Source organism: Melopsittacus undulatus, chromosome Z (assembly GCF_012275295.1).
Source record: "Melopsittacus undulatus isolate bMelUnd1 chromosome Z, bMelUnd1.mat.Z, whole genome shotgun sequence".
NCBI classification, from domain to species: Eukaryota; Metazoa; Chordata; class Aves; order Psittaciformes; family Psittaculidae; genus Melopsittacus; species Melopsittacus undulatus.
In genome coordinates, this window is record NC_047557.1 from 92,502,118 (window position 1) to 92,574,206 (window position 72,089).

Here is a 72,089-nt window from a genome sequence, read left to right on the forward strand (position 1 = left end):
CTGGTTATGGCAACAGATAAAATAGCTATTAGCAAAAGGTGACATTTGCAACAAGGAGAGCTTTCTTCATAGCTGCACTTCCTAGAAAGGGTTGAGAAATCCTGTATTACTTCCTCCAATATGCAAGTCCTTCATTCTTGTACACTGTGTTGAAAATCAGCCAGCTGCTGGGAAGTTCCTTGCTGATGACAAAGGTGACACAACAGCTGTGCAAAGCTGTCAGTTTCATCTTTGCAATTTTAACTAGTTGGTATTCATGATCCTGCCTGGTTCATGACCATTCCCAGGGTAAAATAAGCTTAATTGTTTACATTCCTGTGATGAATGCAGTTCTACCCTGACATGCAAGGTAGGGAATGTACCTGCTCACATTCTTCAGGTGCATTATTACTGTTCCAATCCACTCTTGTGAAGAGTTGCAATAGCCAAGCAAGTGTGATACAATTGATTTGCTTCAAGTTATTGTCATCTTAAAGAAGGATTTATTCTGTCTTATAAGTACAGCACTAGCAACCATTAATAGAGTTATGACTACCATCTCGTTTGCTGGTTTTTTTTCCTTTTAAGCAGTGAATCACTGCAGCTGAATCAGGTTTTTCACAATAGTGTAGATGGAATTATCTGCAATCAGTGTAACAGAAGACTGACAATTTTCTTTTATTAACTGTGCTTTACTCCTCCATGAACAGTACTTTCTTCAGCAACTAAGCCACAGTGAACAGCACCTGAAGGCCGGAGTCAGGAGGACTGGGTGTGCATACTTTGCAGAGCAGCAGGTCTTCCCTTTGTGAGCCCATGAACAATACTGAGCTAACAACACGCAGTGATCAACATCATACTTGCTCTCCCCTCTGTCTCAGTGGGTGTCTTTCCTGCCAGCAATACCTCCTGCCTTCAGCCAACGACTTGTGAATTCTTTGCCAGGAAGGGCTGAAGAACAGATAATCACACTACAGAATACTCTGTAAAAACCCTAGAGCCTCCATACTCAGGTTGTGCAAAAAAAAAAAAAAAAGCTGGAAGTTTCCTATCTGAAACCCTTCAGGTTGAACAAAGAAACTGGACACATTTCTGGCTTCCTGGGTGTGATTTAACCTCTCAGAATTAGCCGGTATCAGTTAAGTGAAAGAAAAGGAAGCTCAAAAAAATCAAAAGCAACATTAATTTATAACACCTTACAAAACAAGAAAACAAGTAGAGATCTTCTATCCTCATTTGTGAGATGTCAAGCCCATCTGATTGATGTTTTTTTGATGGATGCTGTGCTCCCTACAAGCTATTTTGAATTACAGAAAGTGGAAAGAGGCTGTAAGAATGATATCTGACCATTCTAGTCTGGAAGAAGATGGGAATAAGCATATATCATATGTCTGACACTTAATGATATATTATTTTTAGATCATTTCTTACAGAATTGAATGTCTGCCAATTTTCCCCTCATTTCCCCTTCTCACATGAGCATTATTCAGTTTTGATATCTGCCAAATAGATACCAAGGTCTTTTTGAGCCTGAATGATCGTGGTTTTTTTCTGCTTGCTTCATTAAATAGCGATTTTTAGTCTCACAAACATTCCACATTTCCCTCAATTCCCTCCTTTTCCAGTGATCTTGACAACAGATTACATACTAGTGAGTTAGAACGTGATTATTACATTCTGCATGCTGAAAAAATAAGTTTGTTTGATTTTATTTCAGGTTTTGAAAACAATCTCTACTCTCTACAACTTTTATAAATCCATGTGTTTTCTCTTTTCATTCCTCATTTCTTTTATGAGCTGTATAAAAAAATCCACTCTGTGTTCTTTCAATTTCTTTGCTGCCTTTTGCATTAGGTCTATTTCCAAGTATTCTTCATCCAGATCATACTGAGGCCAATGGACCAAGCCTTCTCCATTGGGATTTCTGGAAATAACATAAAGAAAAGTTAGCTTTTCATTTGCCTGTCAGTTGTGCTCTGTCTTGTCAGGTTGCGAGTATTTCAGAAAACTAACACAAGCTCAGATTATGTGATTCTAGTACCTAATAGATGGATGTTTTTTATCAAAATGCTCATTAATGGGATAATAAAAGTTTAATAATTGCCATTACTTTTGGATATAAAACTCCACTGCAGGTGAAGCAACAGAGGTTTGTTTTCAGTTTTGGTTTTTGGTTTTTTTATTCCTTTGGTCTGCAGGTTGGTTTAGAAGATTTTCTCAAAATCAGTATATATAGAAATAATTTACATCAGTATTTATCTTAAATCTTGTCACAGTTGTAGGAACCACCATGTGAGTATTCCTTCAGGCATATATTTCAGGCAGCACAGACAAAACTTGAGCTGTAATTAGCATTATAGTTCTCACCCATTTCTAGCAAAGTTAGTCCAGTATTTCATAACAGTTCTGCTAAGTTTTTCTTCTTCTTCTGTAGCATGCCCTGCAAAGTGAGAGACAAAATAGCAATATTAAAACCTGAATAATCAAAAGAGTAGCAGTTATATAAATTCTAATAGACTGTAATCAGTTCTACTAATTACTCTGAGCTATAGTTCTACCTGAGCAGCGCTCTAGAAGAGGACAGCAGATGAATGATTTCATGAAAAGTAGGTACTATTAAAGACAGATAATGTTTATGTTGAGTCCAGCATTTCTAAAAGAAACATTTCTGTTCTAAAGCCTCCCAGTAAGTAAAATGAGTAATAATGCTGTTTTAAAAGGAATACGTTAGAAGAATGGATACATCACCAGCCAAGAATGGCTTTCCAAAGACAAAGGCAATCTCATCTGTATGATCTGCTTTTACAAACTCTGGTATAACACCTTCCCCTGAGCTTGGTCGATGTTGAAATTCATAAAAGTAGACTGGGTTGCCAGCATCTAGTAGAAAAGATACAGAAGAGCATTAGTGGAAGAGTTGAAAATACCTATCATGAAAGATAATAAATTACCATTACAAGCAGCTTTAGTAAAATGAAAACACTATCATTTTTTTGGATAATGAAGTGTGATTTATACTGTCCAGAACACACCCCTGGAATTACACATTTCTTTTAACAGATGCTGAATCAGAGACATACCTCTATGGTATCTAGCCACTTCGATGGATGACAGAACAAAAACAGAATCTCCTAATGCATCAAGAATGCCATCTCGTACTTCAGCACGGTTTTTTGCATTCCCTACGTATTCATTGTATATTCGATCAACAACTTCAGAAGCAACACCCTGAAGAGAGCAAAAAAATACTTCTTATAATAATGACAAATACAATAAAGATTAACAGCACTAATTGGTGCCATCTGCACATCCCCAGCTAAACCCCAAACATTACTACTTTCAGAGAAAATCCTCAACTTTGTCAGAGTGTGGCTCAAAGCTCAGAACCAGGAGTTACACAGCTACCAGCTACAGACGTTCTCAGGGAAAAGAGGTTTGCAAGATCTAAAGCTCAAACATCTTTAGATAAACATCAGTCAGTGATGCTGATAAATAGATACAGTAGCCTGTTCTGCCTTCTGTGGAAGTAACTCATAAGAAATTCTGTTGGCTTCCATAAAATTAATTTATTGCTGTAGATTGACATAATTTGTTCTAAAAAACAAGCCCTTCCAAGTTCACGATGGTTGTCTGTGACACTGAATGATCCAGTCCAAATCCTGGCCACATTTATAAAATCCTTCTTACCTATTAATATGTGTTTTTCTGTACTTAGTATTTCAGGAGAGCACAAAGGAACCTTAAAGCTGAGAGGTATGTACATTCCAGGAAAGCAAAACTGCAAGAAACCTGAGCATAGGTCTCTCAGAGCCATTTTAAACATCTCAGGTTGTCCTTTCTGGTCTCCAGCTACTGCTTCAGAAGGGTGTGTTCTATAGATCTTGTGTCATAGGCATGTTTTGGATAACCTGAGGTATCTAAAATGTCACAAGAGGCCTATGTTTAGGTACCTGAATCACTTCTGGATTTCCACTGAACTCTTTTAAAAGGAGAGGTACTTAGGATAGAAATTTAGAATGTGTTTTCAATCACCAATGGCAGGAATGACAGGAATACACTGCAAATGCTGCCTAGTACTGCCCCAGGGTAGGAAGCTGTCAAATAGCTTTATCTGCGAGAAGTTTGTCTCTAAAATGTACTCCTCTAGGAGTACAAACACAAAACCAGGTCAGTGAAGAAGCAGCACTGGGCTATTCTGAAAATGGCCTCTTACCTTAAATGATAATCCTAAGGAGGTCTGTAAAACTTGACGTGCAACATTTTCATCCAGACCATCTGTGTAAGCAGGAAATTTCATCAACTGCATGATACAGTATAGTATTTATTAGAAAATCTTATATTAATAAAATAATCCTGTATTAACAAAACAATACATAAATAACAATATGATCAGTCTCTTACCATAGGAACTACATATCCAAATTCACAATTATTTACTCCTATTATATATGGGACTGCATTGATTGCATTTTCAGATAGTAATTGCTCGGGACTCTTTGGAAAAAACACCCCATCTATAGATGCATTGACCAACAGGGAAGGCTGGACAAAAAAAGAAAAGAAAAAAAAAAAGGGAAAAACCACAAAAGCTTCATTAATAAATCAATTATGCTTTTAGGGAAAAAACAATTTTTTTACTGTAGTTCCAAAGAAAAACAAATTAAATGCCAACTGAAAATCTAATAATTAATAGTATTTAAACTACCTCTAAATTTTCTGTGACAGATTTTCTGCAGAAGATTCAGTGAAGATTAGCATCATACTTTTAATGTTTGCAAAACATAGATGATGTCCAGTTCACAACTCTTCTTATTTAGTTCCATGTGTGGAACAGTCAGGGGAAAAAAACAACTTTTATGTTGAAACTGCAAAGGAACATGAACTCCAGCACTGTGATAAGAAAATTTAAGTATGCCATAATACAGTAATTAATTTTTACGTTCTCCAGATGAAACCGTGATATTTTCTACACTCTTTTCCTTCCCCTGGTACAGCATGACAGCAAAATACAGGTTAAAGTACATGCAGAAAGAAAGGGAAGTAACCTGTTCACATTTTTCAGGTGAGATACAGCATAGCATTGCTGTCAAATCCTAAGAGGATCAAGCAGATCAGATATTACAGTCACTTCACATTCTAATATTACAACAGCCAAACAGCATACTCTTGTTACAATAAAATTTGAAATGCCATTTGAAACCAAAAAGTGTAATTTCACATACCAGTTTTAGCATTGCCTGTACTATCTCTTCTTCTGTTTTTCCTCTTAAGCATTCAACTATGGCAGCTGAACTCGTTTTTTCACAGCCAGAAGCAGCAGCAATACTCTGCAATCCATAAAAATAAACACTTTTTCAGATACTTCCCACGGGGACTCTACAAGAAACTGCGGCTGAGAGTCCAACAGGGGGAAGTCTAAGCTTGTGCATAAGGACCATTGAGGCCACACATGCCCCCCGAACAGGAAGCCCTCATAACCCTTCACACTGTGGGCTGAGCAGAAGGACAAAACGTGCCCCCAGAATGTTTTGATAGAGGAATAGACCGAGAAAGTCATTCTGGTAAATAACACGGTCTAAGAAGGCAGGATGACATAAAGGAGTTAGAGTGATGCATAGTCGGAATACAACCGATAGATGGTAACAAAGAGCACATTATACAATCATAGAATCATAGAATAGTTAGGGTTGGAAAGGACCTTAAGATCATCTAGTTCCAACCCCCCTGCCAAGCAATTATTGATGATGTCTTTTGGTGGAATAACAGTCATCGTTAGAGAAACAGAACTCTTTATAATGTTGCTTCTTTATATCCCAGATTATAAAATCTTGGTTCCTGGGAATAATTTTTTTTTGGTAGTTAAATAATTATTAAAAAAAAGAAAAGGAAGAAAGAAAAAAAAAGGTTGAAGCCAGCTTTTCTTTTCAAATATAAACAAATAGAATAAAGTCTTGTTTATTTGCACACAACAGGCACCAAACAGCAGGGAAAAAGAAGAATACTTGGAATTTGGTGCTGTTTTCCAGTCAAAAATTATATCTCAACTTTTCTTGAAGTCAGTATATGTTATAGTATTACTTTAAATGTCACACTTCTTCCCTGCCTTCGCTCTTCGCTTCATTAGTCTTTCGCTTTCACTCAGACATGAATGGATATTTGAGTATTTGACAAGCAAGGCATAATTAAACACAAATTATTTGCACAGAAATACTGTCTTTAATGACTGGTTGTAGTTTCACAAGACAAAAATCTGTTTCTACATTTTGGAATACACTGTTTAAGGTATGCAAAACTATCTGGGAAAATAATTAAAATTATCACAAAATACTCACTTGTGCTTCCTCCTCAGGATGGTCAGTGAACAAAGACATGATTGCATTACCACTCTCTGAAATGGCCTTATGGAACAAGCCCTTTGCTAGGGGAGATAAGATCTGTGGAAAACAAGAACAAGCATTTCAAACATGACAAGCATTGTGTTCTGACCACTGACTTAAAATTTCAGTATCAGGAACTGCCCTTTAAAATATTTTGAAAACAAATGTTGTAAGACTCTTACTCTGTAGGCTCTGATCATAATTCAGCTATGAAAAGGGCTTTGGCAGCACTGTCAAGGATAAGAAGTTCGTGCCTGCCTTTTGCTCTCCCCTAGCAACTTGCTTCCAAGACTTCATGGAACTACTCTGCAAGCCAGATATAGATCAAATAGAACCGTGTCCAAGATGGTCTTGTTGTGCTGCAGAAAAGGAATAAAGAGCTAGGCCAGAGGTCAGGAGCTTAACAGCAGAGATTTTTATTACATATATCTCTGAACCCTGGTTTCACTATGTGGTCTGTACCAAACTGTGAAAGACTGGATAAGAAGAAATTCTTGGCCAATGTGCTCAGTGTTGATATAAAAATTTTACATTATCACTGGGTCACAGAGTGCATATCTGATTCAGCTACCATGACTATTAACTTATTTGCACAAGTGGCTCTCAAAGCAACCAGGAAATTGGCAATACATCCCCTTAAAGAACTTCTCAGGATAAATTTTTTGGGTTTTGGCAATGAAATCCTTCCCCCTCCACCCCTGAATTTTATTTAGTAGATGAGAAGTCAAATTTTGGGTCTGAACTACAAGATTTGGGTATGAAAATACCACTTTCATCAATCAGAAGCTGTATTATATTGTTGTATTACAGAACAAGGTGATGTGCCATTTCCTGTAAAACCATTCATTTTCTCTCACTGACTTTACATGCAGGTACTACAAATGAAAGTGGATGGTGTTTTTACCCCCCAAGTAATTAAAATTCAGTATTACTACTAACTTACAAGAGCAGAAACACTGATTCCTCCTGCAGATTCTCCAGCGATAGTGACAGATCCTGGATCTCCTCCAAAATGCATGATATTTTCCTGAATCCACTGAAGAGCTGCTACTTGATCTAAATACCCCCAGTTACCTCGGGCATGCTTATCACCAGTGCTGCAGAGGAAGAACAGATTTGTTTTAAATGCTCAATGCAAGAAAAAAGGCAGAAAAATTGCAATCTGTGGTATAAGAAATCAGCTGCCATTCTCTGCACAGTTTTTCTACACAACTGAAAAATAAATGCCCACAAAGCATTGAGATCAGAGTAACAGTCAAACAAGAACAGACCTGGAAGCTGATTTTGGACTTGTATATTATTCCCAACTGTTGCTTATGTAATTAAGAAATGTATAGTTTCTTTGTATAAGCAAGTATTCTGTATGTCTCTACACAGAGGCTCTGCATACATAATTTTGGAAATCACTTAGCAAAAAACAACATAAAATATCTTACCTAAAATATCCAAGAATACTTAATCTGTACTGAATTGTTACAACTATCACATTGTCAAATGCCGCTAATGCTGAACCATCATATGATGAGGCTGCTCCAAGAGCTAATCCACCTCCATGGATCCATACAAAGACCTGGAAAGACAAAACCAGAAACAACCCAGCACAGATAAGAGCTCTCAGTGATAAAAACTAAACATAAGCCAATATATAGTATTTTGTGCTATTTCACTCCTGAATCTTTCAGATTTCATTTCACAAATGGCAGAAGTCTTTCAATATGAGGCCTGCAATCTTACAAAATGGCACTGATTTTATTAAATACTTACACTATATCAGTGCCCCATTACATTTCACAGATTATTCAGAAGAAATCAATCATTACCTAAATAAAACATCAATAACATTTTATTTACAAAATAGGATTTTGTGTCTCTTAAATCTCAGCAAATACCTACTGAGGCAAAGCATGTAAGTTAATCACCATTACAACACTGCACATTTAAGTCTGCATACAACACAGGCTGTAGGTTTGCTGTAAGATAATTTTGCTAGAGATCTTATAATGATTTTGCTTACAGGCAGTTTTTCCTGTTTTCCTGTAGAAACGGGTGTATACACATTTAGGTATAAGCAATCTTCAGACACTTGCAGAATAACTTTTTCTTTTCTATTAGTAATATAATTCGAAAGAACCTGTCCTTCTTTATTTTGTAGACACCTGAATAAAAGAAAAAACAAGAAACAGAGCTAATGAAAACCTCAAAGCTATAAAGTGTAGCTTTTCTGTTCTTTTACAACAAAATGCAAACAAGAAGCCAGTCTCTGGTACATTTCTAGACTGTTGACAACAGAAAATATAATTATTTGGTTTTTTTTCCACTTTAAATGTGTTTTCTTCCTTTGACCTGGCATTAAAGAGAGCCAGAACAGAGATACAGTCTACAGCAGTACACAGTGACATGCAGATATAAGTTTGCATGTTTCAAAATATCACAGAAATATACCTGCAAATACACATGGCCTTAAATCACTTCAATGGAAATGTAAATTAATTATTTTACATCTTCAATAGCTTTCTATAATAATTGTAGGTATTATACTTGAGGCATTAAACAAGAGCAGTAGTAGAAATGGAGTAAGACATTTACAGTATAAGACATTTACAGTATAGACTAGAACTGGTCAGCCTTTCTTGTGTGTCCTGTTAAGCATGTGACTCAGCATTTTTTTAATTCTTATATTGCATTCCAACATTTCCTCAGTTTCTTCCTGTTTCTGCTCCAAAGCTACACAGTTTATAAACATTGGTAAGTTATGGCCAAATGCTCCCAAACCAGAACATTATTGGCAAAGTACTGGTCCGTATTAGTTCATAATTGATGTCCATTAGATAGCATTTTTTAATAAAATCAGAAGGTTATAAAGATGCCTTTAGAAATTCATTCATTGTAACAGTTGCAGGTGGCACCAAGGAATTAATCTTTGTGGATTTTCGCTGTCCTGTACATTAGTGTCCTGGAATTCCATATTAATAAAGATCAATGTTTTTGTCACTGTCTTACATTGGTGGGTAGGAAGTGGCATCTCTGACACCCTTCCATGGCTCAGGTGGCTGGGGTTCAGAAAATCTCAGTAGTCCAACAGGGGGCTTAGCAAAAGGAACTCCCAAAAAAACATTCACACTCTTCCCAGCTGCATCTACTTTGAATTGGTACCCTCGGACTGTCCCGTACTTGGTCACCACTTCTGGTTGCTCTGTTTTCTGCTCTGGAGAATATGAATACAAAATCACATAATCAGTCCATTCATGAGTAACTGCCAGATTTCTAAGTGTTTTAGCTACATAAATACACACCTTATGTTTGCTCTAACAATTAATTTCCAAGCATAAGGCTTCAACAAACTCTAGTCAATATAACTGATATTATTTCAGCCTTCATTTTGATTGGTTTGTATGTATGATCTATCTTGGGTATATGTATTGTCTTACTACATACACACATTAATAATTGCATATAGATCTTAATTCTTTTTGATCCAAGTTGTTAGTTAAAAGTCCAAGAGGTTGTTGTCATTAAGAAAAGGCATTTCCTTTTTAAGAAAAGATCTGTGAGCACACGAAATACATTCCAGATGCTTGATATAGGGTACACAGCTAAATAAAAAAGCTTCTAACATACTGAAAATAATCTGGCATATACAAATACTGTTAAGATTTAAGATTCATTTTAAGATGGAAGTTCTCAATACCAAATTACAAATCTGGATCAGTCATCTGCTGTGTCTCATCAGCCAAGATTTTGGAACAAGAATTTGATTTTGCTATTTGCAAAAAAAAGGCAAATAAGACAAATGACTGAAAACAGATCAGATAAATTATTTAAACTCTTGCTATTCAGGCTTAATTTCACTGCAGTGAGGTTGAGTGCCCAGCTCCTCTGATAAAGCTGGGGTTCCCCTAGGCGAGCAAGCTTAAAGGTGGGGTTCCCTTAGGGGAGCAAGCTGCACCTCTGCTCTATTTCCTTACAGAAGGCAATGGGGAAAAACCCTTCTGCAACTTACCAGTAGCTACAAGCGCTGTGACCTGGATGGTGAGAAGCAAGCACAGCAGCAACATGCTCTTTCCAGCTGCCATCTTGCAAGCTAGTCGTGTTTGTCTCCTCAGTGCATTGCCTTATATATTCTAGTAAGTGTAACTATTACGCAAGGCAAACACTGATTAGGAAAAGCAATACCCAAGCTGTGAGCCAACCTAGCTGCAGGCAGCCAAAGCAACTGCCCTGCTCGTAAGGCACTCCTCCAGGGAAAATGCACCAAGACCCTGCTGCATGTGGCAACAGGGAAACTTCCTGGCTCCCAGAGTGGCCCCACAGGTTTCATACTAGCTCTCTTATTGCTCATTCTCTTACTCACAAAACCTCAGGCATCAACTATGTGCCTTAAAATGCTTTGAAAACAGACTTCTACTACACCAGGAGACTTGTCCTGCTGCTGTAGCACTGCAATTTTTCACAATAAAGCTGGGATTTCCTCATACCACACAGTGAAGACATCAGGAAGAGAACTGTACTTTCACTACATCTGTTTACTTCATTTTGGCATCAGTATGTCAGTGTAAGGAACACAAAATATAGCCACAAAGAACAAAACCCAAATCAATACTCCTGAAAAATGTGCTTTTCCTGAAGTAAAAGTCGAGGGATTTTTGAATAAAATCCTCCTGAGAATTCACAGGAGGATATTGTTTGACAAAAACAATACTAGGAGAATCTTAGCTTTCCCTGCAGGCTGGATACTCCGTCACTCAGTCCTGTGTGTTCAGGGATGGTCATCTGGTATCTAACATGAGTTTTGCAACACTGAACTGGTGAGTTTTTTCAGTTTTTGTAGTGTGGGAACAATATTGAAGGATTTGGGTGGAACTATACATTTAATACCTCCGAAAAATCCGAAGCATGTATGGGCTTCTGTGTGAACTCACATCTGTCATTGGAGTGCAATACAAAAAGGAGGGAAGCTGAATAGAAATGAAAGAGATTATCCACCCATGTTAACTAAGGGATTGTGCTAGATTTATGTAAGCTTTTGCCCCGTTCCCCTTTTTGTTTTTCTGGCAAGGCTCAGTAACTCCTGCCCCAGAAAGGCCATTTCGCAATTTTATATCATGAGAATTCGCAGTTGCCAGAGACAGTATTTCTATAGATTCACCTACTGCTTGCACATTTGTTTTCAGCTAAGTGAGCTGTAAAGATCCACGCTCATTAAAGCAGTTCAGCACCTATATTATGCACCCGGTAGTCCCGTGCACTATGGCTATTCTTGTGTACTTTACTCCAGATCTTCCTAAGTGTATGTGCACAGGTGTGATTTATAGCCCTCATAGGCAAACTCAGACAACTTTAAACTGGACTGCTTAGAGAGCAAAACGTTGACAGATAGATGTACATGTTCAGTGCATGCTGCGTATCTTAAGCACTTTGTTAATCAGGACACTCCTGCCTTCTGTACTGATGTCTGTGCTGCTGCAGCCACGCTGTTAACAATTCCAATGCTATGCTTTGCTACAGAGCAATGCTGTGAAGTAGCAGTGCTGTGAACTCTGCTTGCTGCTTTCTCGTTTTGGTGTTGCAGACTTTATCTCAATAAACAGTTCACTTTCTCTCCCTGATCTTTACTGAACTGTCCTTTCTCATCTGCTTTCCCATTATATTCCCCCCTCACTGGCTATTTCCAAGCCTTAGTCTTCAGTCTTCATTCTACTCACTACTGCTCTCTCAAGTACTCATTCTACAAAATGTCTTAACCCATATCTGATCCACAGTCCCAGGGAAGAAGCCATTCTAAAAATATTATGAGTGCAAAACAGTTTCTGCAAACTGCCAATTTTACTTGCAAAAGGATAATAAAGAAATTGGATTTTAGGACGCTATAGGCTTACCTGTAGATACTTTGTATGAATCTGCAAGCATGACCTATATGTGCTGCAAATGTGTAAACTTTTACTCCTTTAACATAGGTTAAACTTGAGACAGTGCTACATACCTTAAAAGTGGAATTCTTGAATCCTGTTTGGCATTACATTTTGATAATATTTTGCAGTTTACCCTCAGTGAAAAATGCATAAATCAGGGATAAATAAAAAACCTCCTGCTGTATGATGACATTTTCCTCTATATTTAAATGCACTTCTACCTTTCTTTATTTCAATAGCTGAAAAATAGAGACAAATAGCTCATTTAGAGGCTCATAATTGCATAAGAGCTCACAATTACATTTTGCCTCAAGTATGTATGATAGAAATGTTTAGAACTCTGCATTTCAAACAGGTCAGTTTGGTTTTTTACTCAGCCCCTGATGAGAATTCAATAAAGCTACAGTGTATAAAACTTAGAGCTAGAGTCTATGAAGCTAGTGTTTGGACAGCTTTAACTGCCTGTCTCTTTAGCATGTGCTAATCTCACATTGGGATGTCTCTAGGATGATACAGAGTACCAGAGCACTCCCCTCTAAATAGACAGGAGTAAAATATTTTGACATTTTCCACTGTGATATATTTTTAGCACTCTGCCTCTGTGTAAGAAGTCAGCTCCACTGCACTTCTCTGCATACACTTACAAGATAAGCTTATATTCTGTGCATATACATACAATGCTGCTTATCTCCTTTGAAAGGGAGTGGTACAGTACTCAGGGCAATTGTATGTGCATTGAAAATCTATCAATCAAGCCTATTTTGAGATTGTATTCCCCTCATAAAAGAGCTTAGCTAAAACTAAGAAGGAGGGGCAATTGCTGAGCAGAAATTGCCATTTACTGAAACAGCAGTTGTGTTTACAGTCTAATCCTACCTTCCAAGTTCTGACTGGCAACAGAATTTGGGCAAAAAGACACAGGAAATCCCACCTTATTTCTTCCAATAAAGTAACTTGAAAAAAAAGGATGGCCACTGAACTGCTGTAAGACATTATTATCTATGTACAATCTTAAATTATTCCAGAGACATAGAAGGGAGATTTAAAAAGTGGTGAACAGATGCCTAGTGTCCTGTAGGATCTGTGAAGCTGCATAATGCTGCTGTGATGTAACGGTATGGTCAGGAATACATCTGGGATAGCTGGAGTGTCCTGCGATCCACATATAAGAAAGAAACGACATAGCAGAGAAAGAAGCTGACATGAAGACAGTGTTTTAAGACTTGCTCTTGACACTCCAAGTGCCAATGAGCTAGGAAGGACACGGCAATAATTCTAGTACAAATTAATCTCTCTCCACTGCTAGTAATGAAAGCCTGTGACCTAGTGCAAACAGAGATCTGGGACTGACTGATGGCACAGAGAACAGCCTGGAGCACAATAAAGAGCACCATGGTAAAGACAGGAAGTATATAATTAATGTTACCAACATTGATAGTTTTAGGGGAGTTACTGCTGGATTTAAAAGGAAAAAAAGTGTGGGTAGTAGAGACCGTTCCTCACTTTTCTAACATTTGAGAGAAGTCTTAATTCCAGCACTACTGTTACAGACTGTGTATCACAACAGTCAGAAATACAGTAATTCTGTTGTAAACCAACCTACAAAGCAGAACATTCTTTAGTTTCTATTTTTTTCCCTCCACACAGCTGACATTTCTGTATCTAAATCAAACCAAAACTTCTGTACCATCTCTGATACACTTGACATCAAAAGACAGTTTTATTTGCAAATTGGGTCTTTACTGATTTCATGTCATTAAAACAATATTGCTGTTACATTCTGTCTTCAGTCATGTGGAAATGATAAAAAACCTGAGCAGTGGGGAGATCTGGTACCTGTGTTTAATAAGTGAGGCTTCTGTTGTAGACAAATCCAGGAAAAAAAGGACCACAAAGGCAAAATAGCTTAACTGGAATTATTACAGTCAATTGCAAATATGACAACTGTCAAGAAAAGGTAAAAAGAAACATAATTTTATCCACAAAATCACTTTCAGTAATTTCTTTTACTATCCTCATAATTTGCATAGTATATGCTTGTTAAGACTATAAATTATAACTCTGAAATAACCTTCTTGCTTTCCATTCTATTGTTATTTGTCTTTTCAAACATCACCTTTCTCCAGAAAAAAAAATCTACCTGCTTTTCCTTCAACCTTCTGTTTTTCTTTTGGTTTAGATTCATCTGTAAGTATTCTTCATTTAGGTTCTAAGATGGCCAATCAATCAAACCCTCTCCATTAAGATTTCTGTAAACACCAAGAAAGAGTGATGCCCTTTTCAGTCACAGGGGAATTCACAGAAGTTAAGACTGAAATCAACAAAACAGCTAACTCACTATAGAGTCAGCACAAACTAGTAATGTGTGTCATGAATCTCATTATTCTTACCCATTTCAAGCAAGTTAACCCAGTACTTCTTTAGAGTCTAGTGAGGTGCTTTTCTTCCTCTGTAACTTTACCTGAGAGACAAAATACACAATAATTATTATGTGTGGCAAAAGTCAAAATATTGCTACTACAAAAGCAGCATTCAACTCTTTGAATATGTTGTAAAATTTAAGATTACAACAGAGGCATCGTACTTGTAATATGTTAGTAATCCAGCAATTATCAACAGAATTCTGTTTATGAATGAGATTTGCATAATTATCCTCATTCTACAAATGGGGGAATTGGGGTACAAGGAAATAAGGTGATTTGCCTGTAGGTGTTCAGGAAACCAGAAGCAGAACCAAAAAAAGAACCCACACTTCCTGAGTCCCATTAAAGGGCATGGGAATGGTCTACTCAAGGAACGGGCCACATGGTTTACTTTCATAGTGTTGTGGACCTGAAAGCCTCCCTATTATTCAGAGCATGAGTAGGCAAAGATTTCTTCAGATAGAAGACAAGGTCATTCCATGTCTTATCACTTCAAGAAAATGAATTTAAATAAAGTTACACATATGTCCACTGTATCAGCTAGGTGAAAATAATTTTAGTCACAGTGTTATTAATTATAAATGCATCTCAATACATCAATAAAAATATTTGCTATTTTAATGCTCTCAGTAAATTCAGGCAAATAGAAAAAGAACTATGTAGTGTTTTCTAGTGTAGGGTAACATTAGTAAAAAGTAAATATAAAATATAAGCAAAATGGAAAGGCTCTAGTAACAGATTAACAAATGCTTTTACAACATAATTGTATTGGTCCAAAGTTCAGTGGAGTGAAAGGAAATACTTTCACTTATGTAGGCTTTGAAACAGACTATGAACTACTGTGCAAATGACAAAAAAAAAGCAGAAAAAATGGTGAATTCACTGAAAATAAGTAGAATTTCTGTGTTTCTTTGTAAAAAGAAGAACTGCTCCTAATTTGTTTCATAGGAAATAAAATACTCCATCACAAGCATTATTATTTTAGTCATATGCAATTAAAGCAAATTGCTGGATTTGTAGTATTCCTGATGTGACACATTGTATGTAATTGTTCCATGACTGGCACATCCACTAGGACTGTAGCAAGATGGTATTCTGCTTGAAGGAACCAAAACTTTCAGAATCCTATGAAAATGCCCAAATTGACAAGGCAAAGGCAATTCTGGGAGTACACCCTTAATCCTTGCTCAATGGACCAGACCCATTTTACATAAAATGCTTAAATTTTAATTAAGTCAGGGACAAAATAGTCTTCAAACTAACCACTAAGTCTCATGCAGAAAATTAAATATTAGAGCTGCAAGCCTTGCTTTATTCAATGCAATTGGAACACTACCTGCAAAAGAGATCAAGAACGCCAAGTTCACCCCAGGAAAACTTACATAAACCAAATTGACATTGAATTATTTTCCAGTTCTGGGTATTTTGGCATGGCTTGTCTACACTTAAATACCAGAAAGCCTTCAGAATACAGAGCTGCTGACTTCCCAAGCAGCAGTAGGCTAAAAGACAAATTCCAGGTTGCTTTAGCATGTTTTATATTTTAAGCCTGTATACTTCACTTAGCAAACATCTACCTGTGTTATCACACTCTGCTCACAATATATTGTGACTATAAGGACAAGTGCAAGACTCTGGTATAAAGATAAAGGAGCACATACACTTGCTTCACACGAGCCTGCACACCTATATCATTCTTCACCCTCAAGTTCCCAAGGGGAATCTCAGGAACGGCTGCCTACATATGATTGGATTTTTGGCTGCATCATTTGATCCAGCATGGAGTAAGAAGTCTGAATACCCTACTGGTGTTCATTAGCTCACCCCTGTGATAATTTGATGCTTTAATGGGTGGTAAGCAATTTCTGCATCCCCTACCAACTCCAGAAATCAGTCCCATAGTTCAGCAGGAACACCTGTGTTTCCTAGATATTCATCCACTGTCACAGGCAGAAACTCTCATGGTACATCCTAAGACAAAAAGGAAACAAGACACAAACACAAAAATTATCACTCTGTGAATTAGCAGCTAAAAATGTAATCTTTTAAACTTTAGAGATTCTGCAAAGGCACAAGGCTCCAGGGTAGCACCCATGTTGATGGGAAACCACAATAGTAAATAAAATCTGTTCAGACCTTCTGGGAAGGAGGAAACCCAAAAAATAAAAACCACCAAAAAACAAACCAAACAAACTACCTAAGGTCAACTTTACAACAGATTTATGTGGATTGAAATGCTATAGGAATCAACAAAGATCCAGCAACTTCTCCTAATTACCTTTGGCTTCTGTTTCAGAAGAGAAATGGGAACTAAAAAAGTAATTTCCCTGAGTCTGTGAAAGATTTATGCAATATTAGACTACAGGCCAAGACCAACGGGCTCTTCAAACACAGCCTATGCTTTTAGTGTTAGAAGTTGCTGCTTGAAAGATACATTTCAAAACTAGGAGTGTGAAGTACCTACTTTAAAAGTTGCATTTAATTTAATATAAACATATTGAAAAACCCTGCCTTGAAATCCATCAACCAGGAGATTAACCATCAGATACCATAAGATTAGGGACACTATTTGTAGTAAGCCTACATACAAATACATAAGATAAAAATGCTGGTTCAGAGGTCTAGAATTTCCCCAAATCCTAGGCCTGACTCAATCCTATTTCTGTGTAAATCCTGTTTTAGTAACACTATGACTAAGACATAGTCATATAATAAGGAGGAAATTAGAGAAGACATCACAAATCTTTTATATGCATTAAGAAGAAATCTCACTTCTCAAATTAGATTATTAGTGCAACAGTACTTACCAACATTGGTAGTAAGAACTCTAAAGTTGAAGTGAATGATTTTTCACCCATTTCCTTCAAACCTGTTAGTTTTGATGCCTGCACAGATAAGAAATCCAATGTTATTAGTGCCATTCAACTTTTCCAATATTTTTAACATTGGAACTGAATCCTTCTGCTTTATTCATACTCCTGGTGTTTAGTTTTGCAGCATTAAATCGTATGCAAAAATTCAGTACAATGTAACAGCTGTCTTGAAAAGCTTTTATTTATGCCAGTAAAGGTTTCCTGGGTTTCTACATAAATCTCTCATACACAGTAGTTTATCCTTAAATCAACACATTGTTATGAAACTCGTTAGACACCATTAGGGCAGTACTGAAGCAAAAATCTTTTGTCCCCAAAGCCTTGTGCTCATTCTGGTAGGCAAAGTCACTGGCAGCCTCTCTGTCTCTAGTCCAAATGTTGTATTGTGTATTTCAAAATAGCTCTTTATCCCTTCTTGAATAAAAATAGACCTCCTATGTTTTTCAAAATTAAAGAGGAAATTGAATTTAAGGGTCAGACTATAGCTTCTTCTCCATGAGCAGCCTCTGTGGAGGCCAAAAAACAAGGTCTATTTATCAATACATTATGGGATAAGTACTTCTCTCAGAAAAATGGGAAAGGGCCATGGTCTCACTTTCTCTATGAAGTAGCTACCTGTTGCATTTACTGTTGTTCCAGTCCAATGTGAACAGTCCTGGGATTTTTTTGATGATTCTTCTTGTGGACTAGGAAGACAGATCAACGCCAGAAGGCAGATTTCAACATATGGAAACAGGTTTGTGCACCGGTCTGTGCATGTATACATCCACCCAGGCACAGGCACATACATATACATATACGAGGCAGGGAGAGAGGAGCTGGAAAATGTAGGATTCCATGAGGCTACTTAAGTTGAACACTTTCCACTAGTGAGATCCAATGAACATGGACTTCTTGAGTTGCCAAACTGAACTCTCTTTGTAAAATTAAAAAGAAAACTAACAAACCACAGAAACCCCCACTTTTAAAATCAGCCAATATCTTCAACATTTACGATAAGTCAGCTCAGTCAGCTTTGTACTTCCTAAACAGCCAGAAAAATTATCCTTACCAACAAAATCTATTATCCAAAACAGCATACACAAATTGAAAGAACGACTTAAGAAAGGACTAAGAAGTGAACTTTAATGCCAATGTAATCTATGTATTAAGTGAATATAATATAAAACAGAGATGAAAGCAGAGATAAATGAAAACTTTGCTCAGTGGTAGTTTGTAAATCACAATTAAAGTATCAGCAGATGTGTAAACAGGTCCCGCTGGAGACAATGTAGCCCAACTCCAACTGCCCAACAGACAGAAGCACACGACCATAACACCCCTACCTGTGCTGAGCAGCAGAACCCCAATGTATTTTCGTCCACCTGCAACACCTTTTGAAACATTCAAGTCTTTTTTTCTGTCGGCCACTCGGGGAACTGCTGCCTTTCTGCTGGGGAACTGGTACTAAACCTCTGACCAGGACTTGTTGCAGCAAGCAGACTCATACCAGACTAGTTTGGATTGGAAGGGACCTTATAGCTCATCCAGTTCCAACCCCCTGCCATTGGCAGGGACACCTTCCACTACACCGGGCTGCTCCAAGCCCCATCCAACCTGGCCTTGAACACTGCCAGGGATGGGGCAGCCACAGCTTCTATGAGCAACCTGTGTCAGCACCTCAGCACCCTCACAGGGAACTCCTGCCCAATATTTAATGTAAATCTGCCCTCTGTCAGCTTAAAGCCATTCCCCCTTGTCCTGTCACTACATGCCCTTGTAAAAAGTCCCTCTTCTGATTTCTTTCATGCTCATTTCGGTACCGGAAGGCTGCCATGAGGTCTGTATTTTAACCAAGCACACCCTCTCGGGCACTAAGCTCCCTTCAGAGGTCCCTCACACATTCCGCAGCGCAGCTGACTCCGGTGAGCCACTCCGTTTTCACCCTCAGGCGTTAGTCAAAGCCGTGCCAGGCTCGGGCGGTCGAACACCTTCCCTCAGCGCTGACTCCCTGCCCTAGAACCGACCCCGGCGCTCGCCGGAGCGGTCCCGGCAGCTCCCGCACACACGACCAGTTACACCGCTCACCCACAGGGAGCACTACCGCCATGAGTAACCGGGGCCCAGGGCCCGCCCCACTCCGGGTGCGGCGACGAACGGCGTCCGGGCTCCTTCCGCCGCGCACGCAGCCGTGAGAGGCGCCATGGTGGGCCCTGGGCAGGGCGGCGGGCAGCCGCTGCAGAACGCGAACCCCCTCATCTACCGCCGCTCGGGGGAGCGGCCGGTGACGGCGCGGGAGGAGGACGATGAGCTGCCCGACATCATTGACGACCGCGAGATCTTCGATATCCTGCCGGGATGGCCGAGCCGGGCCGCGCTGGGCAGAGGGCGGGCGGGCCGGGACTGCGGAGCCAGGTCGATGCAGCTCCGCTCCGCTCCACTTTCCTTAACCCGACACATCTCATTCGCTCCATTAACGACCCCGAGCACCCGCTCACGCTGGAGGAGCTGAACGTCGTCGAGCAAGTGCGAGTGAAGGTGAGATCCCCGCTCGCCGCGAAGCCGTGCGGCCTCTGCCGGCCCGCTCCATCATTGACATGAACGCAGGCCTGCTGCAGCAATCTGTGCAGGTTTACTTATCCTGTCAGTGAACAAACCCATCAGCAACCAAGCACGGCTTCTAGCTCCATTGCGTGTAAAACACAGCATGGCACTCGGGGTGAAGGCAGCGAGTGCGGTACTGTCGTGGTTTGTACATTGGAGGTGTTTGTTTTAACAGGTGAACGACGCTGAAAGCACGGTGTCAGTGGAGTTCACCCCCACCATTCCTCACTGCAGCATGGCCACCTTAATCGGCCTCTCCATAAAAGTAAAATTGATCAGATCTCTGCCTGAGAGATTTAAGGTGAGTAATCAAATCACTTTGAAAAAGCAGAAGAGGGGAATTTTGTGTAAGAAGGAAAAATAAAAGGCAAAAAATAACTATAGTGAAAAATAGCAAGAGCTATTTTAATATTATGGGGGAGGGAACATGCCAGAAACCAGAGAGGGCAGTGGACTAAGATACTGATGCAGAATTACAGCTGTGTGGCAGTTGGATCAAGGGTGAGCAGGATGCAGGGTACCACAGAGCTCTGCAGCACAGGAGGAGAGCTCCTTGTCTGAAGCAGGCTTAAGCAGGTGGGAATGTAGACTATTCTGTTATTTGAGACTTTATTCTGCATATATCATATAAGAGATAGCATACATTGGCAAGAATATGCTTTTTTCCTTTCTTCTACTTACTGTCTAATTTTTATTATTAAACAGTTTGAACTTGACTTTCCAGTATTTTGTTGACTTTTTCTTTTGTGATGCTTTTTAAGCTGGATGTTCATATTACACCAGGAACACATGTCTCTGAGCATGCAGGTAAGGTTTTTAGGCCTATGTTCTATGGTCTTTCTTGTTCTGTATCATATTAGAATCACAGAATCAACTAGGTTGGAAAACACCTTTAAGATCAAGTCCAACCATTACCCCAGGACTGCCAAGACTTCCACTAAACCACCACTGAGGACCTCATCTACACATTTTTGAACACTTCCAGGGATGGTGATTCCACCACTTCCCCTGGGAAGCCTCTTCCTGATCACCCTCTCTCTGAAGAAGTTCTTGCTAATATCCAGTCTAAACCCCCCCTGGCACAGCTTGAGGCCATTATCTCTTGCTCTATTGCTTGTTACCTGGGAGAAGAGACCAACCCCCACCTCACTACAGCATCCTTTCAGGTAGTTGTAACACCAGGTGATAATGTCCCCCCTGGAGCCTTCTCCAGACTAAACTCCCCCACATCTAAGCCTCATCATACCTGTGCTCCAGGCCCTTCACTAGCTTTGTTGTCCTTCTCTGGCTCTGCTTCAGCACCTCAATGCCTGGCTTGTAGTGAAGAGGCCAGAACCAGAACTGAACACAGGATTTGAGGTGAAGCCTCAGCAGTGCCCAGTACAGGGTGATGATCCCTACCCTGACCTTGCTGGCTACACTACAGCTGATACCGGCCAGTATGCTGTTGGCCTTCTTGGCTGCCTGTGCGTAAGCTGGCTCATGTTCAGCCCCTGTCAGTCAGCACCCCCAGGTCCTTTTCCACTGAGCAGCTTTCCAGACACTCTTCTATGTATTCTAAACATCTCAGGCAGCCTGTGTTCTCAGCTGTCATTGATTTGCCTTGGTTGTGGAGGACTTGGAAAATGGGGAGAGGCTGGGGGGAGGTTTCTTCTTGTGTTTTACCTACACATACATAGTTCTGTGCTGCTGGATCATAAACAGCTTCCTAGTTTAACTTGTGATAACATGGTAACTTTGACTTTAGACTGCAACTGTGGAGCATAGTTAGCACCTGTTAAATGCACTTAGCATCCCCATCCCTGACAGTGTGCAGGGCCAGGCTGGACAGGACTTGGAGCAACCTGATCTAGTGGAAGGTGTCCTTGCCTGTGGCAGGGCGTTGAAGCTTTAAGATCCCTTCCAACCCAAACCATTCTGTGTTACTACGATCTGCAGTTTCTAGTGTACTTGACTACTATAGCAGGAGTATGATTATGTGTCTCAATGTAAAATGCTTTTAATGTTTTGACTGGGTTAATATATTTTTGGGGTTTTTTTTGTTTGTTTTTTTTTCCTTGCACAGTTAATAAACAGCTTGCCGATAAAGAACGTGTAGCAGCTGCTTTGGAGAACTCTCACTTACTGGAAGTGGTGAATCAGTGTTTGTCTGCTCGATCATAATTGCCCGATGAGAAAATTATTGGTATTCAACTATGTTAAACTGATTTTGTATGTAAGTGCTGATGCTGATGGTATACTATACATGTATCTGTGTTCAAAATAAAATCACTCTTATTTTCTTAAATGTTTCCTTACTCCTACAAAAAATGGTATGTGGGAAATTGGCTTACAGGCAGCTACAAAAATACAATGAAAATTGATTTTTACATTTTATTAGTCATTGCATAGGTAGTCTCTTTCTTTAAAAAGATTGGCTTCAACTTGGTTTATCCAGTTTCTCACTATCCAAAATTAGTGGATTTTGCACAATGGACTTCACAAGTTCCTATTGTTTAAGATGAGGTAGCATCTGAGAACCACACAGCTGCTTGCTTGCTACTCCCCTTCTTTACCTCCCCCTCCCAGAGAGATGGGGAGGAGAATTGAAAGAATGTGACTCCCATGGGTTGAGATAAGAACAGCGCAGTAACTAAGGTATAACACAAAACCACTGCTGCTACCAGCAATAATAATAATGATAAGGGAAATAACAAGGGGAGAGAATACAACTGCTCACCACCCACCGACTGACACCTAGCCTAACTGAGCAGTGATCTAGCCGTTCCTGGTAGCTGCCCCCGTTTCTATACTGGGCATGATGTGCTGTGGTATGGAATACCTCTTCAGCTGGTTTGGGTCAGGTGTCCTGTCTCTGCTTCCTTCTGGCTTCCTGTGCCCCTCCTCACTGGCAGAGCAAGAGACTGAAAAGTCCTTGATCAGAGTAAATATCACTTAGCAATGACTAAAAGCATCAGTGTGTTATCAGCACTGTTCTCGGACTCAAGTAAAAACCACAGTCCTGCATCAGCTACTAAGAAGGAGAAAAATAACCATTACAGCTGAACCCTAGGTACAAGTACACAAAGCTAATTGGCAGTTAAAATCTTTACATTCATACAACTGTTTTGGACTGCTAGTGTAATTTTAGCATTAGATGTCAAAAACTGTGTACATTCATGTGTGCAAAGTAGCATCACACTTCAGCGGTAAGTGTAAACACTTCTGAATTATCTGCGTGGCTTTTATTATATTACCTTGGATTAGACAAATACAGAGGATTCCCTAGACCTATAGAAAGTATGATGTGTTTTTAATTACTCATTACTTGTGGTAGGAAATACAGAATCTTTGAGGTGGGTTATTTTGTTGGGGTTTATTTCTTCTTGTGCCTGCCACAATATATGAGAGAATAATTTATAGTTTTCAGTAAGAACGGTACAGCTATTTTCTGTACCGTTTCCTTGCAAACTTTGACAACTGAATGACAAGTTTTGCTTAAAGCTATTGAGATTTAATAATACTACACGACCTAAGAGAAACATGTCATTTACTCAACTATTGTATTTGGCAGAAATTGATATTAGAAAAAAATAAAAGAATTCCAAAATTAATTTGAATTTTTGTAAAACATGTTTCTAATCATGGACCACATGGAAAATCAACAACCTGATGAAATCCTATTGGGTATGCAATTCATTGTCAGTTACCTGTAGATTAATACACTTAGAAAAGTAGATTTTGCTCACCTGTTTGATGGTAATGCTTTATATTTCAGTGGCATTTTCTCTTGGATTGTCTCAGATGCTGTTCAAGCTTGTGAACAGTGTAAACCAAAGCCTAGTGGTCCAGTCTTGTATGTGTTGAGCAGCTGAGGAAACTGAGGCAGTGGTGATCCAAGTGTGACATCTAACGTCCCACAGCAGAATAGGACAGAAACAAATGCAAATCTTCCTGTTTCAGAAATGAGACACCCATTTTGCATAGGTCTTCTACAGAAAGCTAATTCTGCAGCAGTCTTAATCTGCTTATTCAGCTTAGTTTCATTTGAAGGATCAACACTTGTTTGGATGTATGAAGGAAACTGTAAATAAAGACAGTATTTATTTAGTAGTAATATTGAGAAGGGAGCAGAATGGTCCAGTTGTTAATACTATCTTTCCTCTCTGCTTAACTTGCTGCATTGTTGAACTGATTAGTTCTGACATTGTCAGTGTTTGCACCATGAATGAAACTTCAACCATGGCAGTGCGTGTAGGCAACTTGTAGGCAGCATGCTTAATTGGTTTGATTTTGTTTTCCATTTTGTTTTGTTTGGTTGGTTTTTTTAATAGGAAATTAATTTTGCCCTCCTGGATTTTGGGGAAGAAAGGAATGCAAATATGTGCCAGGGGGAAAATAGAAGGATGACTAAGCTGCCAACAGATTGCTCCACCCTGTGCTCCAAGTAGAGAAAGAATAGTGAATTATGCTTTATTGAATGTCTCTGCTTAGCTTTCACCACTACATAATAGTAGCATCAAATAACTTATTGAGAATTTGGCACTTGCCCCATGAAGCACATTGTACACAGTAATCCTGAGGTGCAATTTGCACCATTTACTTGCTCAGAAGCAACAGTATGTGGGTGGATTGTTTAAACATATAGTATATAGTTGGGGGATGACTTTCCAGAAAATGGGACTCTATTATGGGATAACAAAGAAAAGGTCTGACTTCTGCTACTCAGGGTTGGAGAATTCTATTACTTTAAGATCTGGCATGCTTCTTTAAATGATGTGGATGTTATATTTATGAGATGATAAAAATGGTTAAGAACAAACCACAGTTACTTTGCTCAAAATTCTAGGTCCTCCTGTAGAGGCTCCCTCAGTTTGGATTCTTGCTGAATGATAATGTTCAAGCAAAAATCTTCCATTCCCTGCTTCTAATGATTGTTAGCTGGCTCCTGCTGTCTGGAGATAAAGGGAGAGAAGAAAACATTATTACAAATACTTCTTTTCAGACTTTTACTTTTCCAAAAAGCTACCCCTAAATTTAGCCTCTGGAATGCTTTGTAACAGGACACATTCCATCAGAAACTGTGGCCCTTTAGAACAGCTGCGTTGACTACAGCCTCATTCAAATCCAGGAAGAATGCCAGAGGCAGACATCTATTTCACGTTCCTAGGCTCTGGGCAGAGCCTTCTAGGGGTGGTTGAGTGGCATTCAGTCCTCTCAGTCTGCAAACACTGCAGCAGGAGCTCCCTAGGGCAGCTGGCTGCCTTGTGCACTCAGGTAACCTGCCGTGTTTGAGCTGCAGACCAGCACGGTTTCACCATGCTGCCCAGACCTGGGCCTGCCCAGAGTCCTGCTCCCTGGGAGGAGGCAGGCTCCTTCCCAGCAGCTCCTGGACTGCCATTGCTGCCTTGTAGAAGCAATCTGAAACACTCGAAGACTTTGTTCCCCAGTTTCATAGTGGCAGGGAAGCAGTTTAGGAGCTTTGTACCCAAGATGCAACTGAGCTGTCTAGAAGAACTTGACAGTTTGATGGCAGTATTTCTTGTGCTCCTTGGGTGGAGCAGTTTGCCACATGCTGAGAACTGTTGGTTAATGAAAGTTATTTCAGTCTTCTGACCATGCTTAAGATGGATGTGTTTACTGTCAGTACAGTGCTTTGATAAAGATCTTCCTCCAAGCTTTGATTTATAAGCCACATATTTTACTGGGTCTTTATTTTTTTATAGCTGTTAGAAACATTTCCCTGCCTGCCAAGCAGACGACTATGCCACTTTCCCTTCCCTTTCTTTATGAAATGCACTGTTTAGTGTAAATACACACTGAACAAGTGGCAGAGTCAACTTTTTTCCCTATACTAAAGGAAAGTTTATAGCAAAATCTTTCAAATGTTCCTGTGGAAAGCTAATTATCAACAAAGATTAAAACCAGGGGAAGTTGAGGCTATTACTTCTATGTTTACATCTGCTCTAGTTGACAACAACATGTAATAGAAAACATACAAAACTTTAATTCATTCCACAAAATTTTAAAAATACACAAGATTTTTACAAAGAGCAGAGCCCTCTCTGTTTATTCAACACAGTTCAGTAGCTGTAGGAGACATGCTATTGCATTCTGTATAAGCTGCCCACATATTATTATCATCTATTTCTTCCTTCATGTCCTAACTGTAAAAGAGCTTTTGCATCCTGTGGCAGGTTACCTCCATTCCTTAGGTTTCCTTCATGGATCAAAGGAACAGTGTCTGCAGTGATAAAAACATCTTGGTTGGTTGAATGGTTGGAAACCCTGCTCTCCTAACTTGATTCCACACACTCATCAGGATCACTGAGTAACTTGCTAGGTATCTCATCAGTCCTGATGCTGTTCAGTATCATGTTGCAGCACAAGCAAGCTTCAGGTGCAAAGGCACAGAAGTTAAAACAGTCTCCAGTGCCTGCCTTTAGCTGTTTCCAGCACAGGGCTGGAGGGACAGAACACAGCAGCAATTAATTTCCAAAAGTCTGTGGAATAAATATAACATGCAAATGGGGAGCTGCTGCTGCCTGGGAGCTTTGGGAGGGTACAGACAAGAGAAAAGGAAATAGCAGTGGCATACACCACCTCACTGTGCTGCCACTAGCAACATGGGGAACAGGGAGCTTTATGATGCTGGAGGCTTTATCCTCCAATTTACAGGGGAAATTATGACCTCCCATTACCTTATGCTACACATGTGCCACCCCTCCGGTTTCCTGTTCCCTACAAACTGGTTGCCTGAAGGGGAGATTCCCATGTGGGGCCTGTAGCCAAGAAATGGCCACAGTGTGGACCTCTCTGTCTTCTCTTGCTAGGCTGTTACATAGCCCATCTGGTTAGTGCCCTTGCACTGCTGTGGTAGCAAGAAAGCCTTTGGTGTCCCACTGCAGGCAAGTCAGAAACAGGAGGAGGAAAAGTATCTATGTGAAACTAACGCTTTAAGTTGGCATAAGGAGATGCACACCTTGCCAGACTGGAAGTGCAGTGGCCAAATAGTGTGGGGAGCAGCTGTGTCCATGCTGAGCCAAGCAGGAAGACCCAAGCAACTGGCAAGTCATCACTGCCAAACTCTGTCTGCTGGACGTGATCCTCCCTGTTATTTTGATGTGACTGTGAGATGATAGTTTATCATAGCATGTCTTTTTCTAGCCCTCCCAAATTAGTTTCTTTTGAGTTCCTATCAGATGTGTCACACGTGGCCTTGACCAAAATAACCTCAGTAGATTGCCAGGAGCTTGCTTAACCCCAGGATGCCTGGCAGCTTGATTGCCTACACTTTTGCTAATGGAAGAGCTGGCACATGCTCTGCCTAAGGATTATGGAAGTATCTAAGCAGCAGTGCTTTTTATTTCCCTTTCAAAGTGGCAAATAAATTGTCACTGTAGTCTGAAATGCTTGTGGAGAAAAACTATAAATGCCAATAGACTGCACTTCTTTTTTTCCTAACAGTTTTAACAGAACAAAACTAGTTTTATTACTGAAAATCAGAAAACAGTTTCATTGACACTGCAGCCAACTTTTTTAAGAACACAATTACTTTTTAGGTTGACAGAAGAAGATTAGGAATGAGTCACATAAATTGTTTCTTTTCAAATCGGTACTGACTTCACAACAATGCATTTTAGACACTTTTTTTAAAATGGAAGTCAATAATGCAAAAAGCCTGTCAGATTCTATTTGATTAATGAGTCTTATTAATGACAAAGTTGACCAGGAGCTTGAAACAGAACTGTTATTTAAACAATCTGTTCCTCTTCCCCTTCAAACTCACCATTCTGGGTCTGAGCCTGCAAACTTGAGTGCTTTAATTGAGGTTATACTCTGGATTATATTTTTAGCATAAAAGTGATGACTTCTCATCACATTTATTTTTGTTGGTAACAATAATATTGGTCCATTCATTGTAAAATAACTGAGAGTTACATTATTTTTTAAAACAAAAAGTAACCAGCTTTAACCTCAGTCCTAACTGCCTTACTTTAAATGCATATGCCATTTGCATGTACGTATTGCAGCTCATCTGTACTCTTAAGCACTTAACTCCAAAGGAGATGTACTTATGCAGCTATTAGTCATATAACTAATAGTTCTCTGCATTCCACTGCTGAATGAACACTATAGCTTATATCCCAATTGTATACATATCAAAGTATCATACTAGTTTACCTTCTGAGATTTTACTGTGATCCAGTCTTCACCTTCTTCAAAGCTGCTTTCACTGACTACAAATACATTGTGGGGGTTTTTTTGGCTTGCATGCCTAACGGGGCAATCCCTGCTTCGTCATGAAGAATGACTAGATGAAAGAGAGAACGTGGTATGAATTGTGCCTTGCTCCAGCTGGGAAGAATGGAAGCCACCTACAGAACAGGCTCTGGAATACACAAATAAAATAGCATGCCAAAGAAAGGAAATGCATATGTGAAAGCTGCCAAGACTGTGGTGTAGTGTCTCTGATCAGCTGCTTTCAGGTCTGTACCACCAAAGTGCAGGCCACAGAAACTGCAATGCACAGGGCAGTTGCTCTCACAGACATGGTCAACTTGCGAGGGAGTGTCCTCCTCCAGGACAGAATGAGTTCCGTGGTGCCTACATATCTCCTGCCTGCACTGTGCATGGCCTGTCCCAGCCACGTTGGCTGCACCAAACTGGGAAACAAAACCTGAAAACACTGCAAGTTAAACATGTTTTGGGATGTAGAGACAAGCTGGCAACTTAGTGAGATGTACAAAATGGAATACATGAAGTGAGAGGTAGAAAAGGAGAAATGGGAAACGGGATAGCTGAAATCATGAGCTGAGATCGTGAACCCTGGTGTGCCTGAGGGGCTGGTAAGGGCATCCGGTAGATGCTGCTACTATTTCACACGGGTCAGCGGCTATACTGAGACCTGGCCAGCCCAAACCCAGATGAGAAACAAGGGATGATGTCTTCATCCAGCATCTCACAGCTCCTCCTGCTGCCTCTCAAGGCTGGAAGTTGTCCCCCACATCCCAGAAGCTGGCCTGGATCTCTGCCATCCTCTTGTTTGCTGGGCCCATCATTGTCATCCAGGACACCAAGGGCATCAATGCCTATGCTGTACCAACTACATCACATCAGGTTTTTACTTGCATTTAAACAAATCCCTTCATAAGCGTAAAACTACTCACAACAGCCCTGTCCCCGCATATAGGGATGGACTGTACATCCAACAGCATGCCTTCTCCACTCATAAAATCTTTTAGAAAGCTGATAGTTTCTGCTGAACTGAGATATTATTTATTTCAGCTGACTTGGTAATTATTGAAGCATTCTATTTTAATTAGGATGAGGGTTAATGAAATCTGCCATAAAATTATTTGTGTTTTAATCTTTGTAAATCCTTACAGATAGGCAACAGACACAGAGAAATAAATAGGAACAGTACACAATGCATAGTTATCTTCTGTCACAGCTAATCAGAGAAAGCCTATACATCAAGATGACTTGATGATGACAGGACAACAGACTAATTTCTCCAATGAAACATTTTCTTCTTATAAGGCAAAAAAAGCACTGCATCTATATGAGATCATCTAGCAAAGTCTTCCTTCCTGAAAAATACTATATTCCTTTTTGTTGCCTAGCTACATGTGCCTGTTACCTTAGAAGGCTGTAGATTCATCTGAATGATTCTGGTGGTGCTGATGTGCTTCAGCAGAAGAGTAATGCAAACATATAACTCTTTCTTCAGTAAAGATTATGAAAGAAAGGGATGAGTGTGAAAAGAAAGAGCCTTTGTGGAAAAGCAATTTACTGTATTCATCATATTCTTTTTGACATTAATTGTTGAATAAAGACCGTTTCACCCCACAGCCCAGGGTGCATGAGCAGGCAGTGAAATCACAGACTTGATGCTATTGACGTGAGAGTCTGATTCCAAGGAAGCATTTGCCTGGCTCATGGTAATTACTGCTGTGAGTAAGCGTGGAAGCCTGATTCTAATCTCATTTTCAAACTGTAAATTGGGAAAAATGCTGGTTTTTTTTTCTGAAATCCATTACCACTAGAGAATGGAATCATCATCCTTCTTTGAATGTAAGTAGCTTTGATGACTTGGAAAATTAAGAAAGTCCTCTCAAAACGCCTAAGGCCCAAAGATTTACATTATAATGTGCCTATCAAAGGAACCTCTGACAGGGAACTCCACCCTCCCACATGAGATATGCAAGATTGAGAGCTAGAGCATTAATTCCCTGGCACATCCCCAACATGATCAGCAGCTCAGCATGCCACTGCCTCACAGAAGATTTCAGTGTGCTGGTATTCACTAGATGTGCAGCAGTTGCCTGTGGTAGGAACAGGGAAATGATGAGCAGGGAAAAAGAGTTATTTCATACCTGCTCCACTGTGACTGGTTTGGGTATAGAATGTCCTTCAAATGCATCAAGATTTTGTAGTTTTATCTTTAGGACTGAGAGACTTTTAGCACTGGAGTTTTGATTCAGCTTTTTCCAGTTAGGGCTGGCTTTGAAATTAAGATCTGCATTTGCTTTCAGAAAATTATATTTTTCAAGTCTACTGTCTATAACCCTCTTTTCATAAGATACACACTTCATACCATTCTGTTGCTTCAGTGTATGCTTGTGCTTGTTTTCTGTATTTTATCATGAGCCTAGATCCACATCAGTTTACATTTTTTGGAATGAAAGTGGTAGAGAATGAAGCATATTATATATAATTATTATTACAATCTTTCTCAAGAATAAAATCAGAAAGAACCTTAACAATTCATACTGAATATCAGAAAGTTGATTTTATTCTAGTATAATTGTACTATAAGGATTTTTAAGATCTTCATCTAAGTATCTTGTATAGCAGCAGAGGCAAAGCAGGAAATGAGGCATTTCAAAGCAGCAAAGATGCCTAATACTGCTATGATGTAAATGCGGAATTTGCCAAACTCAGCACATTCCAAATGGGCAAATTCTGAGTTTTTCCTCGAACAGACTACACCATCTCTCACATTCAGATTCCTACACACTTTACACAAATGATTCCATTACATCACTCACTACAGGAAAAGATACCATAAATTCTGCACTGGGTTATAAAGTGTAAAGCCTTCTACTTCAAATTCATGTCTCCTCTGTGACTGAGTTTTTTCCCTGCTTCAAGCTTTCATCTGTTGAAATAAAAGAGAATTTGAGTTTTCCCCACAGGGAAACAAGATCAGACTTTATCACCTTAAGGAATAGGGCAGCTATGTTTTAATTCTCAGCACTACCAGTCCCCACCAGGAGCTTTAGATATGTTGCAGTGATTCTAAGCATTATAAATGCACCTTTGGACACAAAACTAAATTTTTCTGTATAAGAAAAGATAGATTAAAAAATCCTCATCCTTTTTTTTAATTCTTATCTGGTACACAGAAGAGGGCAGCATAGGTAAACTTTCACTTCATATTGCCAGACACATTATAAATTGAGTTTCTGTGCAACGCCCTCAGCAACAGATCAGTGCAATTTTGCATGCTGGAAGCATGTTGGTCATTTTCTCAGAGGACCACAGGTCTGCTCCTACTTAGGGATTTTCATTGCAAGGATACTTTTCCTTGTTCATCTGTCATATTCATGGAAACATTTACAATATAATGACTTTATCCAGATTTTCTGACCCCACATCCCTGGCTCTTCTTTCCTCTGACATCTGTAATGTATTGAAACGTAAGCAACACTTTGTCACTAGCGTAATCTGCCATACTCCCAGCACCCTCGTTGTAATCTCATGCTACAGAGAAGTTTTCCCTTACAGCTATACTCTCCTTCACTTTTTACTGCAGTACTATCTGGAAGATGTCTTCTAACAGGAAACTTTTGAAGACATTGTCCCGCAGGCCTATGGGAGAAACGGGGTCTGTGGGTTACTGAGGTCAGTTTTAGGCTGTTTTCTACCTAATTTACTGCCTATTAAATCTTTAGTTCCTCAATAAAAAAGGAGTCACAGTAGGTCCATGAAAACATTACTCACTGCTCACTTGATACTGTAAACAGATGCTAGGGATTCTCAGGATTAGCACAGAAAGCAAAAAGTATCACTGTCCGTTGTGTAAGTCCATGCGCACATGCAGTGTTTCTAACCTGTGTGCTTGTTGTCCTCTAATTTCTAAAAAGGTCTATTACAAAAGATACATGTAGGGATTACATTTATGTAAGGAGTGACTGAATACTCTAGGTTCCTCAGATAAGAGAGATAATTACTGCAGAAAGCTATTAAAACATATCATGTATGAAGAAGACATAAAGGAAATCTTGTTCTCTGTTTAACAGTACAGTAAATGGGGGTGTTGCAGGATATCAATAATCTGTGAGTCAAAAAGCAATTAGAAAAATAGGCAGAAAAAACACAGAAGGAATACTTTCAGCCTAGTGGTTGTATGGCAAGAGTTTTAATTGTCTTTATCATCTTCTTATTGTCCATTCTCTTTAGATATCTACTGACAGCTGCTGGAAACTGCCTGTAAGTTGAGTCTGACCCAGTAGAGCTCCTTTAATTTGTTATTGTAAATAGATTCATTCCTCTTGCCAAGAGCTATTGCTGGTAAACAATAAATCTTACATTTGCAATTTCCTTCCTTGCCACTATGTACTTAGTAAGACAGACAGGCATTTACATTGCCCACTCCTTAAACCAACTGTCTGTTGAAATCTGTAAATTCAGAAACCTTTTCATAGCATCAGACTTCTAGATATTTCTTGTAATGGGCCTGTGAAATCCACACTAAGGAGTATACATCCCACTGGAACTGTAACAGGATATTTAGCATTCCACTCATGGATGGGTGATGTATGTCATGCACATTAGCCATGACAGGTTTAATACTGAAAAAGAGGAATTAGGGGTGATAAAAGAAAATAATTACGGAAATATCTTAGGTCATGTTCTGATTTTACTCCAAACTTGAAACGCAATAGGAGCAAACAGCTGATCGCAAACCGTACGTGCTCTAAGTCCCTTCCGCAGTGACTGAGGAAACTAAGCGGGTATCCAAACTCTAATTCTCATAGCAGAGTATGAGCGGTTACCTTGTTCCTATGAAATAAACTCAAAAAAAGATAAAAATCAGTTCAAAAATGAAGTCATACTGACACACACTGCTTTCCCACAGATATTCTAACAGGGCAGCTTACTGATAGTGTGGTGCATTTTGTGGAAAAAAAAAATATGTGGGGAATGACACGGGCAAAATGAAATTAGATATGACACTTGTGCAATTTCTTTTTTAGAGCAGTGATTCACCTGGTTCTGTTGGTCATGAGGTTATCTAGTAGTGGAGGTTTTTGAGCTTACTCAAAGCAGTGAGAAATCCAGAGCAGCAGGAAGATGAACCACATTTCCAGTTATTCTTAGCCCAAGTTATTTTTTGCACTCTTTTGCAAAAGTTTCAGAAAGACAAGCCTTTGCTTTAAGTTCCTTTGCTTTAAGTTACAAGCACGGGCTTAAAACATACCTATTCTATCACTTTCTTCCTGAAAAACACAAACAGCACTACATTCTTCTGCAGTGCCTAGTGGTTCCCTTTAGAATTTGTGGTCTGAAGCTCAAAGGAAGCACAGCAGCCATGAGAGGAACCAACCTGTGATTAACTTTGTAGATATAATAATGGATTTAGTTGGTTTCTGCTTGCATTTCCTCAGTAGCACTCTATGTGAGTTTTCTAAGCTATGTCAATTTCTGTGGACTACAAAGCTTGTATTTCTTGCATAGTACTGTTGCAGCCCCAATTTATGGCTACCACTACTCCATCAAAATATGATCTGTCATTAAATGCAAGAGTAATTATGAGAAAAAGCAGGACTCCTTGGCAGAGAGGCTGTGCTGCCCTCCCTTGGTAATGTCCAAATGTAGGTTCAGTGGGGATGTGACATTTATCAGGCCTTCCCAAAAAGGTGGTAGGTAGCATGAAGGCTGAAATTGATTTAGCCTTTGCTACAGCTACGCTTACAGTTCAATCTGTAGCCCACTTCTGCATCCCTATATATTAACTGCAAGACAATGCAATATACCCTTTGCTACACATGAAAAGGCATAATATGTGCTTATATACACTCACAAACTGAACCAATTATCCCATATCTGTTCAGCACACACTAATCTGTGATTTTAAGGGTGATGGCGAGGACAAATTGACAGCACATTTGCACTGCATCCTTTTTTTTGGGGGGGGATAAGGAAAAAAATTGGCTTGTTTGTTTGTTTGATCTTGCTAGGTCAGAAAACCCCAAAACATTTCCAACACCTGCCTCTGTCTCCCCTCCCACTGCCCCAAGTCTGTCAGTTCTGTAATTAAAATAATAATAAATACTGCTATTTCTGTTTTAGTCCAGGTATTTGGGAGGTAGCCAGACTCTGCAAGAGTAATGCTTCATGTAACTTGGCAAGAACAGACCTTTGGGGATATCTCTGCAGTTTGTATAGAAATAACTTCATCCACATAATGGCTGATTAATTAGACTTGAGACAGTGCAGATTAGTTGAAAAGTAAGTACAGGAGAAACCCAGAACTTCCAGCATGGAGCCCCACTGAGAAAAACAATTTCTCTTAAACCTCACTGCTAATAATCCAGACTTTGGGCTGTTCAACATATTTCTATTCATAACATACATATTCATAAAAAGGACATGGTACTGTTAGAACAAGTCCAGAGGAGGCCACGAGGATGATCAGGGGACTGGAGCACCTCCCATATGAAGAGAGGTTGAGAAAGTTGGGGCTGTTCAGCCTGGAGAAGAGAAGGCTGCGTGGAGACCTCATAGCAGCCTTCCAGTATCTGAAGGGGGCCTACAGGGATGCTGGGGAGGGACTATTCATTAGGGACTGTAGTGATAGGACAAGGGGTAATGGGTTGAAACTTAAACAGCAGAGGTTTAGACTGGATATAAGGAAGAAATTCTTTACTGTTAGGGTGGTGAGGCACTGGAATGGGTTGCCCAGGGAGGTAGTGAATGCTCCATCCCTGGCAGTGTTCAAGACCTGGTTGGATGAAGCCTTGGGTGATATGGTTCAGTGTGAGGTGTCCCTGCCCATGGCAGGGGGAGGTGGAACTAGAAGATCTTGAGGTCCTTTCCAATCCTAACTATTCTATGATTCTATGATTCTATTCCTAATCAAATGCAAACCAATTCCAGTGAAAGACAGCAGCAAATGCAAAAACTGGAAATCAGTGATAACATTACTTTGATGTAGAAAATATAAATGCTATTTATAATATGACATTTGACCCTGAACAAACACTGATAAGGTAGAATCACATAAAATTCATTAAATCCCCCAAATCCTGATTTTTTTATCTGAAAATTCAAAAGAGAGGAGGTTGGGTAACAGGTTATACATGCTTAGCTATCACTGCAGCCCCTGCAATGGCTGTGCTTTTCATTTAGACCGTGAAATGCACTGTGCATGTAATATAGCATAAAGAAACTCCCAGTACAAGCTTTATTACCACAGGAATAAATAACTGGAAAAACAGGGTTGGACTGCATATTTACCATTTTCCATACGATGAAAAGTACTCAAGAGTGAAAGAGTGTACTAGAAGTGAACACCAACACATCTAAAAAGCTAGGGGAAAACTGAAAGGGAAAAAAGAGAGAGACAGCATAAAAAAGGAATGAGAGAAAGAAAGAAATCAGATATAGTACAACAGTAAAATACAAAGAAAGGAAAGTGGAAAGCATATGAAAGAACAAAAGTGAAAATCATATAGATATGAAATGAAACTGGGGGGGAAAGGTAATCCCTTTTTAGAGAGCTTCATGCTCAATTTCACACAATACAGGATATCAGTGTTCCTTTCCTTCTAAGTCTCAGATGATATTCTTCCATGACAACCACAGGACAAACACCACAGACTCTGGCTGGGCAGCCAAGCAAAAGGGAAGTTTTTGGGTTGATTCACAAATGGGAAGTTACAGTGGCTCTGCCAGGATCCTGGAATACCCTGATGATCACGATGTCCTTGACTGGGGTCCTGCAGACTAAAAATTACTCCTGACCTCAGCAGAATTTCCTTGTTACTTTTGCTAAGCTGTACCTCCTCACAGCAAGGACCTGGGTTAGACAGCAGCCCCTGCGCTGCAGCTCTGCTGCTGGTTATAACACAGCCATTGCAGGGGACAGGCACCTGAACTGCCCAGGAGCCACCCGTGACTGAAGAATCGCAGATGGTACCACTGTTATAACCCCAATTTGGTGCAGTTACAACCTGCCATGCAGGCTGGAGTGGACTTTCACCCTCCACACTGAGACACCAGGTCTGGCTCCATGTAAAATCCAACCAGAATACAAAATTTCCCGTTTCCATTTCAGTATGTAAGGAATGGTATATTAAGCCTACTAAAACCAGCAAGTCTACAGGACATGTCTGAAGCACTCATTTAATCAAAACAAACCCTAGAAGCTATGACAACAGAAAATAAGAGTAGAAAAGCAAGACATTAAAATATGTTTTAAAATAGAAATAAATTAGCATTAATACATCTGTTAGAAGACAGTCACATATCAGTGGAAATGGAAGGCAGGCGAGAAAGGAGATAGTCTTAAAATCCCTCAGGGAAATGAAAAGATCAACATTTCAAGGTGGTTTCATATGCACCCCACTGAAATCAGCAGGTGCCACGGTAATGTATACATGAATATATAGCAATAATTAACAGCAAACAGAATTACATGCTATGTGAAGAAGCAGGTTATGTGTCTCAAGTGATTAACCTGAATTATCTGTTAATTCCTTCCAGCTTCACAAAATAGCTGGACCTACTAAGATCAGAGATGAACCAGCTACGTGACCCCTGTGATCTGACTCTCTCTGGTTCCAGGCACAAGTCCTGTAGCAGATGGGAACAGACCTAACTACCTTGGCACAGCACTCCACTGTGCTTCTACTCACCCCTCTAGAACAACTGAAGCCCTGGAGACCTAATCCAAAGCCATCTCACTTTGCATTAAAGGACAACTCACAGAACCCAGTGCCAGATCCCGAGTGGTATCTTGTAACCATAGTGGTGTTCTATAACCATTAATGCATTAGTTGTACCTGGCTGCTGGCACCAAACAAATATCTGTCACATAGTCCTGGATTTTCTGTATGATTTCTACTAGGTATTATTTTATTTTCAGTCATTTTTCCTGCTGAAACACTGTTCTCTCAATGGTTTTATTTAGCACTTTTACATACCTTTACATACACGCCTTTCCTGTTATTTTTTGGCTAGCAAGAGGTCTGTATGTCATTAAAATATTCGTAATTCTCACCAACAAAAGGCCAGGAATATGGCTTCTTGAAGTCCCACCAGGAAACTCCCATTTTTAGTTTGGTTGCAGCCAGCACAGAAGGGGCCCTCTGTATCTTTGGTTCTGATGCTTCACCAGTTTTCCTTCTTTCAGACAAAAGAAATAAGGATATCCCCACTTTATGTGTCAACTTCTAAAGTTTGACCCTGATGCACAGTTAAGGCACGCAGGAAACACTGGTCCAACAGACTCAGAAACCCACTCACAATATCTTCAGGTGAGGACTTAAAGCAGAAACATTCGAATTTTTAAAAAGTTAACTGAAGACAAACCTTTCCTTCCATTACATGGTAGTTACATAATTAACTGTATATAAACACAGATTAATCAAGATGGTTTGGCAAATTCCAATTTATCCAAGTAACCATGCTGTACTTCAAATGCTAACCATAATTTATTTAAATATGATCTAAATTGCTAACCAGAGCTTTATCATCCTGTTTTGAAGTATGCACTTCATTTCACCGCCAAACTCTATTTAAACTGACAAGGCTATTTCGGTTGCTCTTTTGTGAGACAGGCAGAAAGAACTTGCTGTAAGCACTTGGTGATCTTTAACTGCCACATTAACACTTCGAACTGCAGTTATCAGGGCAAAAGGGTCAAAAGGACCCGGAGAGCAGGACTGGAAGACTGTAATTGGCTCCTGAACAAAACCCCAAACCAATAGAATATTCACTCACTCAATTTCATAGGAAAAAAAAATTCATTCCCTGTGGTCAGTCCATTCAAAGCATTGTTATGGTTATCTTTGTTGCAGTTACAGAGCCTGAGAAGCTTAATGTTGTAAGAAAAAAAGGACGTTTCTGAGCTGGTATGCTGTATTGCATTGGCTATGCAACCCCATAGCCCAATCCCATGCTCTTTTCTTCTACTTAGTTTGTTCCTATATCCTGTATTATATCTATAACTCCATTTCCATCACATTCCTACCTCTTGCCTTCTTTAGCATTGCTTCTGCAGCTGAATTGTAAATCCTTAAACTGTCACAAATTCAATGGCAACTGTCCCTGCCCAGAGTCACAGGGATTTTCCCATAGTGATCAGGCTCTAATCTTTTGGGAACAGCAGCCAAAGTTATTTTGGCTGTAAAAATGTCTCACACATTTCGTTGCTAGGTAAACAACAAACTGTATACACGATGCATGGGTGAGCCATTCGGAATACAAGTATAGTTATCTGGTTAGTCGTTTCTTCACCCGATCACAAGGTGATGACTGTGTCACTTATGAGATAAGACTTTCACTGTCTCACTTTGCTGCTCAGGTGAAATCAAGAGAAGATTTTGACCTTTATGTGTATAATATGTTTTATATTCACCCCTTATATCGTTAGCACTGCATGTGAAGACATTGGCAAGCTTGTTAAATGCAAGCCGTAGCACAACCTCTTTTCTCATAATCGCGTTCTGAGCACTGAGTAAAATTAAGCACCAAGTGAAACAAATACTGGAGAGTATTTTCCCTAACACTGCTGCAGACACATAAACTCCTGGTCAAGTAACTTTAGAGATTAATAAACCGCGGAAACCTATGTGCGTTCAACAGGTGCTCTCTCACAAAGGGCTGTTAAATGGCAACAAGCCGCATACATAGGAATATTGCCTTACATGAGGCAAGAGGGATCCCGGGCCGGCAGGAGCGGGCCGTGGGACTGATCCACGTGGCGGTGCTTCCTCCACAAGCGCTCCGAGCCTACCCCATCGGCGCTCGCCCTGCCTGGCTGCGCCGCGGTCCCGGCGGCTCCTCGGCGCCCATGGGAGGGCAGCCTCACCGCCCACCGGTTCGCTGCCACCGGCAGATCGGCCCGCGGCTCCCCGTCGGCCTCGGCCTCAGCGAACGGAACCGAACCGAGCCTAGCTGAGACCGACCGAACCGCATCGACCTGATCCGAGCCACCCCGCCGTGGGCGTGCGCCGCTTCCCCCGTTGGCGGTGGCAGGGTGCCTCGGGCGCATCATGGAGGGGCGGGCCGAGCCGTCTGTCGGGGCTATAAATATGGGCCGCCGCAGCAAAGCGGCAGCACTCGCTGAGGGAGCTGTGGTGCGAGCAGTGGGAGCCAAGAACCACTCACTAACCGCTCTCCTCCGAGCGCCCTGAGGTAAGCGCCGCTCCGCGGAAGCGCAAGGTACGGAGGAGGTTTCCGAGCAGGGCGGCGGGTGCTGACAGTTCTTTTCTTCTCTCTGGCCTCAGCTCGGCACCTCTATGACTCTGAACCGCGGCGACAAGCTGCCCTACCTGGACAAGCGACGCTGCAGCATGCCTTTCTCCGTGCACCAGCATCTGCACCGACGAAGCATGCCGGTAGACGAGCGGGATCTGCAGGCCGCCCTACCGGAGGACGAAGTCGCCGGGCTAGTGCGCTGCACTTCGTACAGCCCCGGCGAGGTGCAGCGGGAGAGCTGGGCTTCCGACTCCTCCGACTCGGTCATCTCCTCGGGCAGCGACTCCGACAGCAGCCTCTACAAGGTGATCCTGCTCGGCGAGCACGGTGTCGGCAAGACCAGCTTGGCGCGCATCTTCGGCGGCGTGGAGGACAGCGCGGAGGCGGAGGAGGCCGGTGAGGATGCTGGCGGAGCTGGGCACCCACTGACCTGGGGGTCCCGTAACTCCCGGGCCATCCCCCTACGGCCACCCCGGAGGGGACGGAGGAGAGTAACTGCTTTTTGTGTACTTGTCTTTCCTGTAGGAAATACGTACGACAGATCGATTATAGTTGACGGAGAAGAGGCGTCTCTCGTGGTGTTCGATATATGGGAACAGGTAATAACAGATTTGATATCTCTTTGTCACGGCTTGTCGGTAGCTCACTCTTCACAAAAGCAGAAATAGCACAGCTACGTCTGTCTAGTTCTCCAGTCGGATAACTAACACTAAAAGAAGATAACTAACATTAAAAAAGTGACATTAAAAATTAGAATTCGTGCTGCCTTTGTTTGCTCCTGCAACTAATTTCTTGTAGCTACTCACACAATTTAAAAATCTGAAGAGCTTTGGAGTGTGGATCCCTTAATGCTTGGAATAAGCAGCACCTTACATGAGCAGCCCAGGGAACTACTGTAAAATTAGAGATGTGCAATGTGAGCAGTGCAGACCTGACAGGATTTCTAGAAAAAAGGAATTTTGTTTTGTAATATGCCTTAATTTTTTTTTTTAAATTGAGAGGTTGGCTTACTTTCACTAACTCATTATAATAAAGCGAAGAAAAATACCTTTAAGGTGCTTACAATAATTAAAACAGTGTTGAATAGACTTTCAGTGCAATAATTCTGTTTCTTGCCTTTTATTTTAGGATGACAGCCAGTGGCTTCAGAACCACTGTATGAAGATGGGAGATGCCTATATTATTGTGTATTCAGTGACAGATAAAGTTAGCTTTGAAAAAGCCTCTGAGCTAAGAATCCAGCTAAGAAGAGCAAGGCAAACAGAAGACATTCCTATTATTCTTGTGGGCAATAAAAGCGACCTGGTCAGATCCCGGGAAGTCTCGGTTGATGGTAAGTGACACCATTCACTTACACAGTTGTGGCTGCAGTAGTAGCAAAGGCTGTGGAGGATCATGGCTAATAGAAATGGTCTGGTTTTAATGTAGAAAAATAAATTCTTTGAGGCATGCTGGAAAAATCAAGCCAGCTGGCTCATGCAGGGGGAGACTCAGTCCCACAGAAAACAGTGGCGAGTGTGGTGATCTGTTTTTGCCATGTTCCCTGTGTTAAATGCCTGCACACGGGGGACTGACTGAAGTTCATCAGATGGTCACTTTTTTCAGGCTGGTGGCAGTGCATGGTTAACCTGTCCTACCTGCAACATAAGTATTTTGCTCAAGCTTACAACTTTGCCTCTACTTACCACAAGTTGGACATGGGAATTTGCACTGCAGCAATGTTCCAGAGTTACGTGCTTACATCTGGAACAATGAGCATCTTGCATTTTGAATGCAGTCCTAGTCAAATCCAGTGGTGTTACAACTTCCTAACATCTAGTGGTATGTTCAGTGACTTGACTTCTGGACTTCAACTGCTTCATTTGTAGCTAGTGTGGAAAACTCAGTTATTACAGCAAGGCAGATGTTCATAGTAGCTCAGTGACTTCCAGCAGAAGTAAAGCCCATTTCTTTCTGTACCTCACTATCAAACAGCAAGTGTGCATCCAAGTGCCAATCCTATATCAGCTTTAGCTCTTAAACAATACTGGGATGCTCTGCTTAGAGGACTGGTACTGCCTTATGTTCAGTGCAATTGGTTAAATGATATTCCTGACCGTACCACAGCAAACCTGGGAAGAGTAAGGGGGCAAAAACATGAGTGTGCAAATTGGCTTTCCTACAATGTTGGAAAGCTCTTCTGTGGCATTGAAGGCACTTTCCTTACTTAAAGTCAAATTTTGTTTTGTTTTTTATTCTGCCAGTATAGATAAAGGCAAAATCTCCATCTCCACTCATCTCTATTTCTCTTTTTATTCAGAGGGACGGGCCTGTGCTGTTGTATTTGACTGCAAATTCATTGAGACCTCAGCTGCTCTTCATCATAATGTCAAGGACCTGTTCGAAGGTATTGTTCGGCAGATTAGACTTCGCAAAGACAGCAAAGAAGACAATGCTCGGAGAATGGCCAACACAAAAAGAAGAGAAAGCATAGGCAAAAAGGCAAGGCGATTCCTGGGGAGAATTGTGGCAAAGAACAACAAGAAGATGGCTTTCAAAGCAAAATCAAAGTCTTGCCATGACTTGTCTGTGCTTTAGGAGCTTTCAGCAAGGCCAGCTTGTTGCATGTGGGTGATGAACAAGCAATTGACAGTTACAAGAACTGTACAGATGATCCTCATGGTGATAACAAGAATGACTTACCAATTGAGACTCTCATTAATGCCTTAAGGTGTGCAAGCAAGTCTGGAAGTTACACTACAGTGTCTGCTTCATTGATAAATGGTTTAAGTTTCAATTTGTGCAAGCAAATGAACTAAATTTAAGTGGCTTGACATGCCCACATTTTCACTGTGTATATATGTTATATATCTTCTTGTCCTGTGGATATCAGAGATGTTAAGAAAGGATGATAAGTATCACCATAGATGTGTCTTGTTTGCAGAGCAAAACTTAAACTTGTACGCAGGCTCGTACACTCTTTTTAGTATAAAGCAAGCAATGATAAATCTTTTTAAACTGAAATTTGGGGATGGTGGAGTAGAACCACATTAGAATGTGACAAAACAAATTATATATATTTAAATGCAGAACAGATACCATTTTATGAAGTTAATTTGCACTTACATTAACCTTCAATTAATTTGTTACTTGTTTACATGTAAATTTTTTAATAAAGTATTATTTCCTGTTATAATAAATTGTGCTTTTCTCACAGTATGGATAAAAGACAGCAGTATTTTTATACTGACTTTTTCACCGTACAAAATATTATGCACAGATTTACATGTGGAAGTTCTGGAACAAGATGAATTTGGAATATCCTGTGTCCTTTTCTTTAATGGACAGTTTCTTTAAGAAGTAAACCCTGCTTTTATGAATACTCTACTTCAACAGCTCATAGTGGGAAGGGGTGCCTTCAGTCTGGTTCTCAGCTCTGGCAGGAACAGGACTGTATATAATGCCTTGAGTTAGTTAGATGTCTGGTGTCTATATTGATAAAAGAAGCCTGTAATGTTCTATGTTTAAGTCTTCTCCTGACTTGATGGTATTGTATTATAGCCAATAACCAAATGTGGGGATCTGGGTTACATTTTGGGGATTTTTCCTTTTCTGGGAGCAGTATACTTACCTACTCCCAAATCTGTAGATAACCTTGTGGTTTCAAAAAGTTCAAAGCAGACTGGCAAGGCTGCTTGAAACAATTGTAGGCTACAGTTGTAGTTGTGGTGTATGGTGGCCTTCAGTGTTGTTAAAGTTTTCATGTTCATTTTACTGTATTATAATTGTGTGTCCATGATATTTCCCTACTTGCTATTCATGAAGTTGAAAAGCAATCATGTCTCAGTGAAAAAGTTGGACTAGCTGTATTTACTTTATAAATGCCTTTTCATAGGATGCATTCTCTTTAATACATAAACTTACTTCTCAGAAACCATAAAACATGCTTTCCTGTCTCTTTCTACTGTCCGTGCCTGAGCCCAGTTCTTCAGAGAGTTCTGTTTGCCCATGATTTTATAGGGGCTGACCTTTTCCATACAGCAGGCACAATGCAACAGCTGTTACACCTTATGTATTGCTTCCCCAAGCTCCAACAACCACCTCTCCACTCAGTTAACCCAATGCTTTGGGAAGATAGTACTGGGAAATCAGGAAACAGTAAATATTGCAGCAAATTGATCTGATTTACATAGGTAATACATGGTAGAATTAGTGTCTCCTGATGTGTTTCTGTTGGACCTAACTGGTTAGATGCACAGTTTAGCATGCTGGTAATGGGTCACATTTCGTATGAAGAGAGGGGTTCACTGAGTGTCCCGAGTGAAGTCTAAAGTGAATAATTCTGTTCTGCTGCCAAAACTCACATTTACCTGATGATAAATTTGAATTGGATTTGGCTTTTTTTTTTTTTGCTAGCCTTGCTCCCTGGCAAACTGTTATCACTGGATTGTCTAACCAGTGCCAGAGCATGGCACCAGGCATCTATTTCCATGGAAGCTTTTAACTGTCAACACCAAAGGAATTGCTCTATTCCTGAAAATTCTGCAGCAAAGATGTCTGAATTCATCTGCATAAATTTGGCACGTACCCATTCATGCACATGCTAAAGTTACTGATAAAACTACATGGTGCTTCCTGTACATCGGTAAAACTTCTGTGTTTCGGATGCTTTCAGAATGACCAGAAAACGACTGACATCTTAGATTGACTTGCGAGATTTAATTCTGTCCATAACAAATACAAGGAATCAGATGCTGTCCTGCAAACACATAGGTTAAAATATGGCATTTCACAAAGTACAAAATGTTACGAAGATGTGTCATTCCTAATGGTGCACCATAACTGCAGCTGCAAAACCTCTTCAAGGTCATAGTTAACAGCTGTGCTGTTCACACACTCTGACCTACAAATCAGATGTTTTACTGTGTTCCTGAATTCAAAGGTTAGGTTTGGACAACTCTTAAGCCTAAAATATTTCTGAGGTGCTCTAGCACATTGCTAGAGATTCATTTAAAATGTGGAAAATAATTTGTAGTTTGAATGTATGTCATACAGGACACTCTGAGACAACAAGCTGAATCACTCTAAAGAAACTTGGGCTAATCTGTAATGTATTCTATCAGTTAATACTGTAAAATAAAATAATTATTCAAATCCTCATTCTACTATTTTTTCATTCATCTGATTGTACAAGGATTAGCATAATTAAGCTATGGTTCATGAGAAGCGGGAGGGTTTGTTGTTATTGCAGCTCTGACAACCTGCTCCAGGCCAAGTTCATATTTTATGCTATAGAGGTACTACCATGAATGCTATTTTGCTGATATTCTGTAGCTCCGGAAGATTGTCTACCCTGAAAAAAAAATTAACTTCTTGGATGTCATTTAGTGGAATTTTCAAGTAGGCCTTTTGGAAGTACATGTGCAACACAAGCTAGAAGTCAGTAACAGGCACGTAACTGACAAATACGTCTCAAAACCAGCCTTCTTCAAAAGGTTATTTGTATCCTTAAGCATCTGAAAGTCATCTATAAGATTTTATAATCTGGGATGTTTTACTGGTGTGGATACTTAGATGCTTGTCATTACTGGGGTGAATCTACACCATGTGAGAATTACTGAGTCTCAGACACCAGTATTTTCCCTTAATTATTAGCAGAGTAAAACAGAGCGAAGGGTAACAGTGGTGTGAGTTTTCTTACTATTTGCCAGTGTACATCAGTGTTAATTCGGAGGGACAGTTCACACAGTCATTTAATCTTTACTGCCTTCACTGCTGCTGCCAGCTGAAATTCCTATTACTGCTAATTGTGGCGGTGGATTTTGTGTTGGCACAAATCCATTTGGAACAGCTAGTTATTAACAACTACAGTGGAAGGACATTGCCTTTTATATGTGACATACATGTTAAGTAAACAAATCAAAGCCTCCTCTGCTTTCTATTGCTAAACTAGCTCCTGTAAATTCCTCGCCATATGAAAAATGTGAAGAAAATCATCCCTCCATCTGCCAAAACCATAAAGCATAAAGTCATGTCACATAAATATAGACAAAATGTTAACTGCTGGGGGAAGACTTAGCATCACCAAAAATGTAGTTTTACTCAGATGTATGTTCCTAAAATAGGACTAAAAAAACCAGGGCATGTTCTACATAGTAACATTGCATAACATCACTGTTCTTTATTGAAAAGGAAAGTATAGTGAGTTGACAGTGATTACGAATCCAGTGTGAGATAAGAGATTGCTAACATAATCTAAAAAAGCGTGGGGCAATACTTAGGCTGAAATTTGCTTTAGTACTCTTCATTTTATTCAGAAACAATATACAGGTTTAATTGCATGTACGTCACAGAGACCTCATTGAGTCTGCAGTCACAGGTGATGTGTGTGCATTCCAGGTTCACTGTTTAATTTATAATTTACCACATGGTGTCTAGCATTGTAGATAATGGACAATTTTACTCCCTCTTTGAATAAAGGAATACTTGAACTCCAACACTACTGAAGTTACTAATTTCTAAAAAGAAATAATAAATTATGTCAGCTCTTCCTGTGCTCAATGACATGAATGTTGAGCAGACAAGTAAAAGATAAAAGGGAGAACACATGCCCATTACTTATCTACAAATGAGATTTCGCTAACCCCCTGTTCAGAATCCAAGGGGGAACAAACTGTTTAACTTAAAAATGTAGTAAGGATGCTAGCACTAGAAGGTAGGAGGCAGGCTCAGAAACTTAGTTCCAACACTGAGCTCTTCACCAACAAGATAATATAATTATGCACCACAAAAATTTTCTGGCTACTGGGTAAAATGGACAGCATGTGTTCTAAAGACTCCTCTCTCTTGTGCTCCCCTCCTCCCCCTGCACTTTTTTCCCCCTATTTATAAATGTGCTGTCTGAATGAATCATTGGAAACTAATTAGGAGCCTACAGATTTTTTTCTAATACTTACCATATTTATCACAGGACCTGAAGAAAATATTAATCTGAACTAAAATTTAGCAGATACAGAGACACATAAATAGAATAAATTTGAAAACATTAATTTTCTCACCCTCCAAAAAGTTTCTCTGAAGTACAAAACAGGGGCTGGAGAACGGACAGGATTTGGAGAGCAAGTGTTCCTGTTCAGAATAGTCTAGCCACCCCCTAAAAATCTCCTCAGCCTGTTTCTGGCAGGAAGTCCCACTCTCATCCAGCCTCATTACACTAGCTTAGATAATTACACCACTGTTAGGCTGGCAGTCCCACTGAAGGTTGTGACCCTTACTTTGGGAATGACAGTTTTCAGTGCAGTAGATGCCTTGGCAGAAGAACATGATTTTTGTCACATCTAAATTGGATTACTATAATGCATTATGCTTAACAAAGAGCTTTCAGGAGCTCCAGGTAGTAGGAAATATAGCTATGCTAATTAAGCTGGCAAGGTCCAAATGAACATGTCACTTCTGTGCTGTGGGAACCCCAAGCCTGGGTTTCCATACATTTTTAGGTGAAGTGATGATCTAGAAAAGCCGTAAATAGCATGAGTAATACTGAAAATGCTTCACTTTGCTGCATGTTTCTTGGCTGGCTATAAAGCTTGTGAACTCACTAGAAAGTCAGCAGTGTTGCTTGATTTTGGACTGCTCAATTAGAACAATCTTTGCATTTCTAATTGCAGGTGTTCAGGTGTCTTACTGCAGGCATTTGAGCCACAGGAATGTAATGCATCTGTCACTACAATGCTAAATGCAAGAGATCATGCCCCATTCATCACTCTTGCAGATCAAGGATGCAAAAAGCATAAAGCGACAGAAATACTTCTTAACTGAACTAGAGCATATGGTGAAATTTTAAACTGTGCCAACTTGCATAAGCTCCACTTTATTACAGGCCTGCCATTGGGATTTATTGAGCAGTGCTTATCAACCTTCTTCAAGAAAAAGAATACTGTAACTGCCTTTGAGTATCAGCCAGGTGCTGAACAACTTTCTCAAAGATTTCTCTGCTATGGGTATCTCAGTTGTTGGGCTTCTTTGTCACACGCTTTTCGTGTCAACTTCAACTTTATCTTTGCAACCTCCATTGTTACACATTGTCACCCTTGCAGCAGTGGCTCAGTGGTGTGGTGGGAATGGGAAAGCGGCACTCCTCTGCTGCTGCATGACTTACTGAAAAACATCAGCTGTCAACAGCTGTAACACAAACCTGGTCACCCCCGCTCACTGCTTTACATAATATAGCCTAGATAAAACCGTCAGATTTTGCTGCATCTAACTCCCTGATTAAGACACCATAGCACATTAAATTACTCTCTCCTTGAATGTCAGTGGTACTGCTGTATTTACAGGGCAAAAGGAAATGGAAGATTTTTAGTTCATCAGTGTATGGAGAAAAAAGAACAAATCTAAGCAATCTGACAGCAACCTCTCACTTCTACCCTATAGTAATCTTTTTTCAATGGAAATCTTTTTGGTTGTGGAGTCTTGTTGCGTTTGCTCTTCTGCCTTCTGACTATTCAGAGTTCTTGGATCAATAGCCTTCCCACCCAGTCCAATATGGAAAATCTTCTTACAAGTCTGACACACACTCAAGTTAAACAAGTTGGGTGAAAGATACGAGCAATGGGAAAGTTTCCATGATTTTTAAAAACACTAATAAAAAAATTTATACAACAAATCGACATTTCTCTGCAGGGTTTACAACTCACAGTCCACATCACTGTGGTAGTCCATTAAATTCAAACAGGAAAAACTGGTTAGAGAAACAAAGAAAACAGAACTCATTAGTCTTTATCAGTAATAAGTATAAATGCAGCAGGTTAAAGTAACTGTCAGTAATAGACTGCAAAGTAAGGCAAACAAACTGCAAGATCAGGCTGTTTTCAGTCTACGTTTTTGTCCTTACCACTAACAAGGTTTCACTTGTGCAAGTAAAGATACTCAACCATATTTCTGATAAACACACAATGAATGCATCTACACACAGCCACTACTTGCAGAACTGTTTTTCTTTCTTTTACTCCTATGTAATAATTCAAAAGATAATACTAAAAACCTAAAGTATAGCATAGAAGTGAAATAGGCACAAAAATAAATCAGTAGCCAGCACTGAGTGAGCAAATAATGCTTCCTGCAGATCTGTCTCTTATTCTTTATTTGTTTTTTCAAGATACTGGAGAGCTGATATATCCGTGCATGCCTGCACAACATTTATTCAAAAGCTGAGCTATTCAAGTATCGGTCAGAACTCTGAATGGCCAAGTCTTCAAGCACAAATATTTAGTATGCAAATATCAAGCAAAGTACCTTCTATCTTCTAAGAGATTTAATTAGCAGAACATCCAACTCTTTTTAGACCAGTTCTAGAAAACAGCACCTTATATTCGAAAGGATATTTAAAACCAAAAAGGTGATAAGAACTTTTTAATGAACAATTTCATACTCAGTCTTCAGAAAGTGACTTTTAAATGAAATTCTTAGTTAAATCCTACAGATCCTGACTTGGTTATTAATTAGTTTATTTTTAATTGCAAGGAGAATAATTAACACATCTTTATTATTTAACTCCCAAATTAATGTTCTGCCCTTCAAGAGTAAGATGGGCTAAAGAGCATTTTCATTTTAATCAGAGAAACTGGGAGTTGGTCAATTTTCTCTCTCTTTTCTGCTGTCTCAGACTGTGGCCCCTTTAAAGTCACAGTGCGCCCACCCTTCCAAGGTGAATAAGGACATCTACAGCCTTCGAAGCGAGAGGGCTTTGCCTGCTTTAACATATCTTTTTGAATGATTATGCCTAAATATCTGCTCATGCAGTATTCATTTGAGAAGTAAGATGTAGAGCAGATGTCAAGCCTAAAAGAACAAACCACAGACAAATTTTGGCAGGAGTTTGGATGTTGTAAATATTGTAAAGGCAAAGCAGCATTCCAGGTGGGAATTTCGGGTCTTTATTGATGGAACAAAGATGTTTAATATTCTCTTTATTAATAAATGTCAGTATTTTATAGTCTTTTTTGGTTTTTTAAGAGAATTTGAAGCATTCATGCACTCTAAATGTTCTGTTTAACGCTGGATGGGGTATGTTTGCTGGCAAATATCAAAGATATAATTACATCTAGAAAATAACATTGGCTTTTCTTGGATTTTTTTTTTCTTTTGGTGGATAAAGAACTGGCTGGATAGTAGCACTCAAAGAGTTGTGGTCAATGGTTCAATGTCCGGCTGGAGATCAGTAACAAGTGGTGTCCCTCAGGGATCGGTGTTGGGATCGGTCTTGTTTAATATTTTTGTCGCTGACATGGACAATGGAATTGAGTGCACCCTCAGCAAGTTTGCCGATGACACCAAGCTGTGTGGTTCTGTTGATATGCTGGAGGGAAGGAATGCCATCCAGAGGGACCTTGACACACTTGTGAGGTGGGCTGATGCCAACCTTATGAAGTTTAACCATGCCAAGTGCAAGGTCCTACACCTGGGTGGGAGCAATCCCAGGCACAGCTACAGGTTGGGCAGAGAAGAGATTCAAAGCAGCCCTGCAGAGAAGGATTTGGGGGTGTTGGCTGATGAGAAAATGAATATGAGCCAGCTTCACTGTGCACTTGCAGCCCAGAAAGCCAAATGTATCCTGGGCTGCATCAAAAAGAGTGTGACCAGCAGGTTGAAGGAGGTGATCCTGCCCCTCTACTCTGCTCTCGTGAGAACTCACTTGGAGCATTGTGTGCAGTTCTGGTGTCCTCAACATAAAAAGGACATGGAACTGTTAGAACAAGTCCAGAGGAGGCCACAAGGATGATCAGGGGACTGGAGCACCTCCTGTATGAAGACAGGCTGAGAAAGTTGGGGCTGTTCAGCCTGGAGAAGAGAAGGCTGCATGGAGGCCTCAGAGCAGCCTTCCAGTATCTGAAGGGGGCCTACAGGGATGCTGGGGAGGGACTATTCATTAGGGACTGTAGTGGTAGGACAAGGGGTAACAGGTTGAAACTTAAACAGCAGAGGTTTAGACTGGATATAAGGAAGAAATTCTTTACTGTTAGGGTGGTGAGGTACTGGAATGGGTTGTCCAGGGAAGCTGTGAATGCTCCATCCCTGGCAGTGTTCAAGACCAGGTTGGATGAAGCCTTGGCTGATATGGTTTAGTGTGAGGTGTCCCTTCCCCTGGCAGTGGGGTTGGAACTAGATGATCTTGAGGTCCTTTCCAATCCTAACTATTTTATGATTCTATGACCATAGGAAGAGTGACTATGTTGGCACCCACAGAAGTCACATAAAAGGCTGAGCAAAAAGGAATGGATTGAAATGAAATCTATATGCAACTTGGTATTTCCATTCAAGGGTATTTATGAAGTAAATCACCTGACTTTGCTGCTGAAATTGCATATGGGGGGTGGATGGATGGGTGGATGGATGGTTGGAATAAACAGGTCAGAGAAGACCTGTAGGTCCAGACATAGTGTGCACTTTTTGATCACTGCCTGCTTCTGACTGTTCCCTTCCCAAACCCTACAGGCAAATGCAGGGGTTCTTGCGCTGAAGCAGAGAAAGGGAGGACAATCAGAGCAGTGCAAACTTCTCTTGTACTAACTTCTTGTCTTGGAGCTGCTTCAACTGCAGCAGAGAGATTGCTGACTTCAACAAGGAGCTGTGGCTGAGGAAGATTGAGTGAAATGTCTAAGCTACTCAAGCAGAGTTTGTTCTTCCATGTTGTTTGCTGAGAAATGTCTTGCATCTCAAAGAATCACCTCTACCCTTCCTCCTTACCCTCCCTCCTTCTCCCCTCCCCCACCCCCAAAGGGCTATTTTTAATTCACTGATTGTAAAGCTTGCTTTCTTAACAGCAGGATAGAGGTTTAATTAAAACTCCACCTGATACTAACATAATCCAGCAAAATCCCATCCATTTCAGGGAATAAATCCCTGCTGAGGTTGGTTAACCAAAGTGATAGTTTAGGCATTTTCCTTTAGTCCTCCCTGAATTTGACTGTATTGCATGAGAAAAGCTGAAAAACCATTCAAGTTTTAAAAACATTTATAAAACATTTCATATGACACTGAAAATGGCCTATTAAGGTCACTTGGTAAATAATGGATGAAGAGCACTAACTACACTCTAATATCTGTGTTTCAGATATTATCCTTTGTAATTTCTAGAAAGATGAACAGAAAAAAAAACCAGGTGAAATTTTTAACACTCTTTACTTCCATTCCTATCTTAATGGCAGATAAGTCACTCCTGGAGAGTCAGCAGATTTAAGAGCTGGTTTTGGAAACACTAACACACATGCAATGTCAGCAGGGTGCACTGAACGAGTAAAATTAAATCAATATTTAAAAGGTTGTTGGTTTGGAATTGTGTTCTTGCTATACCACTGGGAAAATAAAGGTAATTTGGCAATTTGAGGTGTCTTTGTTGTCTCATGAACATGTATGGCATGTTCACAGGATAGAATAAATTTTGAAAACAAAATAATTGCAGGGCAATTTCTGTGAGACACAATCACACTGTGCCAAAAAACAGGAACAAGCATAGGATGATTCTCCAAAGTAAAACCAAAGCTAAACAATTCCTCCACTGATGATTTATTTTACCACAAAAATAAGACAGATCAGTTACCCACTACTAGAATAAGGGATTACATTAATCACTAACAAATTCAACCCTGCTTTGGAATGTTCTCAGCACTTACAGTTCAAAGGTTAAGAAACCATTAAAATAATAATGTCACATACACACAGAAATTTCAACAGAGCAGAATGGAACTAAGAATTAGTTTTCCAAAGAAAAGGATATAATTCTAACACATCATTTTAATTCTAAATTGCAAATTTATCAAAAGGATAGCTAAAATTTTTATTAACATTCTCCCAATCGATCTTTTGGAAAGGAATGGTTATACTAGAATCTCACTTCTATTAGAAATTAAGGGTTTAGCTGTAGAAGTATAGTGAAAAGTGGAAAACAAAAACTAATTGGAACCTAAAGGATCAAATAACATATTTCTTAAATTTCACGTAACTTCAAATGCTGGCTTGTGAATTTGTGATAAAATTTAAGACCGACAATTTCGTGGATCTCTGTTATTTGTGGAAAGCATCCATTTTCAAGTTAGAGAACCAGTATGAGCTTGCTTCTGAGCCTTACCTTCTTCTGAGTTACAGCAGAACAAATAAGAAAGATGATTTACTTCTGTGAGTAATAGAGGAGCTGAGAAGGAGAGGTGCCGTGCTTGACCTCGTGCTCACCAACAGGGAAGGGCTGGTTGGAAATGTGATGCTCCAGCACAGCCTTGGTTGTAGCAATCATGAGATGGTCGAGTTCGATATTCTCTGGACAGTGAGAAGAGCATGCAGCAAGCTCACTGCCCTGGACTTCAACAGAGAAGTCTTTGGCTTCTTCAGGAGTATTTTTACTTGCACAAGTGAAAAGTGGGTTTGGTAAGGACAAAAACATAGAATGAAAACAGCCTAATCTTGCAGTTTGTTTGCTTTACTTTGCAGTTTATTACTGACAGTTACTTTAATCTGCTTCAGAGTATCAAGATAACCACAGAAAATATTTATTACTGATAAAGACTTCAGGAACCTGCTTAGTAAGGTTCCATAGGATATAGCCTTAGAGGGCAGGGGGGCCCAAGACTGTTGGTTGGTATTCAAGGATCACCTGCTACAAGCTCAGGAGTGTTGCATCCCAGCTAGAAGGAAGTGCAGCAGGAGTGCGAGGAGACCTCCTTGGATGGATAAGGAGCTGCTGAGGAAACTTTGAGGGAAAAAAGAGGCTTATAAAAGGTGGAAGCAAGGACAGACGGCCTGGGAAGAATACAGGGATGCTGTCCAGGAATCTAGGTACCAGGTTAGGAAAGCTAAGGCCCAGTTAGAATTAAACTTGTTAAAGTGTTAAGGATAACATGTGTTAAAGATAACAGGAAGGGAGTTGATAGGTACATAGTGAATAAAAGACAGACTAGGGACAGTGTAGGCCCCTTGGGAAGCTATCAGGAGAACTGGCTATCCTGGATTTGGAGAAGGCTGAGGTTCTCAATAACTTCTTTGCCTCAGTCTTCACTGGCAAAGGCTCTGACCGCACCATCCAAGTCCTGGAAGGGAGACACAGGGACTGTGAGAATGAAGACCTTGGGCCCACTGTACGAGAGGATCTGGTTCGAGACCATCTTAAAAACCTGAACATACACAAGTCCGTGAGACCTGATGAAATCCATCTGTAGGTCCTGAAGGAGCTGACAAATGAAGTTGCAAAGCCACTGTTCATCATATTTGAAAAATCATGGCAGTCAGGTGAAGTTCCTGATGACTGGAAGAAGGGAAATATAACCCCCATTTTCAAGAAGGGGAAAATGGATGACCCAGGGAATTACAGACCAGGCAGTCTCACCTCTGTGCCTGGCAAAATCTTGGAGCAGATTCTCCTGGAAGGCATGCTAGGGCACATGAAAAACAACAAGGTGCTTGGTGACAGCCAGTATGGCTTCACTAAGGGGAAATCCTGCCTGACCAATTTGGTGGCCTTCTATGACGGGGCTACAAAAGTGATGGACAGGGGCAGAGCAGTTGATGTCATCTACCTGGACTTGTGCAAAGCATTTGACACTGTCCCACACGACATCCTTGTCTCTAAACTGGAGAGACATCAGTTTGATGGGTGGGCCACTCGGTGGTTAAAGAACTGGCTGGGTGGCTACACACAAAGAGCTGTGGTCAATGGCTCAATGTCCAGCTGGAGACCAGTAACAAGTGGTGTCCCTCAGGGATCAGTGTTGGGACCGGTCTTGTTCAACATCTTTGATGCTGACATGGACAGTGGGACTGAGTGTGCCCTCAGCAAGTTTGCTGATGACACCAAGCTGTGTGGTTTGGTTGATATGCTGGAGGGAAGGAATGCCATCCAGAGGGACCTTGACACGCTTGTGAGGTGGGCTGATGCCAACCTCATGAAGTTTAACCATGCCAAGTGCAAGGTCCTACACCTGGGTGGGAGCAATCCCAGGCACAGCTACAGGTTGGGCAGAGAAGAGATTCAGAGCAGCCCTGCAGAGAAGGATTTGGGGGTGTTGGTTGACGAGAAAATGAACATGAGCTGGCTTCAGTGTGCGTTTGCAGCACAGAAAGCAACCGTATCCTGGGCTGCATCAAAAGGAGCGTGACCAGCAGGTTGAAGGAGGTGATCCTGCCCCTCTACTCTGCTCTTGTCAGACCTCACTTGGAGCATTGGGTACAGTTCAGGTGTCCTCAACATAAAAAGGACATGGACAGAGCCTTGGGTGACATGGTTTAGTGTGAGGTGTTCCTGCCTGTGGCAGGGTGTTGGAACTGGATGATCTGAAGGTACTTTCCAACTCTAACTATTCTATGATTCTATGAAAATACTTGCACTGATTTTGGAAGAGAACTGGATTTAGGTTGTGTGTTGTTTTGTGGGTTTTTTTGGTTTGTTTTTTTTTTGGGGGTGGGGATGGTTTGGTTTGTGGTTGTTTGTTTGGTTTTTTTTTTTTTGTTGTTTGAGATTTTGTTTTGGTTTTTTTTAGGAATTCTTGTTTTCTCTTCAATCAGAATATTTTATGAAATTAGCCGTTAATTTTGTAGCCATCTACTGGCTCTCACCTGGGGAAGCAACAACTCATTTCAGGCCAGCATTCAACTGTGTGACACTTTTTATGTTCTGATTAAAAGTGGGATTATTTTATTTTTTAGAATATTCTATAAATTTGCAGCCCAGCACAGTCATTTCCTATATCAAGCTTTGCCTACAGTAACTAGCTTCAGTTTAAAAAAAGTTTGCTTGCCATGTTAGATGTTGAATTCTTGAAAAGCTGAATAGACAGAGTTGTAAGGTAGTGTAATCCATCTTTATCTGAGGGTTCTTTTTCTGCTCTCTGTCCACTTACGCATTTTCTTTTTGTGCTGAAATGTCAGGTACCATTCCTATACCTTTGCAATACAGAAGAGGCCCCAGGTGCATTTCAGGAATTTTTAAGCTGCAAAAGCAAGCCATCCTAAAATACCTGCTACTTGGACGGTTGGAGCACTGAGCTGAAAGTGACTGCTTTTCATTTGTCTTCTGTAATTCAGACCTATTCCAATGTGGTTGAACAAATGCATCTTGGAATATGGATGCATCTCTATGTAGTTGCTCTAGCTTCTTGCATTGCTTGATGAAATTCCTTTTTACTCCCCCTCCACCTCCCTATTGAGAACAGAAAGTACTCTGGGGGCTTGTCCTGAGGCTGGGAATAAGAAAAGAAAATTGAATGCATCCAAGAATCATGTGGTAAGAAAATGGTTTCCTGCCCAGCCCTGCTGGCAAATACAACAGATAAAATCCCGACCCTGATGAAACACCAAGTTTTTCCTTAGACCCAACTGTGGCCAAAAGCTGTATTTTCTCTGTCATCAAAGATGCAGTAACTTTAAAAAGCACAAAAAGGAAAATTAGTTCTATTTTTAAGTGGATTTTGTACAAATTATCAAATTATGCACAGAAAGAATTCAAAACCTGTACCTCATGTTACGTGTTCTGCACAAGAATGTTTTGACAGATGGATGCATTCAGACAGAGAAATTAAGAAAATGAACCCAGCAAAGGTTTCCTGATTATTTTTGTTTCCAACATCTCAAATATTTGAATGACTAAATGCACAACTATGTTTCTATGTCTGGGAGGCAATTAACAACAAAAAAACTGCGGAAAAAACTTTCATTTTATTTGATTAAAAATAGATCGGAGGTCAGAGTCCTACAAAGGCATATGCTCCTGCCATACTTTCTACTGCAGAGGAGCTGCATTGAGTTGAAAGAACAACTTCAAGAAATTAAACATATGATGGTTGATTTGGAGGTCTGATCTCCAGCTCACTCTCCACACCAGCAATTTGCCAGAGAATGCATGCCCTGATCCTGGCCACCAGGCTGGCCTAGCTTAAGGCACCAGGGAAGGTAGGACTAAAATAAGACCTGGATACCCTGGAGAGGTGCCATCCATATTTGAGAACAACATTTTGAAGATCCACAGCACAATTTACCAAAATTCGTCTACCACAGCTGTCAGGGATTAGAGCCCTTCTATACAAGCTGATGCATACTAAAGAATGAATCAGAACTAAAACTGATAGGCCGCTTTAATAAAGGCAACTTTAATATTCTTCCTTCCCTGAAATGCTGATATTTAGACATGTACCTGATGCTACTTGAATTAAATTCAAAGTAACACGTGCATCTGCATTTGCCAAGCTACTGCTCTAATGACTGACTGTAATACCAGGACATCCACTGTGCTACTAGTATTCTTTTTGTGTAAATTGGTACTTTTTCCTCAGAATTTATTTATTTATTATTATTATTTTATAATTTATCATTATATTATTATATATTATTTTTTATAATTAATGTAAAAGGCATCAGGACAATACTGATAGATTAAAACAGTGTCCAGTACTTGAAAGAAAACAGGAGAAATCAAAAGCATTCATACACTGTTAGATTTTGTTGTTTTTTATCATGGGAATAGTCAATGAAATTTAGAAAATTGTTTTAATTTAGTTTATACCAGGGATGCAATTCATCCAGTTTTCTGACACTGAGCCAGACAACAGGCATAGCTGGCTTTAAACATTATTATCCCACACATCGTTCTTTCACCATCACCTTTCAGTAAACATAAACATTTCCACAGTGCTCTAATATATTTATATTTTAAAAAAAAACACAGTATTTACACTAATTTTTAACCTTTATTGTTCTGTTTTGATAACATTTTTAATTCTAATTATCTAGTACAAATGAACTTCTATTTCACTGTGAAATCCTTTTACCTTTCACTGGGATACTTAAATATCAGATTTCTTCAGTAGACATCCAGTTTTAACATGAATAGAATCATAGAATCATAGAATCATAGAATAGTTAGGATTGGAAAGGACCTCAAGATCATCTAGTTCCAACCCCCCTGCCATGGGCAGGGACACCTCACACTAAACTATATCACCCAAGGCTTCATCCAACCTGGTCTTGAGCACTGCCAGGGATGGAGCATTCACTACCTCCCTGGGCAACCCATTCCACTACCTCACCACCCTCACAGTAAAGAATTTCTTCCTTATATCCAGTCTAAACCTCTGCTGTTTAAGTTTCAACCCGTTACCCCTTGTCCTACCACTACAGTCCCTAATGAATAGTCCCTCCCCAGCATCCCTGTAGGCCCCCTTCAGATACTGGAAGGCTGCTATGAATAAAGCAAGTACTTATCAAAGGATGATGGTTCATATTCACAGTAATATATCATGATGGAATATTTGGATTGTAACACTGTGATACGAGTTTAAGAATAACAATAAATCAAAAATGTCCTTTGTACCACAGATAGTCTTTCTGGTTCATATAAAGTTTGAGTTAATTTTGACCCTAGAGCACACAATGAACCTGCTCCATGAGTTTGCACCATGAACAGAAATCTTACTGTGATTCTGGAAGAGATGAGCCCTGTAACCTTATAAATCTATCCACAGTCAGCTTATTATTGCATTTGTTCCATAATTAGATATAAAAGGGTGTAGACTGACAATGACCTGGTAGAGTGGAAAAGTATGAAAATAAGGTGATAGCACTGTAACAGGTTAACAATGAAGGCTTATGGGGGTTTAGATAAATCTCTTGCAGATACAGCTACACACTGACAGAATATGAACCATTCTCCCCATTTTGCAGGAATAATTTTGTGCTTTGTCACTTTGTCTCACTCAGGCACATAAAGGAGTACTGAACACATTATATTATTAAACGGGCTAAGATATATTTGTGACGTCATTCAGAGTTTTCCTCTATGCTTTTTACCTAAGATGTAAGCTGTGGAAAACATGAACAATCAAATAATGGAAATGTGACACCCATCAGTCTACTAGTTCTAGTGTTTTCTGCTTTACCATGTTGTCTGATAAACATGTTTACTAACGTGTTTTCTGCAGGGATGGGGATAAGATTAATTTCTTCCACATGGCCTTCATAAGTGCGCAAATATTGTCACCTGAGCAGCTACCTGTGTAAAATGCCTGTTTAATTACCCTAGGATTTTATTTAGACCTGGTTCAAGGTTGATGGTGGTTATTTAGATGAGAATAAACCACAAACTCATCCTGAGACAAAATTTTTCAAAAGTGCAGGGTTATGTGTTATTCAAGTTTTATTCTGACCATCTTTAAACTGTAACAACTCTCTAGCTTGAGCTTATTAAAGACCACAAAACTTGACTGTACATGGTTGCTGTACCAAGTACTGAGGTCAGCGGAGTAACTCAGACCATAACGTGTATGCAGAAATAGAGGCTGGCTCAGAACTCATTCCTTAGCATTAAAAGCAACTCAGATCAGGGAGATGAGTTCAGATAATTTTGATTAGAAACCTGACACAAAGATGTTTTGAATTCCAAAGGATTCAGTGGAAGTTCAGCACTATTCTAGATTAAATCCTCTATGTTAGTTAAAGCTTATCCTATCTACTGTCAGAAACAATCTAAACATCTTGAAGTATAGCCTGTTTTCCAGCCATTGATGTCACATATAAAGGAAAGATTAAACATAGAAGAGTATATCTAAGTAATTTACCTATGCAAACATTTTTGTTATGTATTTCACTTAAGAACTTAGTGTAATGAACTTAGGGACACTGTGCAAATAAACAAGCAATTATTCTTATTAGAAAGAGGAGAAAGCAGGACTAAAGTCTGCTCTAATGCATATTGATCAGCTTCAGAATGACAGGACTAATTTTCAGGAAGACATGCCACTGAATGAGACTGGTATTTGTTCCATTGCTGTAAAGGAAAGATGTCATTCTAGTATTGCCAGGAAAAACACAAAATTGTATTTGGTTTTGTCTGAATTAAAAAGTTCATTTATCTTTCAGGTTTTTATGTTGTTATCAGTAATATATCTTATTAGCAGAAAAAAAATATGCAGTGGTACCTGAAAAGTAAGATGGCTCATTCCCACTGTATTCTTTATACTACCATAAAAACCCACCCACATGTTCACCCTCATGATGCTATCCTCGTTTTCACTGTTCAGTAGCCCCACCAAGGTCAGTGAAATGACACCACTGTAGAACCGGTATAAGCCAGACGGACTCTAGCCTGGGTCACTTGCATTACTGTAGTGTTGCTTGCAAGAAACCTTTGCAGCATACAAAAAAAAATCACTTTCAGTCTTAGCTTGCTATGTGCTTTTTAATTCCTTTTGCTCTTCCTGGCCCTGTGGTTGGTATCCAGGAAATACAAGAAAAAGCCACTGTTATCAGGTAAAAATAGATTGATTTTAATATTTCTGTCTCCAGCAATCCCCTTTTTGTCTTATAGCCAGATAAACCTTTCTACTGATAGCATTTTTGAAGCAGAATGAGACTAGGAATTCAGTGTGAAAAAAGGATTAGCAAAGTTTTGCCTGGTTTTTATTTACTTAAAAGAATTATCTCAATGCTTGAAAGAAATATTTGGGAAGAGTTTTTCCTCCAAGAAAAATGTCAACATAGACACAAAAGGATTTAAAAAAAATATTTCATAGAAATAATTAAAAAAACCCCTGAATATTTGGACCCGAAAATGTTTCTGTGGTAAATCCAAGAAGTCATAGTTCTTACTCTATTTCACTGCATGGGCTGGGATATCTAACAGGGCAACATGCACCCACAAAACACCATTCCTGCTTCTTAAATGTCTTACGAGTTCCTAACTGTTGTGCATCAAAAAAGTATGACGACAGGGAGATTAGTTCAGAGAGGAAAGAACTATCAGAGACCCAGAGAATACTTCCTAGGGGACACTGAGGGTCTCTGTTACATGAAGTCATAATTCTGCAGTTTTTTGTCAGCACCTTCATTTTAAATGAAGAATTAGACCCACATAGCCTACCTTTGGTTTTACAATTGCTATACCATATAACCATTGCACAATGAATGACAAAAACAAACACAATATCCTAAATTTCTGAGTATAAATACTGTTGATTGGAGGCACTCAGAATGCATATTGAAAACAATTTGTACTGTATACTTCTCTGCATCTTGGGATCTCATAAGGTGCAGAGATTTTGGGGGAGGCATCATAATTACTAAAAAAAAAAAGACCAGAGGAAAAGTCCTTTTAGTTTTAAGTAGTATGGTCCTGTTCAATCTTATCATGAAGCCTGTGATCAAAATGAAACAAATGTCACAGATACTAAGCTTGCCTTTTAATTCCCAACAACCAGTTTGACTTCAGTAGCTGCCCTCTGCTAGAATAACAAATGGCCATTCTACTTTCCAGTCATAAGCACCATCTGGCATTTAATAGGTGCTTCAGTGACTCATTAGGCTGTACTTAAATTGACTTTGAACAGAACACTGCCATTTTATTGCTGCTGTGCTTTGCAGCACCAGCTAGGACCCTTCAAGTCAATGTTGATAATGTCAGTATCTTTGAAAACAGTTTCCAGGCTTGTGTAATCCATATTGGATCTTTATTTTCAGACTTAGTATAATTTTCTTTACCTGAGACTTTCTGAATGCATGAGCACAAATGTGGTCCTGATACAACTGTACTATTTGTCATGGAGTAGAACAACTGCACATATTTTCAAAGGTGATTTTAAAATGTTTTGCATGTGCTAGAAGTGTATTTGGAGATCAGAACTGTCCAACTGCACGTGCAGATTGAGTTTTGTGTGCTAAAATAGATATTAAATGAATACGAAAAAGTATTTATAGACATTTTTGATATTGTTTGAAAAGCTACTCAAAATAGTGCTTCTTTAAGTAACAAATTAAATTGCACATTCATGTGAATTTACCTTCTCCTTAAAATTACTTCCAGATGCATGTATTGCTGTGAATATTCTAGCTACTGAAGACAAAGTGCTTAAAGTCATATTGCTAAACTCCCTTCCAGCAATTGTTATAACCAATGCACACTGTTTGCCCAAGTCTTTAAAAAGAAAAAGAAGAAACAAAAAAAAAAAAGGATATTTACTTGCCTGTTTTCTTTTGTATTTTTAATGTGTTTGCTTATTATGTCAGCCCTGTGCTTGGAGATCACTGAATGGAAAAACTAAGTAGCCTTGATCTTATAGGGACTACTTGATCTGCTTTTGATATGTGAGTGTCCAAGTGTAATATAATTAGCAAATAATGCTAATTAAAGAAATTAAGATAAAATTATTATTAATTGATAACTATGCCCACATTATTAGCTAGTAACAGTTGTGTCTGCCCCATCCCTGGCAGTGTTCAAGGCCAGGCTGGATGGGACTTGGAGCTGGTCTAGTGGAAGGTGTCCCTGCCCATGGGAGGGGGTTGGAACTGGATAAGCTTTAAGATCTCTTCCAACTCAAACCATTCTGTGATTCTATAGTTACCCTACCAAATAAGAATTTGAAAATTAAAGAACATGGATTACTCTTACACCTTCTATCTACCCAAATACAGTCAAAGCTCCCCCAGGCTCACTAATAAATGGTATGAACTGAAAGAAAATAATTAGGTTTTAGATATCTCATGGTAACAACTTCATATACACCTCTATTATTTCCTGAATGCCTTTCATGACAGAATCACATTTTATAGCCTATTCCACAAGTAGACTACACTTCTCTGGATATGTACCCTGAGTCACCTGTCTCCCCTGACACTAATTCAGGCCACTCTTAGCAATAAAGCCACTCATACCCCCAAGTTTCAATGTAGGTGAGGCCAGTAAAAAAATCTACAGCTGAAGTATTTGGCTGTCATCAGACATATGCACTGCAGCATCCAAATTAGGAGATGTTTCTCTGAAGGCGAAAATGTGCATGGATCTGGTTACATTAATGTATACTGACATGAAGTGATAGACTCAAACGTCCAAAAAGCCCAATACTGCTGAAGTGGCAGTACAATACTAACAAAGCAATATCCAAGCACTTATTTGTTCACGTTGTTTCCTTCTGGACTATATATAAGCAAATTGCACTGTCTCCATGCCAAGACAGTGGAAGTGACACAAAAAAAATCATCACCCCCTTGCTAGCTTTAGGTAGAGAAAGCTGTAACTCCGTAGTTCTGGTCCTGAGAAGCAGCAGCAAGGGCATTACCTGGGGATCTCAATATGAGCCTGTCTTTTGTCTCCCTGATACCTTTTTTCCCGGCTGAGATGAGGGACAGAAATTCAGGTAGAAGAGACAGAGGAAGCTCATCTTCACACCCCAGTTTATTTCTTTCCCCTATATTTTAAATTTTTAATAAATTTATGATTAAACATAAACTTCATTGTGTTTAATGTAAACTATGATTAAATGTAAACTTCATGTGCCCTTTATTACTAGTAACTAACAGAGGTTTTCCTACAGCTCTAGTTACATGGGTATTATAAAACATGCTCTAAACATTAGTATTTCAAAAAGCTGGTGAGAATCAAGAACTGAATTCCAGGACCATAAGCAGTACAGGATGACAAAAGGCAGTATGCCAGTGTTAACTAAAGATGTCTTCTCTGCAGTTCTTTGCAAATCCAAGATGGTATCAACCCTCCCAGTTCCTTTCTATAAAGGCACATTCCTTTGTCTCCTCCTATATTCAAAACCAAAGTTTTACAGACCATATGTGCTAATCTTTGTAAATTTAGTCAAACTTTTCATTAAAATAATCCAATTTTTGTAGATTATATAGTGTTTATACAAAAAGTTCAGAAATTATTTGCCCTCCCAGAGAAGATAGTAAAACTGAATATCAAGAGAACAAGTATAAATGCCTTCCCTCCCCAAAGTTAATCACAACCATCCATGTGGGAAGGAGAAATGCCATGCCTTACTCTTTGGGATTAGGGCATTCTTTTAATTTGCCATTTGGCATTGTGAACACAGTAAACAGAGAGAGAAAATATAGAAACCATGTGACTGCTTGTTCCATAGCCTTTTGCACACTGCTGCTCTAGACTTGCTTTCAGATGTCAGTACAAAGTTGCCTGCTCACTGATGCTCAGTAAGAAATGTCAGGGAAGAGATAAGCAGGCTAAAAGGAGACTATTTTAGAAACACGGACTGTTCTATCATTAGTTCTATAGATAAACTTCCCAACATATTTTTGAACAGCAAATGGTACTGCTTAGTCAAACGTAGTCAGAAGGAGACAGTATTTTAATATGGAAGTAGGGGAGATTTCAGGCCCTTCATATAGGGTGAGATAGTTGAAACTTGTTTGGCTATTTTTTTAAGCAGCTAGTGTACATAAGTCTATATGTTAAAATTATTCTGCTTGTTTGAGAAATGGGGAAGATGTAAGTGTAAATCTTCAGGACAGAAGTCAAATAGAAAATTATCAAGCTTCTTGAGTTTGTCCATTCTTCTATAATACCTTGTAGCTGGGACTCATCTGATGAGCACACGAGCAATAATGCTTCAAACAGTCCTCAAAGAGCATGTCACTCATGTTTTGGAAATGTTCTGAAAATTAAACTGAAGAGATTTGCCCAGTTTCCCAACAAAAGGGTCTATGAAATTAGTTCTGTATCTGCTTATGGTCTACTAATTCCAAAAAGGAACAAAATCAGGTTAACTGTATTTTACTTCTTAACAGGGTTTACAATACAACGAATGTGTGTAGACTGAAAAGAAGAAGTTGTTTTAGACCACCTTAGGTTTCACATAATGGACATTGACAATGACTGGAGTAGTGACAGACAAGAAAATACGCTGTTGTTTTGAGGGGATCCTGTAGAGGTATTTAATCTACAGATCATCTTGACCTGCAAACACCTTAGGTAACAAATACGTAACGAACATGGTCAAAGACTGGAGTGGTGATAGACAAGAAAATATGCTGTTTCCTTGATGTGATCTTGTAAAGGCACTCAATCTACAGATCTCCTTGACCTGCAAACACATATTAAAATGTTCTTTTCTTCACAATATACTTTTAAAGCGTGTTAGTTAACATATTTTTAGGAGTCTTCTTAGTCATATCTAAATGCATCCCAAAGGGATTTAATTTAGACTGCGATTAATTTTCCTCTCCCTTACACAGCAAGTACGAACGGTATAAAAAGCTCCTGCATGAAACAGGAAACATTTTAAAGCCAGCACAGATGCCAGGCAGTCAGGATGTGAGGCAAAAATAAGCAGAGAATATGACCTATTTGGTATTATATTCCTCTCACATTGCTGTAATTCAAGAATAACTCCACTAAACTCTGTTTTATTATACTGATGAAAATGAGGTGTAAACCAGAGAATAAGATCCTTGATTAATCCCAATAAGGCTTTTCCTCTGTGAAATAATAGGTTGTCCTCAGCATGATGGTTTCCTCAATATACACATTTTGCTTGCATCGATCATGCTGCTCTGCATCATGTCTCAGAAGGTGTTTTTTTAAAGAAATATTCATCCTATTGTAGATATTATAAAAGGTTTGCTGTGCATTTCCATATGTTTATAAGAGAGGCAGAAGTTACTTCATGCCACAGAAGCAGAAGGATTCATAGTGTGAAGGCTGAATGAGTTTTAATGGGTACTTGTCATTTGCTCCAATCTAACAAAAATTCTTGAGAACAAAGAAAATGTAGATGCAGAAACAGTGTTACAATCTGTAGTGCTACATTTCTGACATTTAATATAACAGCACTTTCCTAAGCTGTTTTCTAAATATTACTACTGCTCCAAATGTTAACCCTTAACATGGCTTGTCTCCAATTTCATACAAATGGGGATACGAATGGGAGTTAGAGGCTTTCTTAATGCTTACTCCTCAGGACAATTCTGAAAAACATTGTTGGATCTATACAATCCCTCATGAGAAGAGATACACATTCTTGACCAAGCAATTAGCAGGTCCTTTGGGATTCCCCATGCATGTCAAACAATATGATCCTGACACAACCATTCAATTTACATTTATCAAATGCTACATGATTGCATGAGCAACAAACACATGAAAGTTTTCCACTGTGTCTAAAAAATCCCACTTACACTGGCATAGAAACAAAGGTAGAGTTTGGCTATATTTTGACCATAAAGGCAACCACCTCTAGTACAGGACACAAAAGTGATTTAGGATCTGCCGAATGCACATACAAATGTAAACACTGGAATATTTACTTCCGAGTAGGTTTTATTTTGAATAGTTAAGCAACACTGTATTAAAATACAGAAAGAAAAGAATGTACATTGTTCATATCAGCGAAACTGACTGAATTAGACCAATAAGGTCTTGGCCCCTCTAATTAATCCATTAATCTGTTGTTTACTTCACACTCTTTCCCCCCAGCTCTCTTCCCCACCCCACTGGTCACTGGGAAGGAGTGAAGGAATGGCTCTGTGGTGCTTTGTTGCCAGCTGAGGTTAAATCACAGCACCCTTCCGCACCAAATGCTGCGATACAGCATAATATTCTCATACAGCCTTAGAGCCAACCTTCAGATCATATGTTCCAGGACACGAGCTATTTCTTTATCTGTAGAAGGTAAGATACAGCTGGGCAGTTCTCTCTTGTTTTGTATTGAAGTGTTTGAAAAACTGTAGACCTTAAGCCTTAGGAAACAGAAGTCAGTTCTCTATTTTGAGACCATGTTCACTGCAGACAAGCATGTGAACTAAACAAAATTATGTTTTTAGAGGCTTGAGGATGTACTGCTTTTTTAGAGCTAGGAATAAGCTCTAGGTTAGGAGAGCTGTTTAGGTGCTGTTAACACAAAAAGAACCATAGAATCACAGATTGATTTGGCTTGAAGGGACCTTAGAGATCATCTAGTTCCAACAACCTGTCATGGGCAGGAACACCTTCCACTAGAACATTCCAGTGATAAAAATCTGAATAACCAAAATAATATGCAATAAAGAAACAAAAGCATATAACACAGCAGCTGCCATACCATGGAACCCTTTGCTTTTATATGAAAAGATGGCCCTTTAGTAATACCTGATGTAAGATTTTCCATCAGGTTTTCAGTTCTGATTTTAAGTTACCTAAGCAGTAGAAATATAACAGCTTGGCACAGAGTGGACAACTCTAAGAATGATCCCAACACACCCACCACAAGATGCCGCTGCCCCTGATGACTCCCTCTCTTTAGTTCTTTTGTGAGTAAATTCCAATACACAAAGTTTCATTTTACAGACGATTTTTTTTTTCTGAGTCTGCAGATTATAAAGTACAGCTGAGAATGTGCAAATTGTTATCCTGGAAAAACACTGCCTGATGCTTTGTGTACACCCACACAATGCCTCACCATTAATGACAGGTTGGATTAAGGCTTTTTGTAGTGCAGTGAAAGGTCTTTTTGAAGTCCATTTAGTGTGCCTGCAGTCATTGTATACTGCATTAAAGATTCTCAAAAGACTAAGTCCATGTTAATGTAATAGTCATAGAAAATTTTGGAAAGTACAACTAAAGAAGTCAGTACATACGGGTAGGGGATTAAGTAAATCTATATTTTTTAAACCCATAACTTGGAATTACATTAAATGTGCGTTATTATTTTGCATCAGCAGGAAAAAGGGAACAGAACGACTCAGGGAAAAAATACTTTCTTTAAAAAAATGCAAAAAATTAATAATGTCAAGTGTTTCAAGAGAGCCTGCAAAGGCTAAGCGTCTGCTCGCTCCAAACAGAACATCCAGCCTGAGAAATTTTAATCACATGCTATACCAACTGAAGAATGAATGTCTTACCTTGGACTTTAATGGGCTTTCCTACCTTAAACATTTTGCAAATACCATTTTATGCAGAGAAAAATCTCCTGGAAATATGACAGTAGAACATGGCAACTCCAAAGCAATAATGGAATACCATCTTTTATGAAGCTAACACAGATTACAATGCTTTCTTTAAAGGTACCTTACTGTACAGTGTTAGGACAGCACACAGAGGTGCATTCCTGGTCACTTCTCCACATTCCTCATGAAATAGCATGAAGAATTATTTAATTACAAAGTTATAGTTCAACTCTGCTCCTGAATGTATTTTTTATTTATTTTTACACTTCCAAATGCTATGTAAGGCTGACCACCACAATGGGAAGGGCACTTAGAAATAAATTTAAGGCAGAGACAGTAATTTTAAGTGTTTTCATGGAAATGGGAGAAGAGTATTTCCCCTGGAAAACAGCTGGTGACCATCACTTAACAAAGTCCTTGCGTATGTTTTAGATAAAAGCTAAGGTCAGAATAACAGTCAGGAACAATAACCAATCTGGACAGCTAGTTTCTTAGATTAGATGAAGGCTGCTTAAACTATCACTAAAAATATGTGTCAAATTAAGCAACAACCTCCAAAAAGAAAAGTTCAGATGACATCAGAATTTTTCGAGCCTCCTAGTCTAATATTTTTCCTCTGATGTCTAAAATACAGCTGTCATTCAGTTGATTTCTTTTGTTCCAGGAACAGTTTAAGAGTGAAACACTTCACCCATATAACTCTGTTTTGGGTAAAGAGATTGAAAAATAGCAGGCTTTCCTAACTTCTCTCTCATGGCTGCTATTACTTTTGCACTGACACAGCAACATGATAGGTATCTCACCCTCTCTGATACAAAAGCAAAAACATCCTCTGCCTTCTTCATGATAACAGAAGAGCACATCTTCCCTCATTCTAGAGTTCAGAGAAATTTCTATGGCTTTCAGGTATTAGTCACTACAGAATAATTACAGAAAGCTGTATCACGAGCTCATCAGAAATGTACAAGGAAGAACATTCAAAGATAAATCAGCATCCCCCTGCCAGGGTCCTTTAACATATTGCAAGCCCTACATCCCCTCCCACTCCTGATACTCCTGACTCCTTTCAATGAGATGACTTGTACAGAGGAAGCAGGAAGGTAATCCAGCAAAATTCTGCAATTAGAGGAAAGGTCCATACATAGCAGTTTGGGAAGGGCTACCTTCTGCTCACAGAAAAGCCATGCAGAGCAAAAAGTAGGAGGCAGCCGGCAATTCAGTGACAAACTCCTGAAGTTATCAGTCTGAATTGTCCTCATCAAGGAAACACTGGTCATTATGAGTCAGCTTGACATCATCTCTGTCCAGCGTTAGACAGTAACACCCACAGCACTGGCACAGCAGGCAGATCAAGATGCCTGGTGCCTAAGGATGTAGGAGATGGTGTAGCTAAATTAGCTTCCCTGAATGGACCCCTCCACTGGAAATGGGATGGGGGAACTTTCCTAAATGGAACTTCTGAAAGGTTTCCTCATGATTGACTGCAATAACAAAGCAGTGTTCCATGCTTTATGGTGCATAGTCACAATGATATGAAAACAAATGTCACCTCAGGTGTTAGTGAGCACAGGTCACAGCATTGCCTAGAACAAGACTGGTATGATATCTAATGTGGCTGTCTCTCATTTACCTACATACTCCATTTATCCCTCAGCAGAGCAGTTCTGTCCTCAGAGCCCAGAAACTGTGCTTCGCTCTTTCGGCACCTCTCATTGAGAGCCACTTGGAGAAGTTTTCCTGGCAATGCTTCGTTTCTTTTCCAGCAGCAGAATTGAACATTTAGCAGCCAGTAACCCAGGATAATCAGCAAGAAGTGATCAATGCAATCATTATAACCCTCTAAAAGACAGACTGGTAACATGGAAAATAGGTACAGAACTGTCCCAGAAGAGTCCCAGATTCTTCTCTTCTAGCAGGCTCAGCAGAGGTGTCATGTCCACCACCTTACTACCATTTGCAGTAATCCTCAGTAAATAAATACAGACAAATACACAGAATCAAGAATACAGACATATGCCTGTAGCAAAGTAGTGGCTCTAATTATTTAGCAGCAATTAACAAGAGTGAGCTTAATTTTATGTTCCTAGACCAGCTGTCATGCTTTTTCAAAAGAATTATGTCTTTGATGAGTTTCTTTTATTTGTAGACAGCTCTGTGCAGAACACAGTCCAGTTCAGCAATTATCATCTAATTGTGCAAGTCAAAGATTTGAGGAATCAATCTCTAGGACATTGTGTCTTACCAACAGCGGAAATCACAATTATCACAATTGAGGAAAACAACTAGGTAACTCCAGGCGCCATTTTCCTCCAGAACTCCTCAATGGGAGTTATCCTCAGATCATTTCCAAGGTGTCAGGACATCCTGATTTTCAAAATCATTCAACTTCAATAAGATGAGTTTCCCCTGCAATTTTACATCTATTCTGGGTAATTCCTTTGGGTTAGGAACATTGTCTTTGATACAGCAAACCAATGATAATTTAGGTTTATGAATAATCCCATTAAATTCAGCCTTTTCTTGTGCATCTGCAGAAATACTGCTGTGTTCACAGGTTTGTTATGAAGAGCAGATTTACTGTGCTGCATATTGGAAATGTCTATGGCAATAGACCAATTTTAATTAGGTGATCCAAAATGCACCTCAGTTATATGATCTTCGAGTGACAGCTGATGAAAGTGCATTTCATTTACATGAAGGTGTTTGAAGATATTTACATGCCTGTGTTTTGGACATGTAAACACTTTATTTTTTTTTTCCCTGAAAGGCTAAACTCCACACTTTCACCTTCCAAGAAGTACCTAAAATCAGTGATGTATTTTCCCAGCTTATAACTACAACTGTAACTGCCTGTTCAGCTTTCACTGTTCAAGCACTAACAGGAACACAGGGCTGTTGAACACACAGAGTAAAGCCTGCTGCTCTATTTATTGGAACTCCAAAGGGAATCCCTCAGGCATGCAAAGATGCAAAAGGGGTAGGAAAAGGTTGCTTAAAATAACAATCTCATTTTAGACATGGATTAGAGAATGTACGGTTATTCCTCATAGCAAAGCAAGTAATGCAGTGAGGGAACTGAGTTCATTGCATGATTGTATCCACATACTTTGGGAGTACAGTCATATGGGTTAAAAGGCACAGAATCTAAACAAAATCACCCAAGAAACACATTAATGTTAGCATAAACAAATGGATGTTTAAATTAGAATGAGGCCTCCATAATGGCTTTGCCTTGTTATTTTGAGGACTGATGAGGCACTGCATATATCTCATTTGTACCAGTCACCTTCTCCTTTCTCCTTGTTAGGAACTGTTCTGCATCCATGGAGTTGAAAGGGTTTATGTCTTGTAAAAACAACTGACAAGCTGTATTTCATGAGGACTGTACAGTCTAAACACAAGTGTTTGTAGCTATATTTCCATGGCAACAGCAAAAAAAATGGGTTATAATTTTCTCAGACTGCTGTCCATTCTTTCTGAGACTATTTGGCAAAAAAGCGTTTAGTGCTTTCCACCAGTGCAGTACTGCAGAAGTATTTTTAGCTTGGCTAATTCAATTTCATATATAAATCAATCTGAAAATGAGTTAACTTTCAGTCTGCCAAAGCATGTCAGGCAAAGCTTTGACAGATTTGATTTTGCTTTGGCTTGTGATGATGGAAAGATTACACCATGTAATAACAAGGAAATGTGTCCCAAAGTCCTAGAAGAATTTCATTATTCCATTATTTCACTTCAGTTTCATTATTACCCTTTTGAATTTATTTGCTATAAAATGTGGAACAATGGAGGCTTGAACTATCTCATCAGAAGTCTGAATAATTATAACATAATTGTATATTCAAAGGATCTCAAAGCAGATTGTTAAAATTATGTATACAAGTCTCACAATATTGCTGGAGGCAGGCATGAATTACTATGTTTTACAATAACTGAGGCAGAGATTAGTGTTGGCTATTTAGATGTTCAATGATAAATCCAGCTAAAATCAACAGAAACCAGTTGACTTCAGAGTCATAAATAGCTTGCCTAATGACACATAGAATGAGTCTTGCAGAAATTAATCTTCAAGTCCAGCACTTCTTGATTTCCAGATGCCTTCTATTGCTGGTAGAGCATATCTCAACGTTTTTTGATAACATAAATTGTTTAAGAAGCCTATTATGGCAAAACACATTGGCACAGCCTTCAACCACAGTTGCTTTAAAAACAGACACTATACTACAGCTAGATGCAAGAGCAATGTTGTCCCCAGTTTCATCCTGAGGCCTGCTGCCTCTCTAAAAAGAGTAACTGATAAAAAGGATTAAATTATCTTGGTAAGAACAAATTCTGGGCTGTTAATATCAGAGACAAGCTTCTTGGTTCATACTCAGAATAGGCAAGGAAATGGAATTATCATTCACAAGAAACTCGTAATGTCCACCCAAAGTGCAATTTAATTTCTCTGCCTCCTCATTCTTAATAGCAATCTTCTGTAGGTGTCAGCAAAAAAAAGGTCCATTACTATTTGAAGGGGAGCTCCCCTTGGGTTTTTTTTTTTTTCTACATTGATCCAGGTGGATATACTTATGCAACACTAGGGCTTGACAGATAAAGTCAGGCAGAGGTAAGTATTATTACAAGGAACAAGCAGTCAGAAGCTGTATTATGACTTCAACTAGTCCTCAGGAGATTTGAGTACGCAGAGGATTTTGTTAATATGGATTAAGGAAACTTTACATATGTGAAACAATAGGATGCTTAAAGATAAGGACAGTGAAACAATCTTTTGCCTGTTAATAACCCCTT

The 72,089-nt window shown here is 39.6% G+C and overlaps 3 protein-coding genes across 5 annotated transcripts; 2 read left to right on the forward strand and 1 right to left on the reverse strand.

The window, feature by feature from the left end:
* Positions 1-497: 497 nt before the first annotated feature.
* LOC101873593 (fatty acyl-CoA hydrolase precursor, medium chain-like) lies at positions 498-19,090 on the reverse strand. 3 transcript variants are annotated; one of them, XM_031051928.2, is made up of 16 exons: positions 18,887-19,090; positions 17,496-17,573; positions 16,567-16,659; positions 14,656-14,726; positions 9,357-9,561; positions 8,371-8,512; positions 7,793-7,926; positions 7,300-7,453; positions 6,312-6,413; positions 5,202-5,306; positions 4,381-4,521; positions 4,193-4,279; positions 3,060-3,207; positions 2,728-2,859; positions 2,347-2,419; positions 498-1,903 (listed from the first exon to the last, which is right to left on the reverse strand). In XM_031051928.2, exons 4-16 carry the CDS (start codon positions 14,657-14,659, stop codon positions 1,729-1,731), a joined length of 1,602 nt encoding a protein of 533 aa, XP_030907788.1. In that variant the 5' UTR covers positions 14,660-14,726; positions 16,567-16,659; positions 17,496-17,573; positions 18,887-19,090; the 3' UTR covers positions 498-1,728. The 3 variants fall into 3 exon arrangements, with proteins under 3 accessions (XP_030907788.1, XP_030907787.1, XP_005152233.1); XM_031051927.2 differs by having other exon boundaries at positions 16,513-16,659; XM_005152176.3 differs by lacking the exons at positions 14,656-14,726; positions 16,567-16,659; positions 17,496-17,573; positions 18,887-19,090 and adding an exon at positions 10,357-10,569.
* Positions 19,091-19,688: 598 nt separating this feature from the next.
* CIAO2B (cytosolic iron-sulfur assembly component 2B) lies at positions 19,689-22,431 on the forward strand. The gene is made up of 5 exons (XM_005152175.3): positions 19,689-19,885; positions 19,999-20,078; positions 20,320-20,445; positions 20,906-20,951; positions 22,210-22,431. Exons 1-5 carry the CDS (start codon positions 19,744-19,746, stop codon positions 22,305-22,307), a joined length of 492 nt encoding a protein of 163 aa, XP_005152232.1. The 5' UTR covers positions 19,689-19,743; the 3' UTR covers positions 22,308-22,431.
* A 17,057-nt stretch (positions 22,432-39,488) lies between these two features.
* RRAD (RRAD, Ras related glycolysis inhibitor and calcium channel regulator) lies at positions 39,489-42,796 on the forward strand. The gene is made up of 5 exons (XM_005152174.3): positions 39,489-39,554; positions 39,647-40,013; positions 40,143-40,216; positions 40,746-40,950; positions 41,917-42,796. Exons 2-5 carry the CDS (start codon positions 39,659-39,661, stop codon positions 42,192-42,194), a joined length of 912 nt encoding a protein of 303 aa, XP_005152231.1. The 5' UTR covers positions 39,489-39,554; positions 39,647-39,658; the 3' UTR covers positions 42,195-42,796.
* The last annotated feature ends 29,293 nt before the right edge of the window (positions 42,797-72,089 follow it).

Coding starts and splice junctions, on each gene's coding strand:
- RRAD (XM_005152174.3), top strand. CDS start 39,659: ATGACTCTGAACCGCGGCGACAAGCTGCCCTACCTGGACAAGCGACGC. Junction 40,217..40,745: donor TGTTCGATATATGGGAACAG/GTAATAACAGAT, acceptor CTTTTATTTTAG/GATGACAGCCAGTGGCTTCA. Junction 40,951..41,916: donor CCGGGAAGTCTCGGTTGATG/GTAAGTGACACC, acceptor CTTTTTATTCAG/AGGGACGGGCCTGTGCTGTT.
- LOC101873593 (XM_005152176.3), bottom strand. CDS start 10,429: ATGGCAGCTGGAAAGAGCATGTTGCTGCTGTGCTTGCTTCTCACCATC. Junction 5,307..6,311: donor ATCCTGAGGAGGAAGCACAA/GTGAGTATTTTG, acceptor TATGGATTGCAG/AGTATTGCTGCTGCTTCTGG. Junction 2,860..3,059: donor AGTGGCTAGATACCATAGAG/GTATGTCTCTGA, acceptor CTTTTCTACTAG/ATGCTGGCAACCCAGTCTAC.
- CIAO2B (XM_005152175.3), top strand. CDS start 19,744: ATGGTGGGCCCTGGGCAGGGCGGCGGGCAGCCGCTGCAGAACGCGAAC. Junction 19,886..19,998: donor TGACGACCGCGAGATCTTCG/ATATCCTGCCGG, acceptor TTAACCCGACAC/ATCTCATTCGCTCCATTAAC. Junction 20,446..20,905: donor CTCTGCCTGAGAGATTTAAG/GTGAGTAATCAA, acceptor ATGCTTTTTAAG/CTGGATGTTCATATTACACC.